Below are 72,089 nucleotides of genomic sequence, written 5' to 3' on the forward strand. Positions count from 1 at the left end.
AGTTAAAAGCTTTGGATTTTAACCTGGGAGTGCACATGTGCTGGGTGTTGTTTAGCTATTATTGGTTTTTAGATTTTGGTTTTGTTCTTGATATGAATTTCATCTCTGCGTTTTTTTTCATTTCCCCAACTTTTGACCATGTTGTGAAGGATAATTAAATTTGTATTGAGTTTTGTGAATCCTGTGGAGAAAAGATTTATATCTACCTAGGAAATCTTGGGAGCATGAAGTTCTTACACAAATTCTGGGTTTTCTGTTGCTAGCTTGTTAGTAAAGTTGAGAGTCAGCCAAGAAGCATAAATGTAGAAGGTAGTAGAGAATGGGAGCAGGGTTGGTAAAGGTTGAGGAGTGAGAATTGAGTAATCTTTTTTCAGAATTTCAGCTAAAATATTTTCAATAAATTTATGTAAACAGGATTGGATCTAGAGCAGAGGCAATGTAACCACTGATTTTTATTTTAAAGTCAAAGATATAAGAAGTTTAATGGTATCCAATCATAACTTTTTGAAACAACAGATCATAAGCAATTCTATCAATAATTTTTACAACTGATGAATTTTAAAGTAGATATATAGTCAGATTCAGTAGGAAAGAGAACCTAAATTAAAATTGAAGCGACAGAGATTGAGAGAGGGGGAGGGGGGAAGAATGCGTTATCAGTACAGTATTTGATGATTAAATCACACAGCAAATACTAAATATACAGAGGGAACAGGTTTCTGGAATACTTGAAAATACTAATAGCGTATGGCAAGTTATTTTGTAGAAACTAACTCGTCAGTACACATTTTCAAAAAATGAAATGATTCACAAGGAACCTTTATGTTAACTGCTACTAAAGGGTAAGTGACATCCATAAAAATACCAAGTTGGCTATGACAAAATGAAAACATGGGGCAAGATCACAAAAAATGTCTCAGCCAACACAGCTGTGAGTATTGGTGGACAGGAGAAAAGTCTGTGTTTTGTTTTTTTGCTTCTTGTTTATTTGTTTGTTTGATGATTGATTTTTTTAAGCTCTTCTTTTTCTACAAGTGCTCTTTATACATGATCTGGATGGAGAGTTCCCTCTCATTAATGTGCAACAAAATAAATAATAGATTCAGGATAGTCCATTTTCTCAGGAAAGATAGTACTGACTGAAATCTTTATTGAGCAAAAATTTAGAAACTTCTTTATAGTGTGTTCCTGAAGTAGACTTGGTGTCTTCACCCGATTTTCTCCCAAAGTGATTAATTCAATCACAGCAAAAAGTCCAGCGGATAGTCACCTCATTCCAAAAGAGTAACAAAACTCAGTTATCCCAGCCTAACTTGTATTGTGATGTATTTATTTATAGACATACATATCCGAAAGTTATGTAAAAAAAAAAGCTAATGTTAATTCATGTTGGAAAAGTTATAGAAGTGTGTGTGTGTTTGCGTGTGCGTGTGTGTGTGTGTTTGTGTTTGTGTATGTGTGTGTGTTTGTGTATGTGTGTGTTTGTGTAGGAAATATAAAGTGCTAAGAAGAATAAAGTCTTAAAAAAGGAGGCAAGCTGAAAGCTTCCACTCACAGACAGCACGGTTTATTGTAATGTGACCCAAACTGAGACAGTACAGAATTGAAATGGGGACTTCACTCTTTGGACCAGGATGAAAACCTCTAGATAAAATCCTATGGATTCAATCACATGATCTTTGACAAGGATTACACTTCGAAGTAGGAAAGGATCTTCTTTTCAGTACATGGTGCTGTGTTAATTACTTTCCACAAAGGTAAAATCTTTGCATCGATGCTGGAGAATTCTTCATCTCTCATTTTGTAATCGCATCCCAACATTCTCCAAACTATGTTGAGGCCAGATTTACAACATTCCATGTGTAGCACACAGAAGAACTCTACTGTTTGCTTTTTGGAATGGTGGTAGTTTGTTCTTTTAAATCCATGCTGACACAGTTCCAGTGTTTCATGAGCTTGGAGGAGCTCACTGTTTGTCAGGTCCTAGCCTTACACTCACAGATTTAACCCGTCCCTTCTAACAGAAAAAGAGGGATATGTCCTTGGAGTCTTAGGTCATCCAACTGGGGCCCCCCTTTGCACCCATAGCGTACTTTCCAAAAAAGTTAGAGCTGACCATCCAGGGATGGGCACCCTGCATATGTCCCTGAGCAGCTGCTGAACTGCTTGTTGGAGAACCCAAAACACTACCCTTTGGCTCATCTGTCACAATCTTCTCTTCTCAAAACCTGACCCAGCTCCTAACTTACAGACTCTACCTTCCTCCAGTTTCTTTCCTTTTGTGCAGCACTAATAGAAGACTCCACGCTTACTTTCCAATTATACCAACCTCTCAATATCTCAAATCTTCTTCCTCAACCAAATGCTGACCACTCTCTATCTCATTCCTGCACTAAAACCTTAGACAAACTATTGCCCCATCCCTCACACAACAGGAGGGCACATTGTCTCAGGCCATCTCTGCCTGATATACAGATGGCAGCTCCTTTATCCATGAAGGAGCCCGAAGAGCTGGCAATGGTCTAGTGTCAGATACTGAGGTGGTCAAGGCATGGGACGTCCCTGTCCATAACACTAATCAACAGACTGAACTAACAGCTCTTACCTTTCTGTTGGGAAAGGGATAATCCCTAAACATCTATACAGACTCTAAATATTCTCCTGTACCACTCTGCTATCTGGAAAGAACATGAGATACTTACAACAAAAGGAGGATCCATAACTAATGCAGACCAAATTATGGCCATGCTAAAAGCCTCCCATCTCCCCATGACCTTTGGATTTGTTGACAGCCAGTTCCACCAGATGGACAACTGTATTATCTCTAAGGGTGATAGCTGGGCTGAAGAGGCAGCTAGAGCTGAGGTACTTGGGGGCTTGTTCCACCCACCACAGGATATTCTCACAGTATAACCCATTTGCCCCCTGCTACCCTCTGACACTTGTCAAACTGTCCTAGCTATACAATCCTATCTATACAAGCTCTTTCATTCCCACAGTCAAACCTTTGTGAAAATTCACCTTCAGTCTACTCCTGAGGACTTGCATTCTTAAATCTATCACTTCCTCTTGAAAAATTTGCATTATACCCCAACTCCACGTATCCTACCCACCGGGCGAGGGGTAACCGCCCTAGGACTGACTGACAACTTGATTTTATACACAATGAACACTGTTAAATGTGTCAAATATCTCCTGATCTTGGTGAACACCTTCTCAGGGTAGGTAGAGGCATTCCCCACCACCAAAAAAGGGCTCAGATAGTCTCTGATCTCCTCCGTGATCTCATCCTTTAATTTTGAATCCCTGTCTCCCTCCAGTCAAACAATGGTCATGAACTCACATCCCAAGTTTCTTAAACCCTATCTAAAGCCCTCAGCATCCTTTGGTATTTTCATATTCTGTATCATCTCTAGGTCTCAGGAGAGAGAAGGGACTAGCCAGTCCTTAAAAATCACCCATGTCAAACTGTCCCAGGAACTTCACCTCGATTGGGTAAAATTCCTACCTCTGCTTTTTTTTTAGGCTAAGGACTTTCCCCAAGCAATCTCTTTTTCATCTCACTCTTTGAGATCATGTGTGGACAACTAGTTCTGACTCCTGGTCTTTTACCCAGACCCTCTCTGCTCCCTGATCACCGTTCACCACTTGCTCCCTTACTCTGTCATCTCTGCTCCCTGATATGGAATTTTACTGACCAACACCTATCCTGGTCGCATACTAACTATCTCCTGTCCGTTCCCTACCAACCTTGAAGATCAGGTCCTTCTTTCCCCTCCCTATCTTCATGACCACATCTTTAACCTAAATGGCAGGGCCCCTTCAAGGTAATTCTAGTGGCCTCAGCTGGTAAGCTTGAGGGACTCTCTCACTGGATTTACCTGCCTCATGCCAAACCCTTTACCCCTTCACCTCAAAATAACTCTTCTTACATATTGACTCCCAACAAGACCCTGTTCCTTTAAGCTTCAGCAGACATCAGAACCAACCACCTTGTCCCAGAAGAATGATGCTTCACTCTGGCAGTTGCACTCCACCCTACTGGATTAGACAAGGGTTTCTCTTCCCCAATCTAGTTCATTTTTATCCAGAGGAACCCCTGGAGATCCATTTTTTCCTTCTGCTCCAGACTCTGACCTGAACCTATCCACTCCTTAATATCATTCAACCTGGCTGCTTGCTATGTGTGTCCCCTGGAACCTTCTTACAATTCCCACTTACAGTTTCTCCAGTGACCCTGCCAAATACCCTTGCTTTGCCTTTCACCAACTGGCCTGACCCTGGTGATGCCATGACCCCCTACCTTTTCTATATCACTCTTTTTGGCATGGCAGACTGCTTCAAGGCATCCGGGACACATTCTGTAGAAATCTTAAGTTCCCTAGACTGTAACAAAACCATAATTCTTGATAACTCCTCTCTACCACAGTGCCCTACAGTCCAGAACATGCTGACTTTTTATGGTACTCAGGGATATCATCGTCCATCTGCTAGTTGGTCAGGAGTTTGTACACTGGTGTTTCTTTTCCCTAAAATAGGGATGATGCATAGAGAGAAGCCACTACCAATCTCGGTTGTGAATTCAATAGCTGCTCAGCATATCAATTTAAATCCTGCCCCTCCTGGCTGTTGCAAGAACAATTTCGGTTGTTGGTACCTGAACAGCAAGACTGGCCACATTCCTAACCGTATACCATCAGTTCTCTTCACAGTTTATCCAAGAGCTTCAACAGGTGACCCAAGCCATACTCACCCTCCAAGGACACATTGATTCCCTGGCAGCAGTGATACTTCAAAACTGATGGGGACTAGACCCTGTGACTGAAGAGGGTGGCCTTTGCCTTTTTCTCCAAAAGGAGTGCTCCTTCTATGTCAACCAGTTGGTATAGTAAAAAATAAAACCCAACAACTCCAAACAGACCTCCAAAAACATAAGGAACAACTCAATGTCTCTGAGCCCTGGGCCTTGGAAAATCCCACATGGAAATGGATACTGCTTCTCCTGACCCTCTTTTTCTCATTTTTATGTTTTTATTATTTGCACCCTGCTTCATCAACTTCTACACATTCCTCCAATGACAACATTTTTCCAAACCAAGTGATTAATCAATTCCTCTTTCAAGATTACCAACCTCTGGCCACAGAGGAGCCAGAAGCCAACAACTATGGAATAAGTCCTGATGATGAGGATCAATCAACTACACCCCAAAATTGATGACACCCCTGGACAATAGAAAGCAGTTTAAGAAATCCGACATCCCAGATCAGCATTGCTCCCCTTCTAGTTCTCTTTATGAAAAGAAAAAGACAGGAATGTTAGCAATTAGGTACCTTCACAACCAACCAAAAGGGACCCCGAGATAATGTTGGCAATCATGCAACTTCTTAACCAGCTCCTGAGGGACCAGGAGACAGCAAGACATGTCATCACAGCTGCCTGGAGGTGATACATTGTAGCCCCTGTTGCATGTCCTCTTGGCATGTACCATGACCCTGATAAAAGCCCTCATTTTTCCTCCCCCATTTCCCCCCACAAGGCATTGTCTGTCTCCCTCCCTGTCAATAAATCTTTCATGTGAGACCTGTTAAACAGTGTGATTTCATCAGAACCCACTGCTGAGTTCCATCAGACTTTGGGTCATTCTTTTCACCTCTCTCAAACAACCCTTCCTTAGGACCCCTGACCAAGCCGAGGCTCATCCTTTGCAGATAGACTGAGTGAAACCATATATCACATTCCTGGAAACTGCCTCGTAAGATCTGTAACCCAGCCATGGAAGAAGCAAAGACAGGTAGATCCCTGGAGCTTGTCAGCCAGCCTACCTAGGTGATTCAATGAGATCTAGATTCAGTGAGGACCCCATCAAAAAATGAAGTGGAGAATAAGGGGGAAAACACCTCTCTTTATCCCCACCTGACACACACACACACACACACACACACACACACACACACACACAAACACACACTCACACACATGCACACATACACTTACATACTCAAACACACACAAGTGCACTCATACACATGCACACACATACACACATGCACATGTTATTTCAGAGTTCTAGAATAGACACCTGAAGAGTAACATAAGTTAGTACTAGTACACCTCAGGAAATCCCAGAATAACAACTGATTGACTTATTCGACATCTATTTATACAATAAATGCTTATAAGTTACTAGAGGCTCAATGATGAGAGGGTGGGTTTTATCTTAAAGGGTGAGCATGAATTATGGTCGTTACTCTTTCTCCAACACTTTCCCTTTAGTATGAACCACTAGTGAATCATCCGGGGAAGAAAACAGTCCTGTCTCATCCAGTTCTGCTCTATAGGGACAGACTTGCTGTACTGTGAGTATATCGTGCCTTCCTTTGTTACTGAATACTTGGAAATGCTTCTCTCAGTCTTAGGCATATAAGAGGACTACCAGCCCTAAACATTTATTATTATTTCTCTCATCCTTGGGCTGCCTTCCAACCCCCTACCTCCCCTGTCATCTTTCCTAAAAGGCAACACAGGGTTGCTGGACATTTCATTGGAAGATGATTGGAAAGCATACAAGTCCATTTTATTTGGACAGCGTAACCAGTGTATAGTGGTGACAACTACAATGTAAGGCAGGCTCTCTCCAGGCCTGGAGGGAATTAAGCCTGGTGGTAAGGAGGGGCAGAATCTGGAAGGACACTGGGAATAATGAGAATCTGTAAACTTTCTGTATGGAAAGAGAGTCCTTTTTTTAAAGGTCTGGTCTGATGTGTTTGTTTGTTTATTTATTTAATGTATGTGAGCACATTCTCTTCAGATACATCAGAAGAGGGCATCAAATGGCATTACAGATGGCTGTCATGTGGTTGCTGGGAATTGAGCTCAGGACCTCTGGAAGAGTAGTCAGTGCTCTTAACCACTGAGCCATCTCTCCAGCCCAGGAAAGGTAGTCTTACACATTAGTTTATTTCAGGATTTGGGAGCTGTTTATTGCTCTTTGGAAATTATCCATTTCGGCATCTTGGAAAATCTGATGTAAAATGAAAAATAGAGGGAGAAGGATAATGAAGAGGCTTAAGTTACCAGGCCCAAAGCTAGTGGTTCTGACTCTAACTTTCAACGAGGAACAAGAATAGTTCCTAGCTTAGAAAAGAAAAATGACACATTTCTTTTTGCCTGTGTCCAGGCTCAATGCTTTGATGAGCCATTCAAGATGAATGCCATCTGAAACTGGTTTTTCAATTGGACCAAAGGTGAAGTAGTGATGTTCTGCTTGCCTTTTTCTTCTTCTGCCTTTGATCGGTGTTTAAGGAGGGGTGATTTGATCCTCATAAATTCTAATGAATTTCTAAGTATGTCTCATTAATGTAATATGATTTTTAAACTGATATTATCAAATAGCTGTTTATTCAAATAGTATGTATATATGCATTATATGTAAAGGTGAGACAAATCCTCAATTCTTTGTCATGCTGTAGGATCATGCCCATCTGTCTGCTTGTCACTCCCTGCCCATGTCTCTTTTCAATGCTACTTTAAAAGAAATATATGGCATTGTCTTTGGCCTTGAATGAGATTACAGAAACAATATTTTACTTACATACACGATATAAACATTCTCCAGCACTCTTTAATTTTTACCAATATTACAGGAATTCAGAGAGTGGTGAGCTCATTATAGGTTTGGGGATTTACTAATGATTAGCTAATGAACAAACAAATTCAATGTTTGCTTGTGAACTGGCCACTGGAGGCCTGCAAAAGGAGCTGAGATTCAGGAGCTGCCATCTTTAAAGGGGACTAACCAAGTGCAAACTCTAGGAGTGTATGGAAGTTTGGGTAGGGTAGGGTGAGGTGGTTCCACAGAACAAACTGATCAAAATGGGCCAGTGCAGTCTGTAAAGAGAGAGCCTGGGGTACTGTGTCAGGAATTTCCCTGCAGTTGTTTGCAGCAAGTCATAATACGTCTTCAAAGAGGCTGTTATTATAATTGTTATTATCTTAAGTGATTAAATCAGGAACATATCTAATCTTAGTGAAGAGAACTTGGCTTGAAAAAAGCAAGAAAAAGGCCTTCCTGCCACTATAAGCAAACATAGAGGTTTTGGAGTCCCATTTCACCCATGGCCAATGGGAAAATTATTCTTGTCGAGCATAATGTAGAGCGGATAGCACGATAACATGAATGTCAGGCATCTAAAAAGCTGTAAAGAGCCAGCATCTCCATCCCTTCTCCAGGAAATTAACATATATATGGAAGGACAACATATTTAAATCAGCAGCAAAGTCTATACCTAAACAAATACGTTATTTCTCTACATTGTAAGCTAATGTAAAAGGACCTTGGCTTTGGCTGTGGCGGGGCATTACGGAAGAGGGCTATGTATCTGAGGGCAGTTGGTCCTGTTCCAGCATCAGAAAGGCTAACTGGTACTCTCACGTTACCCCAAAAACCAGCCTTGCTTGAGTATTTGAGATTCTCGAAGGTGGAAGATGCAGCCAAGCACACACTCAGAGATATTTTTACAGTTCTTGGGTGTTTAGTTTTACCTCAGGCTTCCCCTCTAACAAATCTATAACCATCAAATTGAGGTAATTGTTATACCTCGAATCGGTGTAAGACTTGTGACTTCACTGTAAAAACAAACTGCTAATTTGTTGAAGGGAAATAAAAAAGAAGCATCATTAAGGCAAGGGTTGACAAATCTTTACTTAAAGGGGGAAACAGTAAACAGTTTAAGCTTGCAAATCTTGACTTTTGTTGGAGACAGTGAAAGCAACCACATAGATGTGTGCGCTTGCGTTCCATAAAGCCGCAGCAGGCTGAGGGCTTTGGTTCAACAACACTCATAAATGACATTTCCACCATGAAGGCAAGTTGTTAAGTCTCTTCAGAGTGAAGTAAGGGCCCGCTTCACTCTCTTTGATACCTACTACTCAGGACTGGGACTCGGTACATTGAGACTAGGAGGCAATAGTTATTGCAATAAGCAATTGGAATTTTATTAACGAATGTTAAACACTTTTTTGACTTTTCATATATATTGGTTTAGATATGGTCTTATACAGCCAAGACTGTACCTTAATGACCTTTGTAGCCTAGGATGCTTTTGAACTTCTGACCCTCGGCTTCCTCTTCCCAAGTGCTGATATTATCATCACGACCCTCACCTCAGGCTTCATGCTTTGGTGACCGAAGCACAGGGCTTCATTCATACTAGGAAACTCTCTCCTGACCTCATATTCCAGGACTCATATTTTGATTACTAAGTCTGAAATACGTCAAACATGTAAATAAGAAGAAAGCAATATAGTGATATTATACCTTTCACAAAAATGTCACAGTAATAGTTCCACATTTGCATCTGCATTACTTTTTAAAGGAAGAAAAATTTATACTTGCATACACATTTCTCATTCTATTTCTCTGTGATATATATACACACACATATATATACATATATATACATACACACACACACACACACACATATATATGTATGTATACTAATTCTACAATGTGAGGATTCATGTCTTTCAGCACACCGCCCTTCAGATAGGATGTTTCCCACACCATTCTATTTTCTCCCTTTTACTACTTCTACTCCAGCATCTGTTGCACCTTTAACCCTCCATGTTCCTACATGGTTTTTGTGGGTTATTTTTTGGTTGGTTTGTTTTGTTTTCTTCTTCATTCCTCTGATTTCCCCCAACAAACAGTCTTAAGAAAATTACAAGAACAGAAAGTCAAGGATAACCACAGCTACATCACAGGATCCAGGCTGAGGAAGCCTGGAAGCCAGGGATCGAGTCCTTGTCATGTTCTTCATACTGGGGCAGGCAGTGGAAGTGGAAAGGCAGAGGTCCCACCTGCACACCAACCCAACAGCAGCTAAGTTGCATCATGAGCCTTGGGGACCAGAAATATCCAGAAGTAGCTCGAGCAGTCCCACCAAAGCCTTGCTTCAGTGTGTGCACTAAAGCACAGTAGGTACGTCTTACAACTTAAACTTCAGGCAATTTCCTTGGTTGCTGTTCTAATTTACCAGGTCTCAAATTTACTACTCTGATTTGAAGTAGTTTTATTGCTTCTAACCCTGGCATACATTTTTTCCTATTGTGCATGCCTACAGTTTCTTTCTTTCTGTAAGGAAACAACATACTTCTGAGTTATGTTTGACATTGTTGGAACACTTTGAGGGGACTGATAGCAACACTAGAGATTGAAGCCAGGGCCTTGTGCATGCTGAGCAAAACACACTAACCCTGAGGCATATCTCAGGATCCTTTCCTTCCTTCCTTCCTTCCTTCCTTCCTTCCTTCCTTCCTTCCTTCCTTCCTTCCTTCCTTCCTTCTTCCTTCTTTCTTTCCTTCCTTCCTTCCTTGCTTCCTTCCTTGCTTCCTTCCTTCCTTCCTTCCTTCCTTCCTTCCTTCCTTCCTTCCTTCCTCTTATTGTGCTTTTATTTCAAAAAGTTCTCACTAAGTTGCCCAGGCTTTCCTCAGACTCACTCCTTAGTCAAAGCAGGGCGTGAACTTTACTGTCCTCCTGTTTTCTATGAGCCTTCGTTTTATTTGTTTGTTAAATAAGTGGGTATTTTTTGACATATAACAGCACAGGATAAGTATTTCCAGTCCAAAATGGAGGTTGAGAACACCATAAAGACCAGACCAAAGCAAAACCCGCTCACAGAAAGGGCCACGTCTTACACCTGGAGCTTGATGTAGCATAGTCTGAGCTCTGGTGCTCAAGGATAGCCCAGCCTCTCCAGTTCTGTAGCCCAAAGCACAAACATCTTTTCTCTTGGGCTGGCTCTACTTAAGACCTTCAACTTTCCTCTACTAATGCCCCATGGCCCTGCCATCTCCAACACCTTGGGATCGCCACTGTAACATAGGCTTTATGTTCAAAGTTCTATGTACTGTATCCTGAGGGCCTTCTTCCAGGAAATAGGAGGCTACCACACATTATCTGGCCTCAGGGCTTTCTGAAACTTGCTGTGGGCTCTTCCCTCTCCCTGTATCTCTTGCACTTTGAATGCCTGCAGAAAGAACGTCATGTGGGTGATGCTGCCAAGCTCTGTAGCGAGCTTGCAGTGTCAAGCAAGCACAGAAATAGCAGCTTAGGACTTTGTTTGAATTAGGATCTGAGCATCCATCTCTTCTGATGATGAACTCAGTGATCCGGCTCTTCACCTCGGAGTATTGCAGACAGCTACCCCTTTCCAAACAATTTACTTAGCAACATCAGACCTCTACCTGGATATATACAGGTACTCCCCTTGACAAAGAAATAAGCTGCTTTTCCCCTAACAATATTCAGATCAGTTTTGTTGAAATAAATCCCCCATGTATCCAGATTCAAAGACTTCAAAAGCCAATCTGGAAAGAACTGGTTTGAGATACAAGAGCAGTAAGGCAAAATTGTGTTCTCAGAATAGAATTTGGAAAGGTTCCATTGTATGTTTACACAAAAATTAGGCATGCATATGATTATAATTAGAGTCATTTGGGGAAGGGGCAGGCACAATAGAAGAAAATGGAGATAGGACCTAATTTACCATCAAAATAGAAAACCGTGTCCCTTAATAACCAGGCTCTCCGTTTCTTTAGATGCCATTAAAATAGACCTCAGGTTGTAACCTAGGGGCTACTGAGCTTCCCTCTGTGGCCTGCTGTCAGTCTTCATGGTCTTCCCCAACCTCTCTAATCTGTTCTATCTCTTTGCTTTGAATAAAGTTACCAAGCTACTTTGGTGAATGCCTGTGAGGTCTTATTTCTTTCCTTTGAACAGGAGGCCAAGAACCTAGAAACACTGGCTCAGATGCCTTCCACTTATACTACTTCAACCACATCTCTACACATCTCTGTGCCCTGGCAAAGGCTTCCTTAGGCTGAGGGTAGGAAAACCTTGGGGTGGTTTCTCAGCCTAAGCTCTTTTCCTTTCCATTGAATTTGCATTTTCACAAGTGGAGGCTTCCATGGGTGTGGTCTTGCCCCCAGGGTACCTCTCCTATTGTCCTTTGGATCTCTAACAGTTGTGGTGACTTTCTCTACACCCACCCTAATTTGATTACATTCTCCCACCACTCTCTTTTATTTTCTAAAAACAGCAGTTTTCATATCATCTACTCGCTCATTGCAGAGGTAAGAGCGATAAACACAACTGTGTACCACAGCCTGCATGCTGGGTTGTCTTGGCTTTTCTCTACCAAGTAACTTAGTCCCACTTCTTTTGAATTCAGCCCCACTCAAATTTCCAGAACATGGGCAATACACAGCCAGATTCTGTGCCAGAATCCATGAAGGCTCCTTGTTGGATTCCATTCTCTTCTGGAACCTCATGAGTCTTACTTTCTGCATTTCTGCCGAAGTATTAAGAAAGGAATTTGAACTAGCCTGTGATTTTTAAATTTCCAGCTTTAAAAATTCTGACTCTGGTGATATTTATTAGATACTTTTAATTCTTGGCAAGGGATGGGAAGATATGGCTGGACTCTGCTTTGTCTGATACAGCCGTCAGTAATTTACTGGTCAATATATTCATGGAAGCTTGACATTTCAGTGATGGCGGCTCACTAGGAAAAGCCCCAATGATCTGAGGACAACTGATTCTGCCATAAGACCTTCTTCTTGTAGGATGGTGTGGAAGAAATAGTTAATAATCAATACCAGCTTGCCTGGATTTAGAACCACTTAGAACCTGTGGATGGCCTAAGACATTCTCTGTATACCACTCTAGGGTTTCTCTAGCCTGTAACTCCAAATTGCTCCACATTACTCTGGAAAACTGGTCCCCCAAGTTTACAGACCACATGGTCAGGTTTTGCCCGGTGATGGCTTTGACTCTCCATACCTGTTTTCAAAGTTCTTTACTTTTCTTATTCTTATGACCAGATATCTTACACGGAGCAACTAGAGAGAAAAGGGGACTTATTTTGGTTGACAGTTTAAGGGGTTAGATGGCAGGTATCTAAATGCCTTCACGTGGAAGGACACATGGCTACAGGCGAGGATGACAGACATGGTGGTGGGAATGTGCTCTCTTTTGGGTTGATCAGCTTTGAACAGTGTGTTAGCACTCAGATGGTTTTGTTTTTTTTTTTTTTTTTCTGGGTCCTCATAGGATGGCATTGCCTATACTTAGATTGGGTCTCCCTTCCTCAGTTAAACTCTCTGGAAATGTCCTCACAGACACCCGGGGGTTACATGTTCTAAATGGTTGTAAATCCAGCCAAACTGACTTTGCTTATTAGCAGCACACTCCCCTTCACAGCATCCTACCACAACTAGTTTGGTGATAGGAATTCAATTAACTCCACTAGGGCTGTTCCTTGTGAGCCACCACGCACTGTAATGCTCGGCCTCCGTGCATACGCTGACCAGTGCATTACTGATGGGTGTATAGGAGGAAGCAAGAAGAATTTAGCCTTCTCCCCCTATCCTGTGCCAAGAGTTAATAGTATTTAATAAATATTACCAGTCAACAATTTTAAAACTGGAAACTTATAATTCACACACCAGTTCAAACTCATTTGCTAATAGGTCTGCATGTGTCTGTTGTGTGTGGACAGCATGGTGATGCAGAATATCATTACGGGAAGCTCAGGTCAACACCTTTCTGGCACACAGACTGGTCTAATCCTCACTTATGAAAACCTCTACCCATCCTTTAGTCGCGAGATTCTCACTTTCTCCTGACCTCCTTCTTTTGAACTTTCTTAATCACTGAAATCTGGACTTCAGTCTGTTATAGAGAACTTCAGAGAACAGTAGCTCTCCGACTGTTCTTTTAGTGAATGAACTTATTCTAACTAGGCTAGAGTTGATGGGTAAATAATGGATCACATCGATCTGGCATAGGGCAAAATACTTTCCTATTTTCTTCTCCTATAGTCTTTTTAGTTCCTTCCACTGAAATGTGTCTTACCGGATGCTCTAAAGGCTTTCAAGCTCTACAGCATCAGGACGTTACAGAGGTGAATGGTGCATCTGTTGAACGCATTAGTTTACTTTCTATGTGTTTTTCTCTGAGTGCTTCCTGTTCCATTTCCTGTAAGAGAATTCACCATTTCTCTTGATACCCCAAACTCATATTCTAACTTCGTAAGCACTGACACACTTCCTGTCATGTATGTGAGAGCCTTGGGCTTGGTCTTAGCATCTGGAAGATGCTATGAAATGAACAAGTCTATGGAACAAGTCATCAAATCAGGACAGATTATATATAATGGCCTTAGAAAATTGTGAGCACCTATATGTCAAAGCAGTTGTCTTCTAATTCATTCCTGAACCCTGAGGATTGCGTAGTTAAAAGAGAACAGTACCTTTGAGAACTGTCCTCAGTCAGTAATGTCAAATGTACCCTGAATGTTTCCTCTAAGTCAGTTTCTCTTCAGAACAGAGGGCCACTCCTCAACAGTCATGAATTCCTTCCAGTAATAATCTTTCAGAAGAAGCAGTCATTACTGATGGCTATATTTTTCCAAATGTTGACTTGTAATAAAATAAACTAAAGTGGACCACAAACATACACCTAAGACAGGGAAGAGCTACAAAGTGAGAAAATTCAGGTGGTGGTGGTGGTGGTGGTATGGGGTTCAGTTAGCCCAGAACTCCAAGCACCGAGAGAAAATATATCGTGTTCAGCACTGGACACAAGGAAATGAAATGCCATCACTGCCACCTCCAACTCTGTGCAAGGGTTAGGATTCCAATTGCCCACAGACAGATGGACTGCTGAGCAATGTTGTCAGCACTGTGATGTGCAAGTAGCAGGGTGGTCTGTTCCATTAAGCAGGGGACTCTAAACTCACAAACATGTCACTTAGGACTTTTTGGGAAAAAATCTAATCTCACACTTAACCATTACATTGTGTTGGAGGTATGACACTTTTTTTTTTCTGAATCACATCCAAGCCATAACATTATTTTTTTAAAAAAATCCTTGTGTCAGAAAGACAGTGCAGCATTTCTTGTATATTTCAAATGAGATTTGACATAAAGGCTGGATGTGCTGATCCTATAGGTGTGACTTTAATAACGTTGTTGCAAACCTTCACAACTAGCCAGGAACACACACGATATATGGCAGGTAACACTGGAATCTGTTTGCTTTTTATTATTCATTGGTGCAGAACAAATTAATGTAAGAACTAGGGATTTTTATGTCCTAGTTCAAGTTTTCTTTAGGATTATGGTATCACTAATAAAAATGTTTGGTTATGAATATACAAGTTTTATTACCCTAAATTTTTATATGAGAATTGCATGCATTAACGTTTTGTAACTTTTTCATTAGTGCCCATTAATTGTACAGAATAATGCATCTCATAATTTCCTTACCTGCATAAAATACACTTAGGTCAGGTTTCTCTGACTTACCCCCTCCTGCCTCTTCTTGGTCCCTTTCTCATGCCCACAATCTCCCTTCACAGGCTTTTGTTGTTGTTACTCTGCATTCATACATGAGAGAAAGCACAAGATATTAACGACTTATTTTCACTCTTCCTTATGGCTGAATAATACATCATTGAGGGCATATGCTAGGTGTTCTTTAGTTGTTTATCTGGTGATGGTCCCACCTCTTGGCTATAGTAGACATGGGTGTGCAGACATATGTTCAGTGTGCTGACTTAGGTTTCCTTAGATGCACACACAGAAAAAGTAGAGCTACCCGTGGTGGTTCTGTTTTTAGGTTTGGGGAGATCCTTTGCTTTTGTTTACAGGTGCCTCCGTATCCTTGTCAAGGTTTATTGTTTTTATCGCACGTGTGTGTGTGTGTGTGTGTGTGTGTGTGTGTGTGTGTGTGTGTGTGTGTTCATGACAGCCATTCTGATTGGTGTGAAATGTATACCAGTAACTTGATTTGCATTTTCTGATAGGAAAGAATGTTGAATGTTATGCTGTCAAACATTAACGGACTATGTTTATTTCTTCTTTTGTAAATGTCTACCGAGGGTTTTTTTTGCCCATTGTTAATCAGATTGTTGACTTGGGGCATTTAAGTTTTTAATATGTCTTCAATATTCCTTATCTTTATTTGCTCAAGATTGCCTTGCTCCTTATGAAATTAAAATTAAAAAAAAAATCTGTGATGAGTGCCATTGGACTGTTTTGAAGGAACTGTGTTGACTCCATGGGTCACTTTTGGTGATGCGGTGATCTGAAAGTATGAATTCTGCTGGTCTATGACGATAGAAAGCCTTGGAATCTGCTGGCTTCAGTTTCTGTCTTCAACAGTCTGTAGCTTTCATTGTAGAAGCATTTAATCTCCTTAGCTGAATTTATTCCTGGGCATTAGTTGTTTATGAATTTGGTTATTGTGAATGTGAATGGGATTTCATTTTTAGAATGTTCATTTTGGGTAACAGATACTCTACTTGTATTTTGTGTGTTGTCTTTCTAACCTGCTGAATTGCTCATTGATTTTAAATTGTCTAGTGACAATGGGTGTAACTTCTAATATTATCAAGAGGCACAATCTCACAATGAACTCTATTACCCTCTGACTCATATAGTCTTTCTGCCCCCTCTTCCTCTATGTCCCTGAGCCTTAGGTACAGGAGAGTTTTATAGATGTATCCATTGGATGTATCCATTGGCACTGGGCTCACGACTTTACATTTTGATTGGTTGTGGTTTTCCTTTCCCCTTCTGACTTACGGAATAGATTGGGAAACATCGTCCTTAATCTTGAACTAACAACAATGTTCAGTTCAGTAGTAAGTCTACTTGGTCCTTGGATGTTATTACATTTGCAAGGTCACTGCCTTTCCTTCTGCTCTGATCTATATCATTCCTTTCATTCTGTTGAGTTTGGCTTTGGTTATTTTTTTTGTTTGTTTTATTTTTTGTTTTTAAACCTTTAATCATCATTCCTTTTAAAGGACCTCTCTTTTTAATGTAGGCACTGATAACCATGAAATCATCTTTTAGAATAGCTTTTCTTAATATGGCACAATTCTGGTAGATCACATTTCTACTTTCATTTTATTCTAGGAATGTAAAACGTCCCCTTGATTTTTCAGTGACCTTCTGATCGCTCAGGAGTGTATTGCTGAGGCTGGCGAGCTGGCTCAGCAGTTAAAGGGTTTCAGGGCTTGCTGGTCTCACATGTTATTGACAACTCCAGCACTAGGGGAGCTGACTCACTCTTAGGCCTCCACAGGTACCTGCACGTAAGTGGCATTTACTCAAACAAACACACACATAAATAAAAAATAAATATTAAAAAAACTATGTTGATGCCCTATGTATTTTTGTATTTTCTGAATTTTCTCTTTATTTTGACTACTAGTATTATTCCATTATTATCTGACAAAAAGGAATTTATTTTTCTCTCTTTTTTGCGTTTGTTAAGACTTACTTTGTGGGTTGGGGATTTAGCTCAGCGGTAGAGCACTTGCCTAGCAAGCACAAGGCCCTTGGTTCGGTCCCCAGTTCCGAAAAGAAAAAAAAAAGATTTACTTTGTGACATAAATTGTAGCCTATTTTGGAAAAAGTTTTACAGGGGGCTGAGAAGAATGGGAGTGATTCTTCAGTTGGAATATTCTGTAGAGATCTGTTATCGGTTTTATTTATGGTCCAGTTTAGCAACGTAGTCTTACTGATTTTATAGGGAAAGGGGCAATCTAAATTAGTAATAATAGAAGAGTATCAAATTTGCCATTATTGCCTCTGGACCCTATAAGCTCAGCAGTGTTTTGTTTTGAGACATTAGATATAACCACATTCAATATCTCTGTATTTATAATTTTTGCATCTTCCTAATAGATTATTTTTCTTTAATCAAATCAAGTGGCCATCTTTACCTCCAATAACTAGTTGTGGCTTGAGTTCTTCTTTGCCAAGTTTAGCAGAACACCCCTGCTTCCTTTTGGATGTCATATAATCGGAGTTCTAGTCTCCATCCATTCATTTTCAGTCTGGGAAAGATTCAGTTTTAAGGAGGGAAGTTTCTTGAAGATGATAATCATTTAATGTAGTTAGTTTATCTGTGCCTCCCAATTAGAGATTTATATTTGCTCTACGCAAATTACTGGGTTTTGCTTTATTTTTATTTTTTGTAGTTATCCAATACTCCGTATTCTTCCTCATTGGTCTTGGAAGTTCACCTGTTTACTGAGGAGATGATGTCGCATTCTTTCTTAAGTCTTGTGTATCTGCTCTTCTAATGATACTTATTCTTCCCACTGTCTCGTGGTTCTGTATCTCTTCTCCCTGGAGCATCATACTTTGAAATTCTGACTTAATGATGAAGCACTGCTTTAGCTCTGCTTCTCAGACAAGTTCTCTATTTCTCCTTGGATTTTAAGGGAGAATTTTGGTGCATACAGTCATTTTGCTTGGCTTCTTTTTCCTTCCCGTCCTTTGAATTAATCATTTCTTCTGTCCTTGCCTCTGGGCTTTCTGTTTAGAAGTCTGCTGTCGTTCTCCTGCATTTGCTTTTGTAAGTAACTTGGCGCTGGCTCGTCTCTTGAAGCTTTAAAGATGCACTGTTGTATTTTAACATATGCCATAAAGAGGGCTCGGTTTGGTTCTACCTATCTGCAGTTCCAAACGCTTCTTGAAATGAAATGTTTGTGTGTTTCCCTGAAGTTGGGAAATTTCTCCTATTCTTTGATTGGATCATTTTATGTGCTGGGAGGCTTTGTCTTAACTCCTGTGCCAAAGATTACAAATGTGATCCCTCTGGTGGTTTAAATAGGAATGGCCCCCATTGGCTCCTATTTGAATGCTTAGTCATTAGGGAGTGGCACTACTTGGCAGGAATTAGGAGGAATGACCTTATCGGAGGAAGTGTGTCACTGAAGGTGGGCTTTGGAATTTCAAATTCTTAAGCCAGACTCAGAGCCTCTCTCTCTTCTGGCTGCCTGCTGATCCAGATGTAGAATTCTCAGGTACCTCTCTAGCACCAGATGTGCTTGTGGTCCTGCCATGATGATAGTGAACTAAACCTCTGAAACTGTAAGCCAGCCTCAATAAAACGTTTTACTTTGTAAGAGTTGCTGGGATCATGGTGTCTCTTTACAACAACAGAATATTGATTAAGACAATTCCTTGTGTCCTAGATGTCTTTTTTTTAATGAACAGATTTCTTTCTTTTTTTTTTTCTCCAGAGCTGGGGACAGAACCCAGGGTCTTGTGCTTTCTAGGCAAGTACTCAACCATTGAGCTAAATCTCCAACCCTGTCCTAAATGTCTTGACGCTGTGGCCATACTTTCTGGTAGTTTCTTAGTATCTGAATGTCCTTTATAAGAGTTGTGTGGTCACCGATCTTTAATCAATAAGTCATCAATCAATGTTATCTTCAAGTCCTACTTTATTATTTACTTGATATGGTTCATTGGTGAGCTTTTGCTGTGAGTTTTATTTTGATTTACTGAGATTTTCATTTATAAGATTTCCATTTGTTTTGTTTTCATTTGTTTAGAATTTCTATCTCATATTCAGTTTCTCTTTTATATCTCTTATTGTTCTCCTTTATGAGGATTCACCAAATTATTTGAACCTCATTTAAAAATTATCATTGAAATTTTCTTTTTAAATTATTTGCCTAGCATTTCACCCACTTTGCTATCTTTGGACTTCACTTCTCAACAGTTATGAGTCTTTGTAGATGTGCTAATTTTTTAAAAGTCTTTCATGTTAGTATATTGAGATTTTCATGCCCTTTGGGATGTATATCACTTGCACTTTTATGTGAGACCCTCTGACTTAGTGACTGTTCTATTACTGTGAAGAGACACCATGACCACACAACTCTTATAAAGGACAGCAATTAATTGGGGCTTGTTACAGTTTCAGAGGATTGATCCATCATCATCATGGGGGTGGGGTAGTGTATGGCAGCACTCATGAAACAGTAGCTAAGAGATATATCCTGCTTGCTGTGTAGGTAGGTAGGTAGGTAGAGAGAGAGAGAGAGAGAGAGAGAGAGAGAGAGAGAGAGAGACTGTGCTGGACATGGGCTCTTGGAACCTCAAAGGCCACCCCCAGTGATACTTTTCCTCCAACAAGGCCATTCCTACTCAACAATGCCTATTTTCTAGTCCTTCTAACCTTCTGTTCAAATAGTGCCACTTCCTGGTGACTCCAGGGGCCTATGGGGGCCATTCTTAGCCTCGTCCTAGTAACCTTCTTTTGAGACAGTGGTGCTCAAGAACATTGAGGAGAAAATAACCTACTATTGCATCCCAATACCAAAATAAACAGATGCCTTCCTTCCAAAGTGGAGCTTGTAGCTACCACAGACTTGGCATCACAGCAGCTTCTATGCCTTTCTCTTTGCATTGTTCATCTCCCATCATCCTGTGTCCCAAGGACAAGTCCACCTTTGCCATCTGGAATCTAATCCTCGAGACCTACTCTCATGCTCTGGAGACCCTCTTGAAGACCTTTCTCTCAGGATGGTAGATAGGGCTTTCAATCCAATACAAGAAGATTGGGGGTCAGAAAAGTCTGCATATACTCTACTATAGATTTATAATCTTGTAAGAGGAGTCAATTGTTATCTTTATACTTTTAATTGTTTAAGTCTGCTAAATTTCACTTTACCCCCCCCCAGATGTAAATTCCTAACTCCTATTTTTTTCTCAAATATGGAGGCAGGATTTTCTGCTTCTGATTGTACTGGCTTGGCCTTACCATAAGCAACAAGACATGGTAGGTAAAGCAAATGTTCTCAATAGTGGACACAGAAACCACAAGCTTATGAACTTTGAGAGAAGGAAAACACATAAATTGAGCTCCATATTTGTCCTGGCTTTCTGCCCAGAGACACTTAGCAATTGGCATAGGTTGCCAGAGACAAGGAAGGAAAGTATTTTTACTGAATGGAGGAGATTGAGGTCATAGTTATGGGATGCTGAAGTGACTAGAAGTATCAGGAAAAGATACCAACGAGCAAGGAGATATGTGGGGAAGAAGACTGGCTGGAGAGGTTCCTGTGTAGCTGACAGCTGAAGGACCCAGTGGAAGTCCTGTGGTTCTGGATAATATTGGAGTTCTATTCTAGCTTCAATGTGGACTAAGCAAAATACACAGACCCCAGGGGAAAAAAATCAGTTGTGGCTAGAATAAGAGCTGTACCCCAACACTAATAAAAAACATACAAAAAGATCCCAAATAAAAAAGTAAGGCTTGAAAGTTGACAACATCAGAAGGTTTCATAATAATTTGCTGCCAGAACAAAATTGAACTCTTCTAAAGAAACACAATGCAATCAGGACCCTACATGGTGCATCATTACCATAGCCAATATCCAATAAAAATGTACCATGCAAGTAAAAAGGTTTTTTAAAAAATTGTTTTATAGAGAAAGAAAAGAAGGGATGATTTTTAAAGATGCATGTGTGAAAAGATTAGCAAAAGATTTTAAAAAGACAAATCTTAAGAATTTTTTTTAAAAGAAAAACATTAGATGTGCTTAATGCATGGGCATAATGAACAAGCCCAGAAGAATATGAGCAAGAGATTACCAGATTAGATTGTTTTTAAAATCCAATTCTTTTTACTCTATTTATCACTTTATCTTATTTATAAAAAAAAAGACAAATTAAGTAAACAGACACATTGAAAATAACAGGATAAACTCTATGCCTCACTAACATGAGTCATAAGAAAGATGGCGTAACTTACTAATAAACAAACCTCAAGGCCATGAATGCCATCAGAGACGCAGGAAAGGTCTGGCTTACCAAGGACGTGGGACAATCCTCAATATGAGTGTATCTGTGAGTGCAGCTTGAATATCATGGAACCAGAACGGACAGAAATACAAAACCAGCTGAAAACAAAACACTCCAAACTAGGTAATTGATAAAGGATGAAAATTTATTTTCCAAGCTCAAGAGGTTGGGTGGCCCAAGCTGAAGGCACTGCTGGCTCCACTGGGGTGAGGGCCCAGTTTCTGCTTCTCAAATGCTGTTATCACTTGGCAGAAGAACAAAAGAACCTGCACCCCCAAAGAGCGTTCCTTGGGACGCTCATATCCAAGAGGGCTCTGACTTCATGACATAATCATCTCCCCATGGTTCTCCCTCCTAAAACTACCACGTGGACAGTGACGCTTCAATAGGTGAGTATTAGTCAGTCCTAGCACTTCTGAATATTTTAATTGTCTCTTGATAACCATTGGGAATGAACCAAAAACCAATACAATGCTACAAATCGACCTGTCTGGGTGAAATTTATAAATGAATAAGTAAAGGAATACATTTTCACACCAAGTACACATTGGACATTCACCAAGGTTGGCCATACTTGGGTTCTTGAATAAGCCTCAAATTTTTCTATTAATACTTCCTTTTTCATGCCAGAAGACTGAAATTGTGTAGCATTTATTATCTAAATATAATACAACTAACCCAAGAAATTAATAAAGGTAGTTTATCTCCAGATAATGAATAAATTAATGTGAAATGAATACGTTTCTGAAATAATAGTATACAAAAGAAATTTAATTTGAATATTAGCTGAAATTGTAAGTGAGCCGTATTTGGGATTATTTAGGAAATATTTTGAATTGAATAGCAATGAAGATAAGAATGCAGAATTTAGATTAAGCATGGTTTAAAGGAAATTTTACCTTCGAAAGCTGTGATGGCTAATTTTGTCGAACAACTTTATTGGATTAAGAAATAGCACAACTTGGATGTATCGATGAGGGTGTTTTGAGAGACGGAAAGACTTGCTCTGTGTAGGCAAGCCTGTAAGGCATCTTCTTAATTAGTGATTGATGTGGAAGGGACCAGATCATTAAGGGTTGGGCTACTCTTCGTCTGGTGGTCCTGAGTTCTATAAGGAAGCAGGGTGAGAAAGCCATTAGTAGCAGCAAGCCAGTAAGCAGCATCTCTCCATGGCCTCTGCATCAATTCCTGTATCTAGATTCCTGCCTTGAGGCCTACCCTGAAGTATAAGTAAGTCAGGGATGGTGTTTCATTTTAGTCATGGAAATTCCTGATCTGTCGAAGTAGGAGGGCAGCATAAAGGTTCAGTAATTAGCATTATGCTCAATGATAAAATATTACACACTCCTGTTCTTTAATAACAGGAATCAGTGTAAGGATATCTAGACTCCTCATTTTTACTTCGCATGTTCAATGAGTTTAAACAAACAGGAAAAGGATGAAAAGTACTCAATTAAATAGGAATAAAATTATCTTTAATCATGCAACATGACTTTAATAATAATTCCTCAAAATATTACAAAACAGTAAAAACCTAATGAATGAGTTTACCAAAGTTACAAGGTAAAAAGTCAAAATAAAAAAATCAATAATATTGCTATGTGCTAACAGCTAAGTTTTAAAACTAAATAAAATGCCACTTATAGAATGATAGCTTTCAAACCATTGTATACAGAAAAATAAGACGTCTATATTAAAAGCAAGTGAGCACTGCAGAAGGAACTTAAAGATTGAGTGAATGGGAAATATTATACCCAGAAATTAAAAGACTGAATCTTGTTAATATGCCAGCTTCCGCAGAAATGAGCGTCACCTTCTATACAAGTGCAGTGAAACTTTTGAAAGACTTTATTTCCTCTTGAGAAAACAATAGCTAGACAGCAAGAAGGGCAGGCACTGTGGGCAACTGCTCCCTGTCTCTGCTTCCTGGTCACAGAGAGATGAGCTGTCCTGCTCCACCATGCTACTCCCAGCAGGAAGAGCTCACACCTCTGTAACTAGACAACAGCATAAATCTACTGTCCCTCAGGTTGTTTTGTCAGACATTTCTCCACAGTGGTGAGAATTCAGACTACTGTCATAACTCAAAATGTTTTTTAATCCCTTATCAGCAAAACACTGCATCAGAGTTCGAGTATGATTATGAAAAAGCAAATAAAACAAAATATAGAGAAGAATAGTTTATGCATTTAAATAGTGACACACTTCCACTAGCAAGGCTCCATCTCCTAAAGGTTCCACAACCTTCCAAAACAGCACTGCCAGCTAGTGACCAAGAGTTCAAACCTGTGAGCCACATCCAAACCAAAATGAGGACTTTCCAGTTTTAAGTAATAGGAATTGTTTGGCAGTAAAGTCAGTCACGAGGAAAATTTTATCATAGAAATCACTCCATAACTTTCCTTGAGCAAAGCAAAACCATCTTTTTAAAAAGTTAATTGAGTCCCATACAACTTTAAAGACCTGCTCACCAATTCTCTTTGATATATTCTTTCCCCAAACTGGTTTAGTATGTAATGAAATGGTCAATTGCCAATTAGTCTTTATAAATTATAACTTGCGAGTTGTTATTGTTAGAAATATATTTATAAAAGAAATAACAAGCTGATCGGGATTCAGAGGGAAAAGGAGCTCTCATATACTGCTGATAGGAATGCAAATTAGTGAAGTTGGTATTGAAGTCAGTACAGAGGCACCCTACAAAACTGAAAGTCAAACTACCATATACTAGATAGTACCACTCCTGGATGTACTTCCGAAGGGATCTAAGTCAGCATACACAGAGATGCCTGGACATCCATGTTTATGGAGTTAGCATTCACAAACAGTTAAATGAAACCAGCCAAGCTGCCCAGCAACCCATGAATGAATTCAGAAGATGTGTATATACACAGTAGAGTTTTATTTATCCCAAAGTAGGAACATAGTTGTTGTTTACAGGGAAATAGGTAGAATTAGTTATAATGTGAAGCAAAGTAAGCCATATTCAGTAAGACAAAAAAAGTGTGTCACTATTTAAAAACATATTCAGAAAGATATATGTTTTCTCTTATATACAGAATCCAGATTTATAGATACATGATATATATAAACATTATATATAAAAACATATATATGTCATATATATTTGACATGAAAGTAGAATGGGGACTAAGTGGGTAGAGGAATAATTCTAAAGAGAGGGAAAGGGAAGATAAGGGAGCAATAGATAGAAGACAAATATCTCATGTTTTTGCTCACATGCAAAATATTAAAAACGTGTGTGTATGTGTGTGTTATATGAAAGCAAAAAGAGACTAATTTAGAGGAGGAAGGAGACCAGAGGGAAGGGGACCAGAGAGAAGGGGATAGGGACAAGATAATGTAAACAACAGGTGACCATGAATGAGTACAGTATGAAAACATGTAGGTATTGAATATCATAGTGGGGTTGGGGATTTAGCTCAGTGGTAGAGCGCTTGCCTAGCAAGCACAAGGCCCTGGGTTCGGTCCCCAGCTCCGAAAAAAAAAAAAGAAATTGAATATCATAGTGAAACCCATTATTTTATATGATAACTAGAAAGCTGTTAATAAAAATACATCCCCAAGTTCCCCCAAACGTTACATTGCACTACACACACACTCTCAATTATCTCAATTAACATATATCATTTTGTGACCTCTAGGTGATAAACATCTATCTGAACACTGCTTCCTAGTTCAGGAATTGGAGGGCAAATACTTCTCCCAAATTCTGTGTTTTAAAGATCATATGTCTTGAATCGGAGACAAAAGGAGATGATAAAGAAAATGACCAGAAAAATAGTATTTCAAGTTTGGTGAAGAAAATGTGGAGGTAATTGGGGGTTGACTGCATGGGACATCACTCATGGGACATCACTCTGGTAGGTGAAAAGCAAATGCTCTCTCTGCTCTTTTAGGCCACATCGTCACAGCAACATGTCCTTGTTTAAAAGTTTCTGTAACTCATTATGAAACAGTAAGTCAATGTTGTTGGTTAAATTCCATGGTTTGAAACAGTACTCTCACATGTTGAAACATCAGAAAGGCTATACTGAAATGTGAATGCTAATACCTTAACAGCAATGCCATTTATACAAAGGCAGAGAACGATTTAGGCTGAAGAGAGACGGAGAAAGGTCAAATGACTGAAGTCTCTATAATTGGAGCTATTTTGCTATATAAAATTAATAAGAATCCAATCACATATAAATTGTTAGAAGAAATCTTTTTCCTCAAATACAAGCACTTTAAAGTCACAGATAGTCAGGAAATATTTATTTTACTATCATTTATCACACATGTAGGCAAGGCAAAGAAATGTAAAGAGAGTTATAAGAGGGTTCACCCAACTATGATCCTTATAAGAAAATGATCTTAGGTGATTTCCTTGTGAGTAAAATAAATTCTTTGAGATGAAAAAAATTGTAATTTACAATATAAAAATCATTCCTTTATTCTCCAAATGACATAGTAGAAAAGTTGTGATGGTTAAGTTTTATTTTCAAGTTGATTGGATTGAAAGATACCTAAATGATTAATAAAACATACCTTGGAGTTGGATCTGTCTGTGAGAGCATTTCCACATAAGATTTGTCTGTGAGGTCTCTTGTCTAATGAGTAGAAAATCTCCTGGTAGATTCATCACATAGCAACATTATTGGGAGGTGTTTAAAAACAAAACAAACGGGGGGCTGGGGATTTAGCTCAGTGGTAGAGCGCTTACCTAGGAAGCGCAAGGCCCTGGGTTCGGTCCCCAGCTCCGAAAAAAAAGAACCAAAAAAAAAAAAAAAAAAACAAACAAACAAACAAAAGACCAAAAGGAGGTGGGGCTCAGAGAGAGGAACTATGCTACTGGAAGCATGTACTTGAATGCTATACCTTGTCCTGCTCCTTCCCATTGTCCCTTTCTCTGCTACATGTCTACCATGAGATGAACATCTTCTGCCATGGTCTCCTGCCTTCATGATGTCTTGCCTCCCCTCAAGCTCAAATATAAAGGGCTAAGGGACCATGAACTTAAACTTCTGAAACTGTAAGCCAAAAGAAATCCTTTCTTTATCCAGACTATTTCTGTCAGGTGTCTTGTTACAGCTAAAACTACACAAGTGTAACACAGAAATCATAGCTATTAATAGAACACAACAGTAATCAGCTGAAATGTCAGTTGATATATTGGCATACAGTTATTTCCATTATGTGAGCAAAAATAACATGACCCCAATGTAGTTCAGATATTGAGTATCATGATATCTTCCTAAATTGAGCATGAGTGGAAATAAGGAACTTCTGACTTAACCACTTGAGGAACTCAATGGTTCTGCTGTCCAGAGAGTCTGAGGAAATTATAAATAAAAACATAGGCTGAAGAGATGGCTCAGTGGTTAAATGTACTAGTTATTCTTCCAGAGGACCCATGTTCAAGTCTCAGTACCCAGATAGTAGCTTACAACTGTCTGTAATTCTTGTCCCTTGGAATCTGATGCCCTCTTTCGGTCTACTTTGTGCATTAGACATGTACATGGTGCACAGACACAGGCAAGCAAAATACTCATATACATAAAATAAAATTAAATTTAAATTAAAACAACCTGTTGTCACTCTGCAGCAATGATGTGAAGGACATACAACAGCGGATTGAGATTCCATTCAAGAAAATCTGCCAATATTCCAAAGAAACCATGTTAAGTCTGTGGTATATGAGATAAATCTATTCTTCCTCTTCTTAGCCGAGAAGCAAGGAAACCTTACTTGGGACAGGTGCAGCCTAACACACAGGGCTTTCTTTACTCCCATCCACCATGTTTCAGTCGGCTCCCAGGCATCCCATGCTGAGGACTCATTAGGAAAAATGTCTTAAGAAGTGGGGTATCCATCAGTAGATGGTCAACACAAGTGAACTCAATACTATTTGATTTTTTCCCCCAAGGATTCAGGGAATTTTGTTTTTACCTTACAGATCTTCTGATTATAGGTTATGGTTTCAGATTTTTTTAATGGCTTTTGTCTGTGTGAATGTGTGTGCCTCAGCATTTGTATGTGCTTCTTTTTTAAAAAAAATGTATTCAAGTATTATTTTATGGATATGTGTATGTGGTTGTTTGAGCTCATTTGCAACAGTGTATATAGTTCAATCCTAGGGACACTACAAAAAATAATGGAGCTTGGCTGATTTATTGGATAGATGTAGATTATGTTGTACCAGTTTTCTAGGGTACTGTGGAAAAATGAACAGCTGAAAGAAGATGAAGGAGTCATGACAAAAGTCAAACGCCAATTTCAGTAATATTCCCTTTCAAGGAGCCCAGGGTTAATAGGTTTATAATATACAATGGATTATAACCTCTACCTCCCACCCCCTTTTTCCACATGAGAAAGCAATGAGTGGAAATTAGAAAATCTAAATTTGTCAAGAAACTAGTAAAAGTGACACAAAAATAAATGCAATCCTAGGGAGACTCAAGGCTTTAGAGGAGCAACTGCAAAGGCTTAACCCAATGAGAAGCTGAGACTCGACTACATAGCCAAGTCAGCCACTAACAGATGAGCAAAGTCAAGACAGAAAGATGAGCTGTGTCCCAGCTCTGACATGACAGAGCACTGAAAGGGTCTAGGTTCCAGGAAACGAGGACACGTGCAAGAAACAGCAGTGTATCATCCATACACAGAGACAGAACAAAACAAATGAGCAAATCTGCTCCTGAGATTGACCAGATGTCCAGTTTACACCCTCTCCAAGACACTCATTGTGTTCAAAGAACTGAACAAGGAAGCCCTAAGTAAGGAAGCCAAACAAAGCTGACACACTGAGGGAAAATATTTGTAAATTACACTTCTGACAAAGAGTTAGTACATAAGGAAGTACAAAATACAAAAGGAAGTCAACTTAATAACAAGAAAACTAAGTCAATGAAAACTTCAACAAAGGGCTTCATTGGTTATTTCTTAATTGAAATGGTCAGTGGATAGTAGCAAATGTCCTACCTGGCCAAGTGGCAGAGCAATGAAACCTGAAACCACGATGAGCTATTACCTTGCGTCTTCAGAAATATCTAAATCCAAGACAGAGATTAGCCAGTGCTGCCAAGAATGTAGAGAACAGAACCTCTTTGTAGTGGTCAGTAGAATTAGGAACTCAGGCTATACATAAAGGTGAGTGCTGTAATGCCAGCACTTGGGAGGCTGAAGTAGGACGATCTCCAGTGGCCTGTACTACACACTACGCAGAGATATCCTATCTTGAAAAAAAATCAAATAACATGAGGGGAGAGGGAGACAATGAGACTGAGAAATAGAAATTAATAACTGTGAAAACAGTCTGGGGTTTTCTCAAAAAATTAGAGGTAGAACTACAGTGTGATCTAGCAATTTCACTTCTGATGTCCATTCACAGGATCCGAGTCAGTGAGCCAAATGGATAGCTGCATTCTCACGTTTCTCATGACATTCATAGTAATCACAGTTCAGCTTGTTAAATCAGTGAAAGCTACGTTTGAGGTCTGTTGCACAGCATTGTGGTTGACAGTAATGTATTGTGTATTTGAAAATCGCTAGCAGAATAAAAACGTAAAGTTCTTATCACAGAATAAGCCAAGTGCAATGTTATTAATGTATTAGTTGGATTAATTTAATTAGTCCATATATTCATCAAAATTTTATCCTGACAGGAGGACAGCAGCTTGAGGATGGATTACTTGCCTGACCCTTCCCAAAGGCCCTGGAGTTAATTCTCATGACTGAAAAAAAAATCTGGTTATATAGACCATTAATACATACAATTATCATTTCTTGTGTAAAAATCTTTAAAACAAAGTAAAGGAAGTTTTATGGCTATACTACGTCAAATGGATGATAATTATGAAAATAAATAAATGCAGGAAAAAAACTAAATAGAAAAAAATCTGTATTTTGAAAATATAATAACCAAGGTGAAAAACTCCCTGAAGGGGCACAGGGTAGATTTGAATTGGCCAAAGAAATAATTAATGAACTCGAAGACACATTGATAGGAAAGCCAGGCATGATGCACGCATACGTCATCACTTGGGATTTGGAGTCAGGACGATTAGCAATGGAAGGGCCCAAGCAAGGCAAACATGGTACATGTCCTGCTCACCTTCTGTCTTCCTTGCTAAACCATTAAATCACATTCCTAAAGCTGGCTGCCAAGGTCTGATCCTCTTTTTGGCCATTTTCTTAGGCTGACTTATTCCCGAGGTTGGTTACTATGGTCCACTTATCAAAACATCAAAGTCCAGCAATCAATCCCTTTTTTGACTATCCTAATAAAAATACCCAATCAGAACTTAGCAATGCCCCCTAGCTTATTTCAAATACAGACCTCCCCCGACTCCATCTTAGAATTAACGCTTGTAAAGCTGTATTTGCCGCTCTTTCTACCCAATTTGGATTCAGCCATCTTGTCTCTTTCTTTGTCATGTTTAGTAAAGGATCTCTTTCCAGGAGGAAACTGGTGTTTGGGTGTGGTCTGTGCCTAATTCAGGGTGCAGAGGGGAGCATTCTATACAGAGGGTCCATTCAGGAATTTAAGACAATACTTACAACGTTTGAGACTCTGTGAAACCCTGTCTCAACAAAACCAAACCAAAACAATAACAACACCAAAGGCAATACAAAAGATATATTAATGTAGGCTAAGTTACTCAAAGAACAAGGAAGGGAAATGAAACAATGAAATGAAGAGAACTTTGAAAGTATGTGATCTGCCACTGAGCACACAAAATCATATGCATAGTGTGAACACAAGAAAGAAAAGAAACAAGGGATCGAAAACAACACTCACAGAAATAGTAGATGAAAACAGCCAGAAAATGAACCTGCTGATCTACGAGACTCAACAAACACCAAGTAGCATAAGCACAAAAAAATACCATCAACAGACCACACTCAGAAAGTCAGAGGCCAAAGACAAGGTTGACATGTTGAAGGGTAAGGGTAATAGGGGAGAATCAGGAGTCCTTACACAGCATAGCAGACAGCTCACAGGAGAGCCTAAAAGGAAGGGCTGCCACTCTATGTGCTTATGTCTTCAAAATTAAAGCTTAATTCAAGACATCCCTAGAGGAACACAAAGTGAAGTAATGTGTTGATAGCTAGCTAACTGTATTAGGTCCTTACTGTTGTGACAAGCTCCATGGCCAAGGCAACTCATGAGAGGAAGAGTTTATTTGATTTATGGTTTCAGAGAGTCTATAATGGCGGGGAAGGCGTGGCAGCGTGAGGCATTGCAGTGGGAGGCCAGAGCAAGCAAGAACCCAAGTAACCACATCTTTAGCCACAGACAGGAGACAAAGAAAGAACTGGAAATGGAGGTAGAACAAAAATTTCCAACATCTTCCCTCAGGAACCTGCTTCCTCCAGCAAAGCTGTGCTTCCTGAGGGCTTCATGACATCTCCCAAACGTCACCACCAACTCGGAGGCAAGTGTTTAAACAACCTGTGCCTGCTGAAGACATTTCTCACTCAAAGCACCACACACTCCCACCTTGTTAGAAATAGTAAAGAAAATTATTTAGAATCCAAACAAGTGGTGCACTTGGGAACTAGTATTAACTGTGAAGAGTACTACCGAAGATAATTGTGTTGCTTAAAAGATAATATAAATATTTCTCTTTTTTTATTTAATGTAATTACATTTTAAAAATGGGAGCTGGAAAGATGATGGTTCATCAGTTAGGAGTACTGGTTGTTCTTCAAGAGGACCTAGATTTGATTCCCAGCTCTCACATGAAGGCTTGCAGTTGTCTCTAACTCCAGTCCAAGGGGACATACCACTTTCTTCTGGCCATCTTGGACACCAACCATGAACATAATATCCAGATATGCATGTAGAAAAACACCATCTATGCACATTAAATAAATATATCTTTTGAAAATTAAAGAATACTGTATCCTTGTATTATTAGGCCAATAATGGATACTGTGTCTTTTTTACAATAAAACATAAAGGACAAAGTGGAAGCTGAGTTTTATTTGGCTAAAGAAATAATCACAGATGGCAATTCAAATTATCATGAAAATATAAAGATAATCAGAAATTATATTAAAAATGTTAATATCTTTGAAGTCATAAGTATATAATTTTCTCTCATGTTTTTCAAAACATAGAATGTTAAAAATAATAATTATACAAATGATATATTGCACAGTTTACAATGTTACAAGAGGAAGAGAAGAAGGAAAGGAAATAGAACTATATGAAAATATGTATATATACATATATGTGAGATACATATATATACATAGTGATGTATATCACTAACATAAACACACAGATAGATAGATAGATAGATAGATAGATAGATAGATAACAATGGGATTTTTATCAAATAAATTAAGACCGATGATAAACCCTAAGTGACTACCAAGAAAACAATAAAACAATTTAAAGAAATATTATTAAGTAATCTGAATACTACTATAAAAATTTACTCTCATAAAAGCTGCAGTTATAGAACTGCAGTGGTAGAACACTTACCTAGCATATGCAAGACCCTGACTTTAATCCCCAGTAGTGTGCACATTTGTATATACTTATGTATATGTATGTATATATGTGTATGTATATATATATTTATATAGAGAGATTAGAAATTTGACAGAAAACTGTTGAAAGTAAAAGCTGGTTTTTAAAAGGTCAATAAAATTGTTAAATCTGTAGCTGGACTGACAAAGACAAAAAGGAGATAAAATATCATCAAAAGAAATTAAAGAACTGAGGGAAGATGTTGGAAATTTTTGTTACAGATCAGGAAACAAAGGACAATTAAGATGACAATTCTTCCAGAATTGATTTTCAGATTCAACTGGGTCTCCATCAGAATCTCATCCCATTGAGGATACTGACAAGCTGCTTGTGATGTCCTCATGAAATTTCCAGAATCCCAGAAAAGCCAAAACAATCATGTAAAATAAAGACAACTGGGTAGGATTCAGGCTTCCTGATTTTACAAAGGATGATAGGGGAACGATTATAAAGTCTGTGGTGTTGGCCAAGAGCAGATGCATAGGTAATGTACTAGAATTAAAGGTACACAAATAAGACTGTGTATAGCAAATGAACCAAGAAGAGATGGTCTAAGGTTTAACTTTTCACACCACAGAAGAGTTAGCTAAGTAGACAGAATTACTGAAATATAAGAACTGATCTTGTTGAAGAAGAGAAGAGGGAAGTGGGGAGACAGGAGTCAGGGAGGGAGGGAAGGAGGGAGTTAAAACCAACCAACAAGAAAACCAACCTTGAGAAGCCTTTCTTTTAGGATGTTTCCCAATTTCTGGTCTCACACCTAATTCTTTAATCTATTTTGAGTTCATTTATATTTATTTGATGTAAGCAGGTGCCCAAATTTATTCTTTTGTATGTAGTTTAAAAGTTTTCCAGAAACAATTGTTGAAGAAACTAACCATTCTTTATCGTATATCCCTAGCCCTTTCCTGAAGGTAAGTTAACTGTATATGTGTTTTTTTCTTCCTGGGCACTCTGTTCCATTCCATGGATTTATATATTTGTTTTTATGCCATGGTGTTTTGATTAATATTGTTTGTATAATAGTGGATTTTAACGAGGTACTAAGATGCCTCTAGCTCTGTTATTTTTCAAGGATGTATTTTTCTCTTAAAGATCATTTGTAGTATTATATGAACTGTAGAACTGTTTTTCTATATCTATAAAAGTATACTACAGGATTTGAGAGAGATTGCAGTAAGCAATTTTTATAATATTAAAAACTCTAATCCATGAATATGTATCTTCATATTTGCAAATATCTTCTCTACTTTCTTTAATAAATGTTTTACAGTTTCAGTATATAATCATTTGCCTCCTTAGTTAAATTTATTCATCAACACTAATAAACATATACAAATCAAAATTACAATGGGTGATTGGCCCATGGGAAATGGCAATGGTAGGAGGTGTGGCCTTTTGGGGGGAGGTATAGCCTTGATAATGGCAGTGTGTCACTGTGGGGGTAGGGTTTGAGGTTCCTATGCTTGGGCTCTGCCCACTGTGGTAAAAGACCCTCTTCCTGGCTGCCTGGAGAAGGCAGTCTCCTCCTGGTTGCCTTTGGATCAAGATGTAAATCTCTTTTCTCAGGTTCTCCAGTACCATGTCTGCTTGCACTGCTGCCATGTATCCTGCCATAATAATGACCTGAACATCTGAACCTATGAGCCAGCACCAATTACATGTTCTCCTTTATAAGAGTTACATTGGTCATGGTGTCTCTTCACAGCAATGAAACACTAACTAAAACACAATGGGATATCTCTACATCAGTCAGAATAGCTAATGTAAAAACAAAGAGGCATTCATGAGAATATGTGAAAACTCTAAGGCTAGCATGCTATTGCTCAGAATGAATGATAGGATTGTCGAGGACAGGATCCTTCTGGTCTCCAATCTGTGCCCTGGAGCTAAGGCTGTCCCACAGCCTTCTGTACCCAAATTCCCACCTGAATAGAGCTAGTCTCCCAGGAGTGTTGTAACTCCTAAGCACACAGGTGAGAACACCACTTTTGCTCCTACAACTGTTCAGAGAGGGACCTGCCAGGAGAGAGCAGCACCAGGGACAGAATACTTCTAGTTTCCCTCACCCAGGAACTAAGGCTGTCCCATAGGCCTCCCTACCCAAATCTCACATAGAGAGAGCTGTTCTCCCAGGAGTCCTGATATATTTAAGATCAGAAGCTCACAGGCCCACAGGAAGAAAAAGCTCCAGTGAGAGACAGCAAGACCAACTAACACCGGAGATAACCAGATGGCAAGAGGTAAGTGCAAGAACCTAAGCAACAGAAACCAAGGCTACTTGGCATCATCCGAACCCAGTTTCCCTACCACAGAAAGTACTGGATACCCCAACACACTGGAAAAGCAAGATTCAGATTTAAAATCACATTTCATGATGATAATAGAGAGCTTTAAGAGGGACAAAAATAACTCTCTTAAAGAAATACAGGAGAACACAGGTAAATAGGTAGAAGTCCTTGAAGAGGAAATAAAAAAAAAAAACTTTAAAAAATTACAGGAAAACACAACCAAACAGGTGAACAAATTGAATAAAACCATGACAGAATCTAAAAATGGAAATAGAAACAATAAAGAAATCACAAAAGGAGACAATTCTGCAGATAGATAACCTAGGAAAGAGATCAGGAGTCATAGATGCATCACCAACAAAATATAGGAGATAGAAGAGAGAATCTAGGGTGCAGAAGATGCTATAGAAAACAGTGACACAAGAGCCAAAAAAAAAAATGCAAAAGACTCCTAACTCAAAACATCCAGGAAATCCAGGACACAATGAAAAGATCAAAACTAAGTGTAACAGGTATAGAAGAGAGCTAAGATTTCCAACTTAAAGAGTCAGTAAATATCTTCAACAAAATTATAAAAGAAAACTTCCCTAACCTAAAGAAAGAGATGACTGTAAACAGCAAGAAGCCTACAGAACTAAAAATAGATTGGACTAAAACAGAAATTCCTCCCATCACATAATAGTCAAAACACCAAATGCACAAAATAAAGAAAGAAAATTAAAAGCAGTAAGGGGAGCAGCTCTCTGCTCCCAAACCCCGTGGGAGAGAGCCCTCACCACATGGTCAGGTGGGCACTCCTGAGGCTGCAGAGCAGAGGAGACCACCAACACTGCCGACCCCTGCCCACATCCCTGGCCCAAGAGGAAACTGTATAAGGCCTCTGGGTTCCCGTAGGGGAGGGCCCAGGAGAAGCAGGACCCCTGCACCTGAGACACCGCCAGAACCTGAAGGAAACAGACAGGATAAACAGTTCTCTGCACCCAAATCCCGTGGGAGGGAGAGCTAAACCTACAGAGAGGCAGACACGCCTGGGAAACCAGAATAGACTGCACTCTGCACACATCCAGACGCCAGAGGAAAACAACAAACGCCATCTGGAACCCTGGTGCACAGAGACTCCCGGAAAGAGCGGCGCAGATCTTCCCGGTTGCTGCCACTGCGGAGAGGACTTAGGCAGTACCCCACGAGCAAACTTGAGCCTCAGAACCACAGGTAAGACCAACTTTTCCGCTGCAAGTGACCTGCCTGGTGAACTCAAGACACAGGCCCACAGGAACAGCTGAAGACCTGTAGAGAGGAAAAACTACACGCCCGAAAGCAGAACACTCTGTCCCCATAACTGGCTGAAAGAAAACAGGAAAACAGGTCTACAGCACTCCTGACACACAGGCTTATAGGACAGTCTAGCCACTGTCAGAAATAGCAGAACAAAGTAACACTAGAGATAATCTGATGGTGAGAGGCAAGCGCAGGAACCCAAGCAACAGAAACCAAGACTACATGGCATCATTGGAGCCCAATTCTCCCACCAAAACAAACATGGAATATCCAAACACACCAGAAAAGCAAGATCTACTTTCAAAATCATATTTGATCATGATGCTGGAGGACTTCAAGAAAGACGTGAAGAACTCCCTTAGAGAACAAGTAGAAGTCTACAGAGAGGAATCGCAAAAATGCCTGAAAGAATTCCAGGAAAACATAAATAAACAAGTAGAAACCCATAGAGAGGAGACACAAAAATCCCTGAAAGAATTCCAGGAAAACACAAACAGTTGAAGGAATTAAAAATGGAAATAGAAGCAATCAAGAAAGAACACATGGAAACAACCCTGGATATAGAAAATCAAAAGAAGAGACAAGGAGCTGTAGATACAAGCTTCACCAACAGAATACAAGAGATGGAAGAGAGAATCTCGGGAGCAGAAGATTCCATAGAAATCATTGACTCAACTGTCAAAGATAATGTAAAGCAGAAAAAGCTACTGGTCCAAAACATAGAGGAAATCCAGGACTCAATGAGAAGATCAAAACTAAGGATAATAGGTATAGAAGAGAGTGAAGACTCCCAGCCCAAAGGACCAGTAAATATCTTCAGCAAAATCATAGAAGAAAACTTCCCTAACCTAAAAAAAGAGATACCCATACGCATACAAGAAGCCTACAGAACTCCAAATAGATGGGACCAGAAAAGAAACACCTACCGTCACATAATAGTCAAAACACCAAACTCACAAAATAAAGAAAGAATATTAAAAGCAGTAAGGGAAAAAAGTCAAGTAACATATAAAGGCAGACCTATCAGAATCACACCAGACTTTTCGCCAGAAACTATGAAGGCCAGAAGATCCTGGACAGATGTCATACAGACCCTAAGAGAACACAAATGCCAGCCCAGGTTACTGTATCCTGCAAAACTCTCAATTAACATAGATGGAGAAACCAAGATATTCCATGACAAAACCAAATTTACACAATATCTTTCTACAAATCCAGCACTACAAAGGATAATAAAGGGTAAAGCCCAACATAAGGAGGCAAGCTATACCCTAGAAGAAGCAAGAAACTAATCGTCTTGGCAACAAAACAAAGAGAAGAAAAGCACACAAACATAACCTCACATCCAAATATGAATATAACAGGAAGCAATAATCACTATTCCTTAATATCTCTCAACATCAATGGCCTCAACTCCCCAATAAAAAGACATAGATTAACAAACTGGATATGCAACGAGGACCCTGCATTCTGCTGCCTACAGGAAACACACCTCAGAGACAAAGACAGACACTACCTCAGAGTGAAAGGCTGGAAAACAACTTTCCAAGCAAATGGTCAGAAGAAGCAAGCTGGAGTAGCCATTCTAATATCAAATAAAATCAATTTCCAATTAAATTTCATCAAAAAAGATAAGGAAGGACATATTCATCAAAGGAAAAATCCACCAAGATGAACTCTCAATCCTAAATATCTATGCCCCAAATACAAGGGCACCTACATATGTGAAAGAAACCTTACTAAAGCTCAAAACACACATTGCACCTCACACAATAATAGTGGGAGATTTCAACACACCACTCTCATCAATGGACAGATCATGGAAACAGAAATTAAACAGAAACGTAGACAGACTAAGAGAAGTCATGAGCCAAATGGACTTAACAGATATTTATAGAACATTCTATCCTAAAGCAAAAGGATATACCTTCTTCTCAGCTCCTCATGGTACTTTCTCCAAAATTGACCATATAGTTGGTCAAAAAACAGGCCTCAACAGGTACAGAAAGATAGAAATAATCCCATGCGTGCTATCAGACCACCACGGCCTAAAACTGGTCTTCAATAACAATAAGGGAAGAATGCCCACATATATGTGGAAATTGAACAATGCTCTACTCAACGATAACCTAGTCAAGGAAGAAATAAAGAAAGAAATTAAAAACTTTTTAGAATTTAATGAAAATGAAGGTACAACATACCCAAACTTATGGGACACAATGAAAGCTGTGCTAAGAGGAAAACTCATAGTGCTGTGTGCCTGCAGAAAGAAACAGGAAAGAGCATATGTCAGCAGCTTGACAGCACACCTAAAAGCTCTAGAACAAAAAGAAGCAAATACACCCAGGAGGAGTAGAAGGCAGGAAATAATCAAACTCAGAGCTGAAATCAACCAAGTAGAAACAAAAAGGACCATAGAAAGAATCAACAGAACCAAAAGTTGGTTCTTTGAGAAAATCAACAAGATAGATAAACCCTTAGCCAGACTAACGAGAGGACCCAGAGAGTGTGTCCAAATTAACAAAATCAGAAATGAAAAGGGAGACATAACTACAGATTCAGAGGAAATTCAAAAAATCATCAGATCTTACTATAAAAACCTATATTCAACAAAACTTGAAAATCTTCAGGAAATGGACAATTTCCTAGACAGATACCAGGTATCGAAGTTAAATCAGGAACAGATAAACCAGTTAAACAACCCCATAACTCCTAAGGAAATAGAAGCAGTCATTAAAGGTCTCCCAACCAAAAAGAGCCCAGGTCCAGACGGGTTTAGTGCAGAATTCTATCAAACCTTCATAGAAGACCTCATACCAATATTATCCAAACTATTCCACAAAATTGAAACAGATGGATCACTCCCGAATTCCTTCTATGAAGCCACAATTACTCTTATACCTAAACCACACAAAGACCCAACAAAGAAAGAGAACTTCAGACCAATTTCCCTTATGAATATCGACGCAAAAATACTCAATAAAATTCTGGCAAACCGAATCCAAGAGCACATCAAAACAATCATCCACCATGATCAAGTAGGCTTCATCCCAGGCATGCAGGGATGGTTTAATATACGGAAAACCATCAACATGATCCATTATATAAACAAACTGAAAGAACAAAACCACATGATCATTTCATTAGATGCTGAGAAAGCATTTGACAAAATTCAACACCCCTTCATGATAAAAGTCCTGGAAAGAATAGGAATTTAAGGCCCATACCTGAACATAGTAAAAGCCATATACATCAAACCAGTTGCTAACATTACACTAAATGGAGAGAAAATTGAAGCAATCCCACTAAAATCAGGGACTAGACAAGGCTGCCCACTCTCTCCCTACTTATTCAATATAGTTCTTGAAGTTCTAGCCAGAACAATCAGACAACAAAAGGAGGTCAAGGGGATACAGATTGGAAAAGAAGAAGTCAAAATATCACTATTTGCAGATGATATGATAGTTTATTTAAGTGATCCCAAAAGTTCCACCAGAGAACTACTAAAGCTGATAAACAACTTCAGCAAAGTGGCTGGGTATAAAATTAACTCAAATAAATCAGTAGCCTTTCTACACAAAAGAGAAACAAGCCGAGAAAGAAATTAGGGAAACGACACCCTTCATAATAGACCCAAATAATATAAAGTACCTCGGTGTGACTTTAACCAAGCAAGTAAAAGATCTGTACAATAAGAACTTCAAGACACTGAAGAAAGAAATTGAAGAAGACCTCAGAAGATGGAAAGATCTCCCATGCTCATCGATTGGCAGGATTAATATAGTAAAAATGGCCATTTTACCAAAAGCGATCTACAGATTCAATGCAATCCCCATCAAAATACCAATCCAATTCTTCAAAGAGTTAGACAGAACAATTTGCAAATTCATCTGGAATAACAAAAAACGCAGGATAGCTAAAACTATCCTCAACAATTAAAGGAATCAGGGGGAATCACTATCCCTGAACTCAAGCAGTATTACAGAGCAATAGTGATAAAAACTGCATGGTATTGGTACAGAGACAGACAGATAGACCAATGGAATAGAATTGAAGACCCAGAAATGAACCCACACACCTATGGTCACTTGATTTTTGACAAAGGAGCCAAAACCATCCAATGGATAAAAGATAGCATTTTCAGCAAATGGTGCTGGTTCAACTGGAGGTCAACATGTAGAAGAATGCAGATTGATCCATGCTTATCACCCTGTACAAAGCTTAAGTCCAAGTGGATCAAGGACCTCCACATCAAACCTGATACACTCAAACTAATAGAAGAAAAACTAGGGAAGCATCTGGAACACATGTGCACTGGAAAAAATTTCCTGAACAAAACACCAATGGCTTATGCTCTAAGATCAAGAATCGACAAATGGGATCTCATAAAACTGCAAAGCTTCTGTAAGGCAAAGGACACTGTGGTTAGGACAAAACGGCAACCAACAGATTGGGAAAAGATCTTTACCAATCCTACAACAGATAGAGGCCTTATATCCAAAATATACAAAGAACTCAATTAGTTAGACCATAGGGAGACAAATAACCCTATTAAATATGGGGTTCAGAGCTAAACAAAGAATTCACAGCTGAGGAATGCCGAATGGCTGAGAAACACCTAAAGAAATGTTCAACATCTTTAGTCACAAGGGAAATGCAAATCAAAACAACCCTGAGATTTCACCTCACACCAGTGAGAATGGCTAAGATCAAAAACTCGGGTGACAGCAGATGCTGGGGAGTATGTGGAGAAAGAGGAACACTCCTCCATTGTTGGTGGGATTGCAGACTGGTACAACCATTCTGGAAATCAGTCTGGAGGTTCCTCAGAAAATTGGACATTGAACTGCCTGAGTATCCAGCTATACCTCTCTTGGGCATATACCCAAAAGATGCCCCAACATATTAAAAAGACACGTGCTCCACTATGTTCATTGCAGCCTTATTTATAATAGCCAGAAGCTGGAAGGAACCCAGATGCCCTTCAACAGACGAATGGATACAGAAAATGTGGTACATCTACAGAATGGAATATTACTCAGCTATCAAAAACAACGGCTTTATGAAATTCGTAGGCAGATGGTTGGAACTGGAAAATATCATCCTGAGTGAGCTAACCCAATCACAGAAAGACATACATGGTATGCACTCACTGATAAGTGGCTATTAGCCCAAATGCTTGAATTACCCTAGATGCCTAGAACAAATGAAACTCAAGACGGATGATCAAAATATGAATGCTTCACTCCTTCTCTAAAAGGGGAACAAGAATACCCTTGGCAGGGAAGAGAGAGGCAACAGAGACTGAAGGAACACCCATTCAGAGCCTGCCCCACATGTGGCCCATACATATACAGCCATCCAATTAGACAAGATGGATGAAGCAAAGAAGTGCAGACCGACAGGAGCCGGATGTAGATCGCTCCTGAGAGACACAGCCAGAATACAGCAAATACAGAGGCGAATGCCAGCAGCAAACCACTGAACTGAGAATAGGACCCCCGTTGAAGGAATCAGAGAAAGAACTGGAAGAGCTTGAAGGGGCTCGAGACCCCATATGTACAACAATGCCAAGCAACCAGAGCTTCCAGGGACTCAGTCACTACCTAAAGACTATACATGGACTGACCCTGGACTCTGACCTCATAGGTAGCAATGAATATCCTAGTAAGAGCACCAGTGGAAGGGGAAGCCCTGGGTCCTGCTAAGACTGAACCCCCAGTGAACTAGACTGTTGGGGGGAGGGCGGCAATGGGGGGAGGGTTGGGAGGGGAACACCCATAAGGAAGGGGAGGGGGGAGGGGGATGTTTGCCCGGAAACCAAAGAATTATTATTAAGTATTAAACAAATTTAAAAATATATATATATATATAACAGAGCCACTTTGTTATGGTTAAACCTTCTGCTCATCTCTCCCTTGCCTCTTGGCTTAAATGTTGGTCATTTATTGCTTCTATAATAGTTAATCCAGGGTTATTACTTTAATTATATGGAAGTAACAAGGAATACATATGCTTTGATATTTTAATTTTCAGTGAAGAGAATGAAGATGTTAATTTAAACTTGTTAAACAGCCAATAGAATTAGCCATCATAAAGTTAAAAAAAAAAAGCAGTAAGGGATAAAGGTCAAGCAACATATGAAGGCAGACCTATCAGAAGTACACCAACCTTCTTACCAGAGACTATGAAAGCTGTAAGATCTTGGGCAAATGACAAACAGATCCTAAGAAAACACAAATGCCAGCAAAACTCTCAATTAACATAGATGGAGAGATCAAGATATTTCATGACAAAACCAAATTTACACAAAAATCTTTCCACACATCCATTCCTAAAAAGGATAATAGATGGAAAACTCCAACACAAGGAGGGAAAGTATACCCTAAAAAAAGCAAGAAAGTAATAACTTTTCAAAAAAAAAACCTAAGAAGATACTGATACAAACATAACTCCACTTCTAACAACAAAAATAACAGAAAGCAGCAAGCACTATTCCTTAATATCTCTTAACATCAGTGGACTCAATTCATGAATAAAAACACATAGACTAACTAACTGGGTATGTAAAGGGCCCAGCATTTTGTTGCATACAGGAAACACACCTCAGTGACAAAGAGAAACACTATCTCAGAGTAAAAGGCTAGAAAAAAAATTTCAAGCATATGGTCCCAAGAAAAAAGTCAGAGTAGCTATTCTAATATGGAATAAAATAGACTTTCAACTAAAAGTTATCAAAAAAGCTAGGGATGGGCACTTCATACTCAGCAAAGGAAAAAATCTACCAAGATGAACTCTCAATTCTGATCATCTATGTTCCAATGCAAGGGCACCCACATTCATAAAAGAAACCTTACTAAAGCTCAAAGCATACATTCCTCCTCACACACTGATAGTGGGAGACTTTAACATTCCACTCACATCAATGGACAGATCATGTAAACAGAAACTAAACAGAGACACAGTGAAACTAACAGAAGTTATGAACAAAATGAATTTAACAGATATCTATAGAACATTTCATCCTAATCAAAAGAATTACCTTCTTCTCAGCAGCTCATGGTACGTTCTCAAAAACTGACCATATAATCAGTCACAAAACACAGCTCAACAGATACAAGAAGATTGAAGTAATCCCACACATTTTATCAGATCACCATGGACTAAGGCTGGTCTTCAGTAACAACAAAAACAACAGAAAGCCCAAATACTGAACAACATTGTTGTGGAAGCTGAACAACATTCTGCTCAATGATAACTTTGTCAAGAAAGAAATAAAGAAATTAAAACTTTTTAGAATTTCATAAAAATGCAAGTACAATATACCCAAATTTATGGGACACAAGGAAAGCAGTGCTAAGAGGAAAACTCATAACTCTGAGTGCCTCCAAAGAGAAACTGGAGAGAGCATACACTACCAGCTTGACAGCATACCTGAAAGCTCTAAAACACAAAGAAGCAAATACACCCAAGAGGAATAGATGGCAGGAAATAATCAAACATAGGGCTGAAATCAACCAAGTCAAAATAAAAGGAACTATTCAAAGAATCAAGAAAACTAGGAACTGGTTCTTTGAGAAAATTAGCAAGATAGATAAACCCATAGCCAGACTACTATAGGACACATAGACAGTATCCAAATTAACAAAAATTAACAAGGAAAAGGAAGACATAACAACAAAAATTGAGGAAATTCTAAAAATCATCAGATACTACTACAAACCTCTATACTCAACAAAACTAGAAAGTCTGTATGAAATAGACAATTTTCTAGACAGATACCAGGTACCAACATTAAATCTAGATCACATAAGCCATCTAACCCCTAAAGAAATAGAAGCAGTCATTATAAGTATCCTAACTATAAAAAGTGCAGGACCAGATGATTTTAGTTCAGAATTCTATCAGACCTTCATAGAAGACCTAATATCCATACTCTTCATACTATTCCACAAAACAGAAATGGAAGGAACACTACCCAATTTGTTCTGTGATGCCACAATTATGTTTATACCTAAACCACACAAAGACCCTACAAAGAAAGAGAACTTCAGATCAATTTTCCTTATGCAGGGATGATTCAATATATGGAAATCCATCAATGTGATCCACTATATAAACAACTCAAAGAAAAATGAAACCAAATGATCATCTCATTAGATGATGAGAAATCATTTGACAAAATTCAATACCCCTTCGTGGTAAAAGTCTTGGAAAGATCAGGAATTCAAAGCCCATACCTAAACATAGTAAAAGCAATATACAGTAAAGCAGTAGCCAACATCAAACTAAATGGAGAGGAACTTTAAACAATCTTACTAAAATCAGGGACTAGAAAAGGCTGCTTACTCTCTCCCTACATAATCAATATAGTACTCAAGTCCTTGCCAGAGAAGTTAGACAACAAAAATGGTCAAAGGTATACAAATTGGAAAGAAAAGAAGTCAAAATATAACTATTTGTAGATGATATGATAGTATACTTAAGTTCCCTCAAAAGTTCCACTACAGAACTACTAAGCCTGATGAACAACTTCAGCAAATGGCTGGGTATAAAATTAACTCAAACGAATCAGTAGCCTTCCTTTACTCAAAGAATAAACAGGCTAAGAAAGAAATTAAGGAAAAGACCCCCTTCACAATAGTCACAAATAATATAAAATACCTTTGTGTTATTCTATTCAAACAAGTGAAAGATCTGTATTACAAGAACTTCACATCACTGAAAAAGAAGTCATAGATCTCAGAAGATGGAAAACTCTACCATGCTCATGGATTGGCAAGGGTAATATAGTAAAAATGGCCATCTTGCTGAAAGCAATCTACAGATTCAATGCAATCCTCATCAAAATTCCAACAAAATGCTTCATAGAGTTAGAAAGAGCAATTTTCAAATTCATTTGGAATAACAAAAACCTCAGGATAGCGAAAACCATACTCAACAATAAAAGAACTTCTGGAGGAATTACCATTCCTGACTTCAAGTTGTATTACAGAGAAATCATGATAAAAATTTGATGGTATTGGTACAGAGGCAGGCAGGTGGATCCATGGAATAGAATTGAAGACCCAGAAATGAACCACATACCTATGGTCACTTGATCTTAGACAAAGAAGCTAAAACCACTCAGTGGAAAAAAGACAGCATTTTCAACAAATGGTGCTGGTTCAACTGGTGTTCAGCATGTAGAAGAACGCACATTGATCTATCCTTGTCTCCTTGTACAAAGCTCAAGTCCAAATGGATCAGGGATCTCCACCAGATACACTGAAACTAACAGAAAAGAAATTGGGGAAAAGCCTTGAACACATGAACACAGGGAAATTTTCCTGAACATAACACCAATGGCTTATGCTCTAAGATCAAGAATCCATAAATGGGACCTCATAAAGTTGCAAAGCTTCTATAAGGCAAAGGATACTGTCAATAGGACATACTGGCAACCAACATACAAAAAACTCCAGTTAGACTCCCGAGAATCATATAACCCTATTTAAAAAATACAATACAGAGCTGAACAAAGACTTCTTAAAGGAAACTCCAATGACTGAGAAGAACCTAATGAAATGTTCAACATTCTTAGTCATCAAGGAAATGCAAAACAACCTTGAGATTCTGCCTCACAACACTCAGAATGGCTAAAATCAAAAACTCAGATGACAGCAGATGTTGGTGAGGATGTGTAGAAAGAGGAACACTCCTCCATTGCTGGTGGGACTGCAAGCTTGTAAAACCACTCTGGTGGTTCCACAGCAAATTGGACATTCCAGTACCTGAGGACCCAGCTATACCTCTCCTGGGCATATACCCAAAAGATGCTCCAACATACAACAAAGACACATGCTCCACTATGTTCATAGCAGCCTTATTTCTAATAGCCAGAATCTGGAAAGAACCTAGATGCCCTTCAACAGAGAAATGGATACAGAAAATGTGGTACATTTTTACAATGGAGTATTAGTCAGTTATTAAAAACAATGACTTCATGAAATTCATAGGCAAATGGATGAAACTAGACAATTTCATCCTGAGTGAGGTAACCCAATCACAAAAGAACACACATCATATGCACTCACTGATAAGTGGATATTTGCCCAAAAGCTCAGAATACCCAAGATATAATTCACAGACCAAAGAAGCTCAAGAAGAAGGATGACCAAAATATGGATGCTTCAGAAGCATCCTTCTTAGAAGGCGAAACAAAATACTCATGGGAGGTAGAGAGTATGAGGGACTTGGGAGGAAGAGAGAATGGACAGGGTGATTGGGCATGCAGGACCAGGTATGGAAGGAGACAGGGATGATATACAGAGGGTCAGGAATTTGAACAGTTGTGTGTAGCAATGGGGGATGTGGAACTGGGGGTAGCCACCAGCATGTTCCAGATGCTAGGAAAGCAAGAGGCTCCCAGAACCCAACAGGGATGAGATTAGTTGAAATGACCAACAAAGGAGAGGGAGAACCTAGAGAGACCATATCCAGAGGTTAGGCAAGGCCCCTGGTTGGTGGATGGGATTACCCACTCATCTCCAATAACTTAATCCAGAAGGGCTCCTGTGTAAAGAAAAAAGGGGGAAAGTGTGGAGCAGAGACTGAAGGAAAGGCCATCCAGAGACCACCCCACCTGGGGATGCATCCCAAATACAAACACCAAACTGACAATATTGTGGATGCCAAGAAGTGCTTGCTGACAGGAGCCTGATATAGCTGGCTCCTGAGAGGCTCTCCCAGAGCCTGACAAATACAGAATCGGAGGTTCACAGCCAACCATTGGACTGAGCATGGGGACCCCAATGTAGGAGTTGGAGAAAGAACTGAAGGAGCTGAAGGGGTTTGCAACCCCATAGGAAGGAGGAAAATATCAACTAACCAGACCACCCAGAGCTCCCAGGGACTAAACCACCAACCAATGAGTATACATGGAGGGACACTTGGCTCCAACCCCATATGTAGCAGAAGATGGCATTGTCCAACATCAATAGGAGAAGCCCTTGGTCTTGTGAAGGCTCAATTTCCCAGTGTAGAAGAATGCCAGGGTGGTGAGGTGGGTAGAAGGGGGAGCACCCTCATAGAAGCAGGGAGGGGGGAATGGAAGAGAGGAAAACATTTGAAATGAATATACATAAAATATCCAAAAAGAAAATGAAAAATTAGTATTGTCATGAAAAACAAGATGGCAGTTTCCTAAGAAATTAAAAACACCCATGTTCATTCCAAGTGTTCCTAATATCTATGACAGAGATAACCACATTGTCCATCCAAAGATTAATGAATATATTAATTTTCTCACAGCTGTGACAAAACATCTGACAAGGATCAATGCAATTTAAAGGCAGAAGATATTGTTTCAGCTTACAGTCTGAAGGACTACAGTCCATTGTGGTAAGGAGCATATAATGCACACTTTGAAAGAAAATGCTTTAAGATGCACCAACATGAACGAACCTATATTATAATAAGCAAAAGAAGTCAGCCAAAGAAAAATACTGCATGATGTTCAGATTCTTAAATTTAATTAATAAGACGGTAGTGGCTAAAGGTTGAGGTAGGGGGAGGGGAGAGATATTATTTACCAATGAACTTGCAGTGTCACTTGAACAAGGAAAATAAGCTCTAGAGATCTGTGGTGTAATACTGGACCTGCAGTCTACAACTCTGTGTTTGTGTATTTAAAATGAAAGAAAAAAAAGACATAGGTGTTAGACTGTATGTTAAGCATGCTTATACAATAAAATTAAAATGTAAAACCCTTCAAATGCAGGAGTTTATCGTATGTGAGTTATTTCTCAAAACACTTTTTTAAAGTCGTGGATATTATTCTTCCAACCTAAAAATGTCCACTTGCTTGAAATTAAGTATCACTTGTCATGATCAAAAATCTTTTTCTTTCTTTCTTTTTTTTTTTTTTTTTTTTTTTTTTTGGAGCTGGGGACCGAACCCAGGGCCTTGGACTTGCTAGGCAAGCGCTCTACCACTGAGCTAAATCCCCAACCCCATGATCAAAAATCTTAATACAAGATAGAAAAATTAGGAAAAAGAAACTCCTAAGAGAACAGAATTATAAAGCATAGAGACTAAGAAGTATACCTGCTTGATTTCTTTGTATGAAAGCAGCATAACCCTTGACTGAGAGGACAGAGTGGCAGTAATTGGTCACAGATTCACGGCACATTCTAAGAAGAAGGAAACTTGAGGCATCCCAATATCAAGAGCGTTTCACACAAGGAGCTTACCTACACATGGCCAAACAGCTGCCCCTGGACTAAGCTCACAGCATAATGGATTTGGAGCACGTATTACTGACCCCATCCCTGTCAATAACTGTGAGACCAAGAAGACAATGTATGCCAGTGATAACAGAATGGTCACACATTCCGGAACACTAAGGAGATGCCGTACTCTGTCTGAAGAACCCCAGCCGTACGGTATGCCAAGTTCATCATTGCTCCTTCACCTTCAGAATTGCCAAAGAGAAACTAGAAATACAGACTTTCATATGCAATCGCCTGAGTCTCTTAATTTAAGAAACCTCAAAGGCACAACTATTTGCCAGTTTTCATGGAAGGCTAACAGTTTTTAACCTTTGAAAGTTTATTTTCCTTTAAACTTCAACCGGGACATTTCCTAAACTATGAGAGACCTTAATAAGCCAAGATTTGAATTGGATCCTGGTGTTATCATGGAAGGATTAAGAAATACAGAGGCTATGTTCTTGCAGGAGATGCCCAGAAAGCGTCATCAATGATTCCTTGTTCTTAGAATCGTAGACTTCTGTTATGTAGTTATTTATCTATTAGGATCCCTGGAAAGCATTTTTTTTTCATTTTACTTCCAAGTGGCCCATTGTTTGAAGTTAATATGGTGGCTTAATGCTTGAAAATGTGCTTTTGTTATGAAAGTTTGAAAGCATTACACACAAAGGGATAAAGAGGGGGAGGAGTCATTCAGTTCAGCTTTGTGTAGGATGTGCATGTGTCAACTAGACAGACTGGTCCAGCTTTCTTTGTTGCCAAGTGACTAGGGTAGAATGACACTTCTAGGGTTTCCAGAAGTATTTCAGAGACTTCTCAATTGAATTTGAAAAGCAAAAAACCAAAATTATCAAGTCTTTGAATTAAGTTATTAAGGAAATCTTTGGAACCTAAAACCCTGAAGAGGAGACAAGCATGGGGAGAACAGATTTTGACGCTTCCCTTTCTCGCTTCATGAATCCTGTTAGGGCTAGGTGTATGGAATTGTATCTGCAAGACAGGTAGACAGTGAGTAAAGGAGTGCTAAATGCCAAAGTGGAAATGAAGCTGTCACATGACTACCATCCATGTCCGGGACCCCATAACCAAGCTTAGTGTCTACCTATGAATGAAGGTTGATTTTAGGCATGTCTTTCTAAGACTCAAATCCTTCCTGCAATGAGAACATCTTTTTGGGTTCTATCTCAGCTACAGAAAAGCATGAAAATCCCAATTGCACAGTGCTTTAAAACTTGGCCAGTTTCTGGTGTCTAAAGCTTTCTCCAACAATGTCCCACACCCATCTCCTTGAATATGCAAAATTTGCCCGACTCAGTCAAAACTGTCATCAATCAGGACTTTGCAGTAAATAATAGCCTGGAAATTGTCCCCTGAGCAGTAGTGAATGATTATTCTGATACCAGGCATCCAGCATTGTTAGATGAGATGGAAAGAGCTCCAGCAGGATGCCTTTTTGCCTGCACTTGTAGTGAGGTGGCCCCGGCTCACTAATGGCAGAAAGAATATTGTAAGGGAATGGCTAAAATGATACGAAAATGAAGTTCATGTTGACTTTATTCTGTATTTTCGAATATGAAAATGATTGAAACATGTGGCTTTTTTAAATTTTATTTTAAAAGACACTTTATATATCAAACTAAAAAGAAAAAAAAGGAAAAGAGAAAGAAAAAAGAGTGTATGCACTTGTTACATTCCTAGCTTCGTGTTTCCTTTTCTGTACCCAGATGAATTTGCTGTTCCAGTGTCTTACCTGTCTTAATAGAACTGAAGTAGTATCACACTGTAACTAAATCTTTTTCCTGTGTTGGGATTATGAAGCTATTTTATTGCCACAAAACTATGTCCAGTAGGCACTGTTAGGGGGGCTGCAAGGCACAAAGTGTTGTATTTGTTGTTTGGGGATCACATAATAAATAGCTGGATTGCCATATCCACCCAGGCACTTTAACCTCTGTAAAGTTCCCCTGCTTGTTAACACCCTCATACACCAGTGTGCAATGCCAGTAACTGTGTAGAAGTCTACGTTCACGTTAGACTGTTCTCTCTAAGGAATTTTGTGACTTGTTGGCATGTAAGTGGACAGGACCTCACAAAGCCATAGAAAGATACGTGTTCCAAAGTGTGCACTTGTCATTTGCTATCCTGAGCTACGTTTTAGCTTCTGCATTCTGTTCAAAGTGGTACTTTATTAACATAAGCACACTGGATTTTTTTTCCCAACCAGCAGCCAAATTCCTCTTGAACTAAAGAGTATGTCCCTGAGAATTCATTACTGTGGTTTTATCGGTCCAGTTTGGACGATAGACCACACAGCTGGCTCCCTCACTCTTGGACTAGAACTCAGTGACACTGACCGCCCTGCTGGGTGTGCCAAACACTTGTTTCCTAGGCTAAAATTCCAGTTGAGCCCAGTTTCCTGGGCTTCTACTATGGTAGGAGACAAATAAATAAGGGAGTTTTGGAAGTTTCAAAATAACTCATTCACAAGTTGAACACCAACACAGGTCCTGGTCTGCAGTCAAGGTTCAGACATTTTTTTTTTGTCAAAGGACTCTTCATTTTTATTTTGGCACTAGGCCCTATCAAATACTTATTAGTCTTTAAAATGATTACTACTATCTCTTGCTCTGTACTCTTGTCTCCTTACCTTGATTGTTTCTGAAAGTCAGAACATGTCTACTTCCCATAATTCCTCTGTAGTCCTTCATATAGGTAACACTATGTTTTGAGAGATCTTGCATGGAAAGAAAATAGCAATGGAGGGTCGTGAGAGAGGTCGGGTTTATGTCTCTGGGGACTTCTCCATGGTACTCTTCCTACTAGTGTCTTGGTGGCATAGATGCAGCAGAGAGCATTCACAGGCAAAACCTGTGTTAAGTCTCAGCACACAAAAAGGGTGTTTGTCTTCAACCTTCTTAATGTGGTTTATGATTGTCTGAAGTGTAGGACAAACAAATCAGTTTTTGCACCCTGTAAAGAGATAAGAGACTTGGGTATGGAAACTACTTTGGGATAGGTTTTCTCTATGTAGCTTTGCCTGGCTTTCAGACACAAGCCTCCTGTGTCATCCTTCTAAGGACTGGGAGTTTAGCTGTGTCATGACACCTAGCTATAAATTAGCAAGGACTCTCAGTCCAAAGGGCACCAGGGCAACTCCAAAACCTTAACCATCTTACCAGAAACCAGCCAACTGTTCTAATATGAACATATGAGAAGATGGTCAAGAATGTGAAGAGAACTATTGTCAGAAACACATTGAGTTCACAGAATTAAAGGAAGAATGGAGAAACAAGGGGGGAAGTTATACTCCTGTTTAAATGGAAAAGCTGTCAGTGCTTCAACGTCCTTTTGAGTTAAGTTGTGTTAACAATTGTAATAACAGGCATTTACCTCAGTCTACTTACATACATTTAGTACTGGTATAAATATACAGTAATATGCTATGGAGAGAAGTCTTGACATGTTGCACAGTAACTGGAATAACTGAGGCTGGAAAAGTTTAGGAATTTGCTAGATACTATTTCTTGGTACACAACAACCATTTGTGAAGGAATTAGGGGTGCGTATAACACTCAGAAAACTAAGGCATGCCATTAATACTGTCTAAGGGATCTAATGACAGTGGACAAGAATTTATTCCATCCCGTGTCTTACTTCATCTAACGGTATGGCCTACTGTGTCCCCAGGAACAGTCTCACATGCAGATAGCTCTCTGCCTTTTGTGCACCTCACATGATGATCATAATTTACTCTCTGAGTTTCGTATTCACAGACACCTTGTAAAGGATGGTTAAAACCTAGCCACAGTGAAAATTGAGCAAAGTTTGTTGTTCGAGGTTTGAGGTTTTCATATTATTCACAGGTTACTGTTTACCAAGTTTATTCAACAATTGCCTCGTCACACAAAGTTCCCTTTGTCCTGTTAACACAGCGGTCTACTTTGGTGTTTCTGAAACAATGCCCCGTTTCACTTGGGACAGATTACAGGGTTGGTTTTAACGACAAAGGAAGCACTTTATGTGACTATTTGAACAGTACCACCTGTGGGAACTTGCTCCAGACTCTTCCCATGTCAAGATTTAAACTTTGCCCTAGTCACGGGAGGGCTGTTGTGAGCACAGCCAAGAAAACAAGAACAAGATGGACTGTCCGGAAGCCCAGACCTTTGGCGCTAAGTGTCTAGAGAGAAACAGCTTGATCCACCAGCAGCTCAAACTCGTTATCACTACAAAGCGAAACATTCCTGATTTCACTTTGCAGTGCACACTGGGACCCAGTAGGACAGCTGGTTGGGGGCACACAGTGACTGAGAAAGAAGGCAGCATCTTTGCGGTTGCCCGACAGGACACAGCTGGTAGGGGAAGCCATTCTAGGCATGCTCAGTGGCTGCTTTTGTTCATTTCTTGGCTAACTGGATGGAAGGTTGAAGTCCTTTATCTTTTGTTTGTTTGTTTCCTCTCCACCAAAAATTTATATACAGGGCTTTGGCGGGGGCGGGGGGGGGCGAGGGGGTGGTAGGACAGGTTGAAGGAAAGAACGCATCAATTGTTATTCAGGAAAATGAAAAACTAAAACAGTTTGTCCCTGGAAAAGTGCTGTTCACCAGAAGGCTACACTCCTCATTGTCTTGGAATTTTGACTATGCTGGCATTAGGCAGGCCACTGACTGTGGCTTGTCCTTTTATTCCCCTCTGTCTAGCCTGTCCCCACCAGCTGTTAACAGAAAACAAATGTCACTAATTTTAAGGGAAATGCTTATATGGAGGCGCTTTAGCTCACAGTTGACAAGTTCATAGGAAAAATAGGAAAGAGAAGGAAAAACGTTAGAGCTGATCACAGTGATTAGCAATAGTAATGGCTACATTATCTTAAATAAATGAGGCAAAGAATACAAAAACAGATGACACTAACTCTTCCTTCAAGTCCTGCATGGTACCAGAAATAGAGGATAAAATGCAAAGTTCACTTGCTTACTGTGGTGTGTGTGTGTGTGTGTGTGTGTGTGTGTGTGTGTGTGTGTGTCTGTCTGTCTGTCTGTCTGTCTGTCTACCTGTCTATCCTTTATTAATCTCTTGTCAAATCTCAAGGACGCCATTGCCTTTGAGTTCAGACAAGAACAAGTCTTCATCCCTTTTACCACATTTTTTGAGCATTTATAAATGCTAGCTGAGTTATGAGTCATGGCCAAGCTTGGCGGTATCATTGTACCAAGAGCACATAACATGTTTTCTACCTGTCGATGTAAATTATTGCCTGCATGCAGAACTCCAGGAATGATTTGGCTTCCTGCCCACACAAATGACTTCTCATCCTTCACATTTCAATTTAATGCCAGTGTGTACTATAAGATGTATGTTCAATACTTCAAATGAGTTGCATGTGAATTTCAATTTCAGAAAACCTGGATTGAATTTTAAAAGAAAACATTTGGGATATATTGCAGGGGATCTGGTTATGTGCTAGGTGCATTCTAACTATGTTGTACAGTCAAGAATACTGATAGAACGTAGGGACTAGAGTGAGCGAGAAAGGGAGGGAGGGAGGGAGGGAGGGAGGGAGGTTGGATTTTAGATTTTTCAACTTATATTTCTAAAGATGTAAAAGATATATCGTTTTCTTTTTTTAGTTACAATTTTTCCTCCCAATTTGTCAATCTCCTGACCACTGACATAGTTAAGCTACGTCAAATTAGAAGGAAAGGTATAACATCTTGAACATCAGGAAAGTAAGGTTCCAGAAAGCATTTGTTATATAGAGTCTTATCTTAGAGTTTCCATTGCTGTGATAAAATACTGTTGAGGATTTATTTTGACTTTCAGTTTCATGCCATAGTCCATCACTGAGGATATTCAGGGCAGAAATCCTGAGGCAGGAATTGATACAGAGGCCATGGAGGAGTACTGCCTCCTGGCTAGCACCTCCTGGCTTGCTCAGCCTGCTTTCTTATAGAACCTAGGGCCACCATCTCAGAGATGCCACCCCCACACAGTAATCTGGGCTTTTCTCACATCAATCATTAATCAAAAAAAAAAAGGCACCATAGACTCTCCCACAGGGCAATCTGGTGAGGGCATTTTCTTTATTTCTTTTTTGCAAATTATCAGATAGGCTGTTTAATTTGAGCTTCCAATATATATATATATATATATATATATGGAAGACTATATGGAAAGAGTTAAACATCACTTTATTTTCTGGTAAAAGGAGAAATTGCAACTTCTCCCTGCATTTCAAATAAGTTTTTGTTTTAACAGACTCTATGTTTAAAGTAGAATCTTAGTCCATTTGTGTTGCTATAACATACTTCCTGTAGCTGTGTTATTTATTATCTATTTTTTCACTTTTTATTGGATATTTTATGTATTTACATTTCAAATGTTATCCTCTTTCTCAGTTCCTCCCCTCTCCTCTCCCCCTCCCCCTGCTTCTATGAGGATGCTCCCCCTTGCACCTGCCTACTCCCTCCTCAACACCCTAGCATTCCCCTACACTGGAGAAATGAGTCTTCACAGGACCAAGGGCTTCTCCTCCTATTAATGCCCAACAAAGGGCATTTTCTTAAGTCTAGCTTGCATCACAAATCTATCCCAAGCACAGCCCAGAAAGGAACTTTGAACTTCCTCCTTTCAAGCTGAGACTGTTACCGGATAAAGATCTATATGAAATATACTATTACAATGTGTTTGAAGTTTATCTAACTAAAATGTCGCCAAATAATTTTTTTTACATAAGAGAACTTTTCTTTCTGAAGGTTCATTTCTTTTTAATAAAGAGGGTCAAAGAATATAAAACTAAACAACAATAAAGTCCATGAAAAGAGAATCAAAACACAAGCTACTTTGGGAGAAAGGAATGCTGGGAAGTGAATGAGAAGAGAATGTGTCCCGCTGTTTCATAGCAGCAGAGCCAGAGTACGCTGCTGACCAGAAGCCCAGCAAGGACAACAGTACAGACATTCTCCTCTACTCGAAGCCATCTATCTCCTGTAAAAGCCATGAGCTACTTCTGTTGGGTAACCACACCGCTAGTAAATACATCACACTGTGCCTGCTTAGGTCAATCTTATTAGAGATTTTTCACTCAACTGTAGGACAGACCCAACAAAGTGAAACAGTGTTTAAAGGATTTGTTTTAACTTTGTAGAAAAAAACAACTTCCAATGGTATATCACAATTCTTATTTTATACTGGCTTTCCTTCTAGTAGAATGGTCATATGAAGTTTGATTTGTGATGCAGAATTCAGTAAATTACCATTGAACCCTGGGCTATTCCTTTGTCCATTCACTGTGATTCTGTCTGGTTGCTGAGAATATAAAACAAAATTAGTTGGTCCATATTATAGTAAAATCTTATGGACAACAAAGGGACAGTAGGATAAGATGTCTCTTAGAGCTATAGCTAGAAGTTGTCACTTAGAAGTTAAGGTCATGCCTCTAACCTTTAGCCCTTAAGTAATGTGTTTCTACTTTGTTATATATTGCCATTAGCTTTTATTGTTTATGTTAGCCTCTGGCCCAAACTGTAAGGTAGGCTTCATAAAGATAAAGGCCATATCTACCACTATCACTGCTTTTATAATATGCTAGACTCTAATACATGACCAAGGCATTTTTCTGGTTTTAACTTTTCATGTTTATACAAAGGATTTAAGTCAAGTTCTGCTATGGTATAAGTAATCTCTTCCTTGGCTATCAGTGAATGTCCACAGAGCTGTAGAACTGGAAGCTACATCCCATTTAGTCAACTTTCTTCCTTCCTAGGCAAGAAAACCAAGAGGCATTTGGCCCAAAATCAGATTCATAGCTTTTGAACATCAGGAAAGGGTCCATCTTATGTTTGAGTCAAGTCTGGCCCAGGCACCTGGTATTTCTTGGCGTGATGCCTTAACAAGGACCATAATCGATGAATGGGCATTTGTGGTTTATTCAAATTAAGATAAATCTCACTCATCAGTTGACATAAGATAAATTAATTTCTAAGTATAATTTTTAGACACCAAACACTTGGGTGGAAATAGAGAAGCTAGATGAGTAGCAGGGGAGGAGATGCCAAGTTTTCTCACAAAGTCTCTCTGTAAGGGTTTAGCAAACGACCGAAGGATCATTTAATTACTTTACTCACCCATGCGTGCACATATGTGAACGCAGCAATACATCTGGCAGCCTCCTTCTGAAGAGTTGAAAAGAGTCATCAAATTCTCTAAAACGTGGCTGGCAGGATATTTCAAGTTAAAGGAATCTGAGTGAAATGGCCTTGACCATGTTGTGGAAATAATTACTTTGCTTTTGCATTTGACAAAAAATGTTTGCTGAATTTATCGACATATAAATAAAATATACATTGTGGTAAGGACCTCTAAGGTAAAAATTGTAAATAATTTTAGGGCAGGATAGAAGATTTCTAATAGATACTAGCAATACTGCTTTCTCTTTCAAGACAATGACAGTCTCTGAAATGTCTCCATATTCCTTTAGGTAAGAGTCGAGACAGAGAATTAGAGCTTGGAATTCCTTTCCAATAGAGTTCTCCCATGGAAGGAAAACGTGTAAGAAGAGAGAAAAAGAAAGCAAGGGGAAGTATATAACACTTGCACGTGGTGACATCACTCATCCTTATTTCTCTGTACATACAAAGATATCCATTCCTCCACAGTGTGTGAAAATAAAACTTACGTCTTAATAAGACTGAGATAATATGGTTCATTCACTTTTTTCCTCTGGCCTTTCTCCCTTCAAAATCATAACTTGATACTAACTCTGTTGACACTGTACACATCAGAAAATTCTGTTATTTATGTAAAGAAGGAGAAATAGATAAGAGTTTTGTTTAAATTGTAAGAATAGTTAAGGGAGGAACTTTTATTTCTAATAAGAAAAGTAAGAATTCCTTGTTCCCCTACTGCAATTATTTTTTATGGAGTTTAATTTACATGCAATAAAATCATAGCCTTTAAGAAAATCTTCATAGTGTTTGAAATCACTACATACATGAGTTCCACAACTCAGAACGTTTTGGTTCATAAGACTACCTCATTTAATCTCTGTTCCATGAAACAACCAATGTTTTGGCAACAAATCTCTTTCCAACATTATATAAGTAGGATTAAATAATGGGTACTCTTTTTAATTTTTTTTGTGTTGTTTATTCCGTGAGTATGAGTGTTTTGCTCGTATGAGCACCACACACATGCCTGGTATTGGTAAGAGGTGAGAAGATGGAATCTAAGTCCCTGGTCCTAGAATTGCAGATGGCTGTGAGCCATTGTATGCATGCTGAGAACTGGTACAGGCTTGTTTTTGAGACTTGCTAATGTTTTCAATGGTACAGAAACTTACTCTTTTTGTGTTATTAAGTTAAATTCCATCGAATGAACATACTACAACTTCCTTATCCATTCTCATTTTGGTGATCATTTGAGTTGATTTCAGTTTGAAGCAACCATTTCAAATATACACTACAGATTTTGCCGGCAAGTTTTTACTTCTCTTCTGTCTTCAATAAACTGTCAAGCCACCATTTGCTGTAGCTATCTGGTTTCTGCAGTTTTTACTTGTTCACCAATATCCATTATTATCATTTGTCTTTCTCATTTTTGCCATTCTTTTATTTGCATTTCTTTGATGTACCATTTCATATACCTCCTGATTATTTATGATTTTGGTGCTTTATGATCTAGCATGTGGTTTATCTTGGAGCTATTCCTATATACTCTCCCCACAGAATGCATGTTCTATAGTAATTAGATAGGCATTCTATACATATCATCATGGACCAAAAGTTCAATCTGTATAAAAACTAACAAAATGAACAGTAAGAACAAAATCCATAAATTTCTTAGAAATAGTGAAGATGAGGCATCATATGACTTTGGGCATTGAGTGGCTCAGGATTACATCAGTGATTTGACAAATTTCTAAATATCAATGATGGAAAGTTGGTTGGTTCTTTATTCTTCCTAGTCTCTTTCCTCTTATCTGGCAACCAATCATGAAAAAAAAAGTAATTTTGATGAAAACACATAGAGTCGTTATTTCTTTTTGCATCATTCCTGTTATGTGCATGTTTAAATATAAAGGTATGGCCACAGCTCTCGTGGTTTAAGTACATAGACCCCCAAAGGCAGGAGTCTTGAAGGCCTGGTTCCCAGCTAACTGAGGGAATTACTGGGAGGTGGTAGGGTTGTGAAGGTTCTGGCATTAGATGGGTTGATCCACCAACGGACTTATAATCAGAGGGCATTATTGAGAGGCGATGAGTTCTGAGGGCTGCAGGACTTGGTCAGAGGTACTGTGTCCCTGGAAGTGTGCATTCAGGTGATACATTTTCTCTTGGTTCAGTTTCTCAGTTTCCTGGCTGCCAAGAGGCTAGCATTTCTGCTCCCCCACATCCTTTCTCCATACTCTTTTGCCTCAGAACAGGCTGCCCATGAACAAGGAAGTCAGGCAATAGTGGATTGTAACTACTAAAATTAGGATCCAAAATAAAATAATTTTTCCTTCTTTTCTCACGGTGATTAAAAACACAGTACCCAATGGCATCTAGATTATTGCTTTTGTAATTTCTGGGTGATAAATAGTTTTCAATATCCTTTTAACAATGACTATTTCAGTTGGCTTTATGAGAGGTGAAATGTCTGTGTATAGATTCACTTTTTGCATGTGTACGTCCAGTTAGTTGTTCAAGCATCTTTTGTTGAAGAGACTATCATCCTTGTTCCGTTGTCAAGGGTTGGCTGTCTCTATTTTTGTGGCTTTGTTCTAGATGCCCTATTCTACCAGTCAACCTATTGCTCTCTTCTTTCACTGACAAACCGGTGTCTGGATTACTGTAGCTTTGTGGCATCTTCAGGTCATGTGATGTCAATCATCTGCCCTTTCTCATCTTCATATTGCCTTGGCTCTTCTGGTGGTTATCTCTCATCACCCTTCAGAGTCACTGAGTCAGTGTTGGTAGCCACGAAATAACTCACAGAGCTTTATGTTGGTGCATCCCATGTGTAGGTAAGAATGAGAAAAATGACATATGGATAATATAGAGCTTTCCTATTCATGAATATGAACTGTACGTCCATTTCCTCAGCTTTTTTGGGGGGGTTGTCTTTGTCTTAATTTTTCTCACATAGATCCTAAGAACGTTTTCCTAGATTTATGCTGAATTATTTCATTTTCAGAGACGTCGAGCTATAGATGGTTTATATTATTCTTGGTTTCCAATTCCTCTTGTCTATTGTTTATTTATAGGAAGATAATTGAATTATTTGCCCTGTACCTTACAACGTCTCAAAACTGCTCAGTAGTTTTAAAAAGGGTGTTGTCACTTTTGTTAGGTTTCTTATGCATATATTTTCATGCCATCCAGGAGCAAAAGGAGTTTAATTTACTCTCTCTTAATTATATACCACATATTTTCCTTTTCTTTACAAATTTTCCAGGACTTCTAATAAGACTTCAAAAAGAAGCACTTAGATGAGTTGTCCTGTGTAAGTTCTTATCTTAGTGAGAAATCTGTATTTCTACCCTGAAGTATACATTTAGTGTGGTTCTATAGGTTTTCTTTACTTGCTAGGCTCTCTCTAGTCCCAGTTTACAAAGCACTATTAGATGAAAGGGAATGGTTTTATGCATTGATATGATTGGGTAATTTTTATTCTTTTAGTCTGATAATATTATGGATTACATTAATTGATTTCAAATGTTGAACCAGCCATGCATGCCCGAAATTAAATAATTCCACATTATCCTCATGCCTAATTCCTAGTATACATCATTGGTTTCAATTTGCCAACCTCTTGTTGAGAAATTTCGTATGTATTTTTATGAAATAGGCTCTGTATTTTTCTTTTTTAAAGTATGTCATTATTTAGTTTTGGCATGTGAATAATGCTGGATTCTCAATCATCAATTAAAAAGGGTTTCAATTCTATTTTCTGGAAGAGATTATAAGGAAATGATACATTTTTCATGAATATTTCACAGAATTCATTAGTAAACCTGTCTGGACTTGGTATTTTAGATTACAGACTTATTAGACAGCCTAGTTTTTCTTAATTAAGTTTATGTAGATTATATCTTTCAAGGAATTGATTTACTTCATCTACATTATCAGACTGGTAAACCAAAAGTTGTTCAAAACGCTTATATCTAAGGGATTCACAATGCAACTTCTTGCTCCTTTATGACTTTAACAATGTTTTGTCTTCTCTTTTTCTTGTTTGTAAGGGGTCTATCAATTTATTGATCTTGTCAAGTTGGCATCGTTTGGTTTCATTGCTTTTTCTTGGTTGACTTGCAATTTTTCAACTTCATTGATTTCAGCTCTACTTTATTATACTTACTTTTGATTTAATTTGTTCTTCTTTCTAGTGTTTATAAGGTGCTTAAATGGTCGATTTAAAGCCTCCTTCTCGTCTCACATGAACTTACTCTCACCAGCCTCTTTCAAATATCTCCGGAGCTATTCCCTGCACTTCCACTTTGCTTCATTTAGTTCTAAGGAGTTTAATGGTTACCACTGGTTTCTCTCATTTCTCCTGTGTTAGTTGGAGTGTGTTGTTTAATCTTTAAATATTTTAAGATTTTCTCCCTTCAATTCTCTTTTAGTGACTCATAGTTCAGTTCTATTATTGTCTAAGAATAGATATTGAACAAATTATAAATACAAAACAAAACAAAACAAAAACCAAAACAAAAAATGTGCTAAAGTTTTATGGCCCAGAATGTGATTTATCTTCTTGAGTGTTCCTTGTATACTTAGTGAGACTACTTATTCTGATATTGTTGAACAAAATATATTATAGTTGCCAATTATATCCAGTTCCTTAAAGTTGGTGTTAGATTTGACTGTTATTTTCCTTCTCCATTCATCCATTTTGATATAGGAGTTGAATGGCCAAGCTAGAGGTAAGTTGATACCAATATCTCTCCTTATAATTCTATATAATGAAGTCGATTTCTCCCTAAAATTCTATTTGGCTTAACATATTTAGATACAATCATTGCATACATGTACATTGAATACTGTTATGCTTTTTAAATGGACATAGATCTTGTGAGTCTTTTCTTTTTCTTTTGATCATTTCTTTACCTGAAGTCTATTCTATCTGAAATTTAGAGTTAACACTTGCTTTGTTTTTTTTAAATAAAACTTTTTACTGATTCTTTGTGAGTTTCACATCATGCACCTCAGTCTCACTCCTCTCCCCATCCTCTCATATCTGTCCTTCACTCTTGCAACCTTTCCCACCAAATAAAAACACACAAACAAATACAAGCATAAAAAACTCTCATCATGGAAACTGTAGAATGTCAGAGTTTATCCCATAGTATGTCCACACATCTTCACTTGCAACCTCCCCCTCCAAATAAAAAACAATCAAACAAAAACATAGAAAACATCTCATTGTGGAAACTATAGTATGCCATAGTATGCCCCATAGTATATCCCTGTGTCCACACATCTTCATGTGCAAACGTTCATTGCAATGACTCATTGGTCTGGTTCCATAGCTCTGGCTACCATCAGTTTTGGATCCTCACTGGACTGATCCCAGTTATCCTGTTGTTGTCTTGTGTCATGGAGATCCTGTAGCTTTGGGTCAGCAGAACTGATCCTTTCATGTGCCAAACTGCTTACAGTTGATATATATTTGGGGGGTGGGACCAACTCAAAGCCCTGGATCTGGGCCTGGGTAGAGGCTAAAGTGGTCAGTGTGCTGGCTCTCTCTTATCTGTTCCACCAGGTCAAGATCTTCAGCACTGCTCCAGATAGGTCACCCCATGCTGCCATCAACAGGAGTCAGGTCAATCTTCTAACTGCTTCCATGCCCATGGGGCCAGCTCACTGGCACCCACATCTCCAGAGCTAGCTCCACTGTACTGCCCAGTTAAGGTACAGGACCCACTCTCCCAAGAGCTGCTGCCTGTGAGTAGCCGGGCTAGCTCTCCCTCACACACACACCTTGGGGCTGGCTCACCTGCACCACCATCATCAGGGTCAGCGCTTCTCTGCTGTCTAGGTGAGGTACAGGGCCCGTTCTCCCAAGGGCTTCACTAGTGAGGGCCAGGGCTAGCTCTCCCACACTCATGATCCTTTGGACAGCTTTCTGACTGCTAAAGATGGCCAAGAGCTGAGTCACCTCTGCACTCATGCCACCCCACAGCAGATGACCTCGGGGTCGGCTCTCCCATACCACCCCCCCCACCGGGCCCAGCACCACTGTGCTTCCTGGGTAAAGTGCAGGGCCCTCTCTCCTGAATGCTGCTGCTGGTGAGATAGGGCCTGCTCTCCACAGCTGAGCAGCCAGGAGGGGTGGAGCCAGTTCTGCATAGCTCAGGGACAGCCACATGGTCCCTGGCAATAGTGTCTTTCTCCATTCTTTACTTTTAGTGTACATGTATCTTCACATTTAAGATGTTTATTGTAGATTATGAGTAGTCGGATGTTGTTTTCTATCCACCAAGATCATGGTTTAATATTAATAGCACTTATTTTTATTAAATTACTTTATTTAATAGAAATAATATATAATTAATTAAATTAATATACTTTAACAATAATTAATAATGTATTAAACCAGAATATCCATATACTTATAAATATTAAAGTAGTACAGGTGTACTATATTTAACTTTATATGTCTAGACATATGTTTGTATTAATATCTCTACCATACTCATACGATTTTTCTTTATTGCTTGCATTTTTGTTCCTATTTTGCTTTATGTTCTTTTTCTCCCATCTGTAGTTTTTTTCTAAAGATTTATATATTTATTTTATGTATATGAGTACATTGTAGCTGTCTTCAGAGGGCATCAGGTCCCATTACAGATGGTTGTTAGCCACTGTGTGGTTGCTGGGAATTGAACTCAGGACCTCCGGAAGAGCAGCCAGTGCTCTTAACCACTGAGCCATCCCTCCAGTCCCCCTTTATAGTTTTTATTGAGCATTTTATGACTCCATTTTATCTCCTTCCTCAGAAAATCAATTTTACTTTTCAAAACTTTTTATTATTTAACCTAGAGTTCCCAATGTACATTTGCAGTCAGTAAAAATCCACTTCCAATATTAAAAGTCCTAACATCTCTGTCTCTTGTCCCCTATATGATTATTGGTATTGACTTCAATTACACAGGAATACCGATCATTGCGTGTGCAGTTGCCATCGCTCTGAAATTTTTGTTGTCTTAGAGCAAATTAGAATAATCAGCAATTTAGAGTGATTGATTGCTGCTCTTTAGAGGAGCTGAGTTTGACTTCCAGAACCCACCTCATTTACCTCAAGTCCGGTCGCTGCAGCTCTAGGAGTTCTTATGGCCTCTTCCGGCCTTCGTAGATGCCCTCACAAATGTGACATACACTCAGAAACAAGCTCGAATCCATGGTAAGTAAAACCTTTTAACAAGAAATATTAAAACAAGAAGAATGAAAGCTTATATTTTATTCTATTATTCCTTCTCTGACAGACTTTGTTTCCTGAAGCATTAAGCTCATGGTCTATGTAATTGTTTTCTTTTTCTGGGGAACTTCTTTTAATACTCCCTTCATGGCAGGGTTACTTGCAACAAGTTTCCAGGGGTTTTTTGGTTTAGGTTTATTTGTTTGTTTTTTATTTTTTAAGAAAATAAATCCTTTCTCATCTTTCCCTTTTCTATGTAATATACATATATATGTGTGTGTGTATATATATATATATATATATATATATATATATATATATATATGCTGTGATCTTCTCCCGCAACACTTCGGATGCTTGTTTTGTGCAGTTTCGAAGTTTAAAGAGCATTCATTCTTAGATTTATTCTTCCATAGATACAAAGTGTTTTCTTCCTCTGGCTTCCACCTGAATTTTTCCTATGTCCTTCATCTTCTGCAATTGGAACACCATATTCCTAAAACTAACATTTGGTTTTGCTTTTCAGACAGCTCCCCTGCTTGGATTTTGTTTGTTTACTTGTTTGATTGTTTGTTTTGCCTTTGTTTTTGTGGTTTCACATCTGGTGCTAATTTGAGGAAACTTTGCTTCTCTTCCCTCCTCCTCCTCCTCCTCCTCTTCTCCTGGAATCTCGTGACATATAAAGTGCACCTTTTGTTAAATAGTTCTTGGCTATCCTATTCCACATTTTTTTTTTACTATTTTTTCTAAGTTTTTGAATTCTCGTTGTCACATTCTTAATACCAGAGATGCTTTTTTTTTTTTTTTGCAGCCACATTTAATCTACTGGTAGGATCATCAAGGCCATTTTTCATTTCTCATGTTATGTTTATTGAAAAAAATTCAGCATTTCTTTTTAGAATTTCCATTTCTTCTTACCATATCCATCCCTACACACTGTCTTCTTCCATTACAGATCTTGGAAAATTAAATCCAGTTATTTTACAATTGGGCGATGGAAATTCCCTAAGTGGTTCTAGTGCTGTTGTAGTTTTCAGTTTTCTGAGCTGGCTTTGCCCTTCAGTATGCCTTGTGGCTTTTCATTAAGAGGCAGACACAATGCAGTGGGTAAGAGAAGGTGCAGTAAGTGGATTTTAGTATGGCGGTGCAGGGAGGAAATGTGTTCTGTCACCCTGTGGTGAGCACTTTTTGTGTGCCTCTACCTCCCTGCTGTGAAGTTTACAGGCACATCTGGGTTTCTTTGTCTTCGTCTCCATCAGTGATACAGGATGGTTCAGAGTGGAGACTTTATCGTCTCCCTGCTCCTACATGGAAAGCTACAATTGGGTATATCTATTCTCCAGTCAGTGAGGTTCTAACTCAGCAGGTTGGACATGTCAAGAGGGAGAGAATGCTTTACCATTTTAAAATGAGTTCTCAGCACACCAGAAGGCTTTAGAGATTTTTTCCCCCTAATCTCCATTGTGAGAATGTCTGGAGATAAAACAAGTCTGGGGTTCTCTCTATTGTAGAATTTGCCAGGTTTTATCTTTCAAGTTTATCCATTCAGAAAACCCCAAGTCTGTTACCCACAATACAAGTTTCTTTATACTGATTCCCACAGAACTGACTGACTTTCTGGTCTGGTAAATTATAATTTTCTGTATCCCTCTGTCTGTTTCTCAATTAGCATGTGGGAAATGATAAGAGTGCAGGATGATCATTCTTCTGATGAACCTCAAGATTTTTACTTTTTCAGTTTGTACACATATTTGTTTATTTGTTTGTTTGTTGTTTGGCTGGAGTAACAACTTTTAAGCACCCCATATGACAGACTGTAGACTGGAGCCACTCTTGTGTCTTTATCCTTAAAGTATATCTTTTATGAATAAAATATGCTAGGTTTTGCCTTTTTCTTCAAGTCTGTAATCCCCGTGTGTTAATTGAGGGGTACAGTCCATGAACATTTCATGTAATTATTGACATGGTTAACTTTAGTGTCTTGCTACTTTTTGTCTCTTTGGCCTCTCTGTTCTTTGTTTCTTTTTCATCCTTTCATCCTGCTTTTATCACTTCAACTTGACTGTGTGCTTCATGAGAGGAAAAGCCTTTATTATTATAACATGGTGCATGGAACCGTAGGGTAGGTGTTAAATAAACATTGTTTGAGAAGGTGGTAAGTGTAGAGTTCTCTTCTGTGATATTCTATATTCTATGATATTCTAATAATGTTGGAAAGTGCTATGTAGCCTGCTGGAAGAGAAAATGCATCCACAGTTCTTACCAGCTGTGAAACTTGTGAACTTCAATGACAGTGCTCTAGGCATTATATGCCTACTGTTCCATGACAGCTACTAACTATGGTGTCTGTCTAATCTCTCCTAGAATCCAAGAATCCTGCTCATTCCACAAGAAGGATTTCAAGTCTAATACAATAAGCCCGGCCAAAGATCCACAGCTGAGAGGGTCATAGGTCGTCAAAGACAGTGAACGGCAAAGACTGTTGCTTATCTAAACTGACATGCTCTCACGTTGCTTCCTAAACAGCTAGGCTTGTTCTCCAACAGAAATGCTAGCCTTAGCCTCGTTCCTAAGCCTTCTTTACAATAAATGGCATCCAGTACAGAAAATCATGGCTGCTCAAGGGGCTGAGAAAAGGGTAAAGCTGAGTGAGTGCTTGACCATAAACAAGACATTTATTACCCCCTTCTAAGGCTCAGGGGTTATTACAGAAAGGGTAGAAAGAATGCAAGGCCAGAAGATAAAGTGAAGGACACTAAAAATACTGTCTGCTAGGGACAAAAGAGACTTTGCAGCCATGTGCTCACAAAGGTGCCTGTTGCATGTCTGCGCAAATCTGGGCCTCTCAGCAGCCATAGATAGATAGGGAAGAGGCTGGTGAGGTTTTGACCCTCCATGTTGAATTGTTGACCTCTTATGAATCCTAGGGGAAGGAGTCATTGTCTTTAGATGTGTACCCACTGCTGAGTTCACCCTGAACCATTGGACAATTTCATACGTGTCTATTTCTGTGAAGAGACGCCATGACCAAGTCAACTCTTTTTTTTTTTAATTTTATTATATATTTCTTTACTTACATTTCAAACATTATTCCCCTTCCCAGTTTTCTATCCATAAGCCCCCATTCCCTCCCCTCCCTCTCCCCCATAGGGGTATTGCCCCTATACATCACCCTTATTGCCCTCCACCATATTCCCCTGCACTGGGGGGGTCCAACCCTGGCAAGACCAAGGGCTTTCCCTTCCCCTGGTGCCCCAACAAGGCTATTCTCTGCTACATATGTAGTAGGAGCCCTGGGTCAGTGCATGTATAGTCTTTTGGTAGTGGTTTAGTCCCTGGAAACTCTGGTTGGTTGGCATTGTTGTTTTTATGGGGTTGCAAGCTCATTCAACTCTTTCAATACTTCCTCTAATTTTCCCTAAGGGGGTCCTATTCTCAGTTCAGTGATTTACTGTTGCACTGACCTCTGTATTGGACGTACTCTGGATGTGTCTCTCAGGAGAGATTTATATCCAGTCCCTTTCAGCATGCATTTTTTAGCTTCATCAATCTTATCTAGTTTTGGTGGCTATATATATATGGGCCACATGTGTGTGTTGGGCACTGAATGACCATTCCTTGAGTCATTGCTCTAAACTTTGCTTCCATATCCCCTTCTATGAATATTTTTCCCCTTTGAAGAAGGAGTGGGAGCATCTGCATTTTGGTCATCCTTATTCTTGAGCTTTCCTGTGATCTGTAGATTGCATGTTGGGTAATTTGAACTTTTTGGCTAATATCCACTTATCAATGAGTGCATATCAAGTATGTTTTTCTGTGATTGAGTAACCTCACTCAGGATGATATTTTCTAGTTCATTCCATTTTCCTATGAATTTCATGAAGTCATTGTTTTTGATAGCTGAGTAGTACTCCATTGTGTAGATGTACCACATTTTGAATCCATTCCTCTGTTGAAGGGCATCTAGGTTCTTTCCAGCTTCTGGCTATTATAAATAAGGCTGCTATGAACATAGTGGAGCATGTGTTTTTGATGTATGTTGGAGCATCTTTTGGTTGTATGCCCAAGAGAGGTATAGCTGGGTCCTCAGGTAGTGTGATGTCCAATTTTCTGAGGAACCTTCAGACTGATTTCCAGAGTGGTTGTACCAGTTTGCAATTCCATCAACAATGGAGGAGTGTTCCTCTTTCTTCACATCCTTGCCAGCATCTGCTGTCACCTGAGTTTTTTATCTTAGTCATTCTGACTGGTGTGAGGTGTAATCTCAGGGTTGTTTTGATTTGCATTTCCCTGATGACTAAGGATGTTGAACATGTTTAGGTGCTTTTTGGCCATTCTATAATCCTCAGCTGAGAATGTTTTGTTTAGCTCTGTACCCCATTTTTAATAGGGTGATTTGGCTCTCTGGAGTCTAACTTCTTGAGTTCTTTGTACATTTTGGATATTAGCCCTCTATCAGATGTAGGATTAGTAAAGATCTTTTCCCAATCTGTTGGTTGCCATTTTGTCCTAATGACAGTGTCTTTTGCTTTACAAAAGCTTTGAAGTCTTATGAGGTGCCATTTGTCGATTCTTGATCTTAGAGCATAAGCCATTGGTATTTTTTTCAGGAATTTTTCCCCAGTGCCCATGTGTTCAAGACTCTTCCCCACTCAACAGATACAGGAAGATAGAAATAATCCCATGCATCCTGTCAGATCATCAACCACTAAGACTGGTCTTCGGTAACAACAATAATGTATTCCACATATACGTGGAAATTGAACAATGCTTTACTCAAAGACAACCTGGTCAAGGAAGAAATAAAGAAAGAAATTAAAGACTTCTTAGAATTGAATGAAAATGAAGAAACAACATTCCCAAACTTATGGGACACAATGAAAGTGGTACTAAGAGGAAAACTCATAGCTCTGAGTGCCTGCAAAAAGAAACAGGAGAGAGCATATGTCAGCAGCTTGACAGCACACCTTAAAGCTCTAGAACAAAAAGAAATAAATAAACCCAAGAGGAGTAGAAGGCAAGAAATAATCAAACTCAGAGCTGAAATCAACCAAGTAGAAATGAAAAGGACTATAAAAAGAATCAACAAAAGCAGGGGCTGGTTCTTTGAGAAAATCAACAAAATAGATAAACCCTTAGCCAGACTAACCAGAGGTCGCAGAGAGTGTATCCAAATTAAGAAAATCAGAAATGAAAAGGGAGACATAACAACAGAATCTAAAGAAATTTTTAAAAAATCATCAAATCCTACTACAAAAGTCTATATTCAACAAAACTGAAAAATCTGGAGGAAATGGACAATTTTCTAGATAGATACCAGGTATCAAAGTTAAATCAGGAACAAATAAATCATCTAAACAACCCCATAACTCCTAAAGAAATAGAAGCAGTCATTAAAACTCTGCCAACCAAAAAGAGCCCAGATCCAGATGGGTTCAGTGCAGCGTTCTATCAGAAGACCTCATACCAATACTGTCCAAACTATTCCACCAAATAGAAACAGATGGAGCACTACCAAATTCCTTCTATGAAGCCACAATTACTCTTATACCTAAACCACACAAAGACCCAAGAAAGAAAGAGAACTTCAGACCATTTCCCTTATGAATATTGACACAAATGTACTCAATAAAATTCTTGCAAACAGAATACAAGAACACATCCATCATGATCAAGTAGGCTTCATCCCAGGGATTCAGGGATGGTTTAACAAAAATCCATCAATATAATCCACTATATAAACAAACTCAAAGATAAGAACCACATGGTCATTTCATTAGACACTGAGAAAGCATTTGACAAAATTCAACACCCCTTCATGATAAAAGACCTGGAAAGATCAGGAATTCAAGGGCCATATCTAAACATAGTAAAAGCCATATACAGCAAACCAGTAGCTAACATCAAACTAAATGGAAACTTGAAGCAATCCCACTAAAATCAGGGACTAGACAAGGCTGCCCATTCTCTCCCTGCTTATTCAATATAGTATTTGAAGTCCTAGCCAGAGCAATCAGACAGCAAAAGGAGGTCAAAGGGATACAAATTGGAAGGGAAGAAATGAAAATATCACTATTTGCAGGTGATATGATAGTGTACTTAAGTGACCCTGACCCCAAAAGTTCCACCAGACAACTACTTAACCTGATAAACAACTTCAGCAAAGTTTCGGGGTATACAATTTACTCAAACAAATCAGTAGCCTTCCTCTATTCAACGGATAAACAGGCTGAGAAAGAAATTAAGGAAATGACAACCTTCACAATAGTCCCAAATAACATAAAATATCTTGATGTGACTTTAACCAAGCAAGTGAAAGATCTGTATGACAAGAATTTCAAATCTCTGAAGAAAGAAATTGAGGAAGATCTCAGAAGATGGAAAGATCTCCCATGTTCATGGGTTGACAGGATTAATATAGTAAAGATGGCCATTTTGCCAAAAGCAATCTACAGATTCAATGCAATCCCCATCAAAATTCCTACTCAATTCTTTATAGAGATAGAAAGAGCAATTTGCAAATTCATTTGGAATAACAAAAAACCCAGGATAGCGAAAACTATACTCAACAATAACAGAACTTCTGGGGGAATCACCATCCCTGACTTCAAGCAGTATTACAGAGCAATAGCCATAAAAAACTGCATGGTATTGGTACAGAGACAGGCAGATAGATCAGTGGAACAGAATTGAAGACCCAGAAATGAACCCACATACCTATGGTCACTTGATCTTTGACAAAGGAGCTAAAACCACCCAATGGAAGCAAGATAGCACTTTCAACAGATGGTGCTGGTTCAACAAGAGATCAGTATGTAGAAAAATGCAAATCGATCCATGCTTATCACCCTGTACAAAGCTTAAGTCCAAGTGGATCAAGGACCTCCACATCAAACCAGATACACTCAAACTAATAGAAGAAAAAGTGGGAAGAGTCCTAAGTCAACTCTTATAAAACAGGAGCATTTAATTGTGGGTTTGCTTACACTTTTAGAGGATTTGTCCATGATCACCATCGAAAAAAGTGTGGTGGCAGACAGGCATGGGGCTTGAGAGGTACATGAAAGCTTCACATTCTGATCTATAGGTATCAGGTTGGGGGACAGGAGGGAGAGGGATAAAGACAGGGAAAGAAAGGAGAGAGAGAGAGAGAGAGAGAGAGAGAGAGAGAGAGAGAGAGAGAGAGAGAGAGACTGGGCCCCAAATCACACCCCTCCAGCAACAAGACCATATCCCCTAATACTTTCTAAACAGTTATACTAACTGGGGATCAAGCATTCAAACACATGAGCGTACGGGAGCCATTCTCATTCAAACCACCATAGTACACGTGGTTTCAAAACTGTCCCTGATTAAATTCACTGGATGGCAAAACAAAATGAAAAGTGTTAAACACAGAAGGTATGTGTAAAGTAAGGTTGTTAACAGTAGTGGGAGCACTGAATGTAACCCAGAGCCATTACATTCATGTGTGAAATTGTCAAATCACAAACTTAATTAAGAAAACAAATTAATCTACCTTTACTTTCAGATATACTTTCATTCATTAATTTCCATTCATTAATTTCACTAATTTATTAATTTGTGAACTTATTATTTCATTGATTTAATTAATTCATCTAAAGAAATAACAAGTGACTGAGGAATGACCCAATGGTTCAGAACACTTGCTAGTCTTGCAGAGGACCTGGGTTTAGTTCCCAGAAGCCATGGGCCGGCTCAAAACTGGCTGTGACTCCATTTGTAGGGGATCCAATGCCCTCTTTTGACTTCTGCAGGCACTTCATGCACCAGATACACATACATACATGTAGCCAACACACAGCACACTTAGACACATACTAAGCAAATATGTTTAAAATTAGAACAAATAACAATATTCACTACTTTTGCTTCTATTTGTGTGTGTGTGTGTGTGTGTGTGTGTGTGTGTGTGTGTGTGTGTGTTCAGAAATGAAGTAGAAAGTGGTGGCTTGAAAGTACTTTAACATTTGTACTGTAATCTGAAAGTCATTTTAGTTGTAAAACTAGGCAGGCACAGCAATACGTACTCCAGTCTCAACAAGAAGGCAGTATCATATTTTCTTTCTTATAAAAAGTCATCTCTTCCTAGAGACCAAAAGGAAGTTATTTTGTTTCTTTTATCGCTTTAAAACTATTGTCACCTTTGCCCTTTAATCTTTTTCACAAATAATTCAAACTTTTAGTCAACAGAAGGTATTAAAAACTGAGGAGCAGTGAGGAGAATATGTCAGTCATATGTAGAGTCCACAGGGGCTGTGCTTTGTGCTGACTGGTCCCTAGAAGACAGAGGGGTACACATCTTACTCAACTTTAGATTACTCTGAAACCAGGTCACTACTCTAGCATTGCCCTTAGCAACAATGCATCTCTTGTAGAACAAAGTTTCCCGTAACTGTCCCACCTTGAGATAATACAATCTAGCATTTTACCAGGAACCACCCCAGGGTTTCCCTCCACATTTTAACGATGGCTTGCCTCTTATAATTTATCTGTAATTAAATATTTTCTATGTAACTAAAGAACAGACTCTGGCAGAGATTATGGCTTGGGTGTGAAAGCCAGAGAGAAGTTTCCAGTGACAGACATTTCAGAGATGTGTACTTTCTTGGTCTCATTTTTGC

At 39.0% G+C, this 72,089-nt stretch overlaps 1 long non-coding RNA gene across 1 annotated transcript; it reads right to left on the reverse strand.

Annotated features, from left to right (window-relative positions):
- Positions 1-22,581: 22,581 nt before the first annotated feature.
- Positions 22,582-48,137, reverse strand: LOC108352563 (uncharacterized). The gene is made up of 4 exons (XR_015683519.1): positions 48,031-48,137; positions 27,274-27,341; positions 26,234-26,314; positions 22,582-22,790 (listed from the first exon to the last, which is right to left on the reverse strand). It is a non-coding gene; the product is annotated as an uncharacterized LOC108352563 (long non-coding RNA).
- Between the last annotated feature and the right edge of the window lie 23,952 nt (positions 48,138-72,089).

This window comes from Rattus norvegicus, chromosome 3, assembly GCF_021556685.1.
Source record: "Rattus norvegicus strain SHRSP/BbbUtx chromosome 3, alternate assembly SHRSP_T2T, whole genome shotgun sequence".
Taxonomy (NCBI): Eukaryota; Metazoa; Chordata; class Mammalia; order Rodentia; family Muridae; genus Rattus; species Rattus norvegicus.